The following is a 71,938-nucleotide window of genomic DNA, read 5'->3' on the forward strand; positions in this document are numbered from 1 at the left end:
GTTGCACCTTCACCTCTCAACCAAGCCCGCGCAGGATGTGTGCGGTCTCTTTGGTTGCCTGAGCTGCATATGGTTTGTGGCTCGCACGGATTTTAAAACAGCCCGCAGCCTGACCCGGTGGGCCTCGCTGGGCGCGGTCACGCGTGTGAGGCAGTTGCACGTCTCGGGCAGCGCGGGAGACGGAGGGGACGTCTCATAACTCGCCCTCACTCTCCCGTCATCGCCCAGTCGCACTGTTCCCATCGCTTCCACTCTCCCTCACCGCCCCTCCCTCTCCTCTCCTCCGATGGCTCCGCCTCGCCCACCATCGCGCCGCCCTCTGATCCCCGTCGACCAGCGCATCGCCAGCATTCAGGAGCGCTGGCTGGCCGGGCTCCAGAACTCGGGGCGGGACCTGGCGTCGGTGCTGCGAGCGCCGTCCCCCATCTGCCGCGGGCCACCACCAGCGCCGGCCAATGCGCTGCCAGCCGTTAGTGCCCCGCCGCGGATTCCGGACCTCGTGGTCCTGGGCTCGGTGCCGGCGCCGTCGAGGGAGCCGCCGCTTGTTGGGACCCCATTGGGCAGGGGGGTTTTCTTGACCCCCGTCCAAGGGTTTTCTCCTATCGGCGGGCCGTCCTCCTCAATCTCCGGCGTGGCGATGAGCACGGGGCCGATGCCGTAGGCCGTCGCCAGGGTCGGCTCCTCCTCTGCTCCGCCACCTCTCTTGTTCCCGCCGGGGTTTTCACCCTGGCCTCGGTTCGCTGCGACTGCGCGTGGTCCGATGAGTCAAACCCCCTCAATGCTTGCTCGTAGATGTAGATTAGGGGTTTAATTCTTAGGCATGTGCTAGTAGTTAGTGGATTCGATATGATTAGATAGGATTGGAGTAGATCCGATCGGATGTGATCCCAATCGGACTGATCTGTTCTTGTTTCGTACAGTGTGTGTCCTAAGATAATTTTCTTCTGCTACTGCTAGTGTGTCCTAGGATCTGTGTTCATGCTAGTAGCTATGTTCATGCTAGAATCCCAATGGTACTGTGCTTTGCTAGGATCTGTGTTCATGGTAGGGTTTTGCTAGGATGTGTGTTCATGCAAATAGTATGTTCATGTTCAAGCTAGGATCATATACATGTTGTTGTTCATGTTGGTAACATACATGTTCAAGTTAGGGTTTGTGTTGATTGTTATACGTGCATGTAGTAGGACCATTTTAGAATGCTGCCAAATGTGCATGGTTGCACATGGGTGCTATTGGCATTTGTTGTTGCTATTTTTAGATGTTTCCATGCTTAGGATAGTGCACTGATGAGTGGTAGTTGTAGAAAAACAGATGCCACTGATCATTGGCACTTGCTGTTGGGCAAGTCCACTGATTAGTGACATTTGCCCAATAACAAGTGGCATTGATAAGTGACATTTGCCCATAGAGTTTGTGCACTGATCAGTGGCATTTGCTCTTAGGCAAATGTCTCTGATCAGTGCCACTTTACAAAGAGTTTGTGCACTAATACTTGTCATCTTACCTGACAAGATATTGAAAATGACTGGGATGTGGCGGGTGGAGGAGCTCAGGTGGTGGCCGGAGCTAAGGGCGTCGAGGATTTCATCCCCACGAACAGGTGGCTCAGGACGGTGGACCTGCCTGGCAGGATCGCCTTCATGAGCCTGTCTCGTTCAAGGGGACGATCTCCGAGGCAGGGCCAGGAGGAGGGGGACCGAGAGCCGCTGCGCTTCTACCAGCAGGTCAAGGACAACGAGGACCTCGCCATGCTCGTCATCCCTCGCAAGTTCGTGGAGGTGATGAACACCTGGCTGGTCATCAAGCGGCTCCCGCGCGTGGTCAGGCTGTCGGCAAATAAGCGGTGCGTGTTCTGGGTGCAGGTCCAGAACTTCGAGGGGCACATGGTGCTTGGCCGTGGCTGGAACTACTTTTGCTGCCGCCACCGGATCATCCCCGGCGACATCGTCATTGTGCGCATCTTAGGACTTGGACTGAAGGTTCAGATTTACAACCACGACTCATCGGTCATGTGCAGGTTTTGTTGCAGCAGGCACAACTGCGTTGGTGACATCGAGCATGCTATGTAGTTAAATTAAGTAAGGTGTTAGTGTTAAAATTTTATGGTGTGTGGCGAGACTTGTGCTGGGAACTTGTTCATATTTTGGACAGGAGCAGCACCCTGGCATGGAGCAGGGAAGGAGGATGCCCTTGCTGTTAATCTGGACTTATGCTATGTAGTTAAGTTTGCCGTCGTTTCCTTGCTTGTTGTGTTAAGTTTGTTGTCATTACATTGCTTACTTTGTTTAATCTTACTGTTGTGCTGATCATGTGATGGTAAGGCCACCATATTTGAATGGAGTGAGCAGAACACAAACGTTGTTTGCAACCAAACAGCTGAAGTTTGCATCTGCTTATACCCTAAGCACAAAAATGGCAACCAAATAGTAGGGGTAAGTGCCCCTCCATGCGATGCAGGCAACCAAACAGATTGCATCTGCTGCATATGAAGCTGCATTTTAAGAACCAAACTGGTTGGAGATGAGACGAGGGCCCAATAAGTGCCAACGAAAGGAATATCAGGCCCGACATAACCCAGGACCGGGGTGACTGAGAATAAGTTTATGTCTAACAATATGATAAGGTCGAGGCAAAATGTCTGTTATGTGATATGGAAAGGGGAAGCTAGTTACTTGGGAGGTGCAGAATTGACGAACGCATGGAAGGTCCCCGCGTTGCCCCGCTAGGGCGACACCGGGACGATCTCGCACCACCGCCTCTAGGCTTCCCCGTGTCCCATCCCTTCCTCGCCACTGCCAGAGGCTAGCGCCGGGCAGCCTTGGACGCAGCCAAGGAAGGTGGCGGCGGGCAGCTTCTTGCGCTCGGGCAGGCGCCTGGATCAGATCCGCCTGATTCGTCCAGGCGTTCGGAGGAGCTTGCCTCTGCGTGGTCAGTCGGTGCGGCGATCCGGGTTAAGCCCATGGATCGGACTTGGCTGTTCCGTCTGATCCTTCCGGCCGTTCGGGACACCGACGGTTGGGCTTTCCCGGAGATGCCTGATCTAGATCGGGACGCCTTGTAGCCTTTGTCCCCTGCTAGGTGTGCTTCTCCGTACAGACTGGGTTGCAAGACTTACCGATCCTCGATGCGGAAGGAGCTAGAGGTGAGGATTTAGATCGGGAGAAATCCCTCGTCGACCTTTCGGCCGCGGCTGCGGCGATGCCCGAGGGCGCCGCTTTCTTCTCCATGCATGGAGACGCTTGTTAGATCTGCTTCTACTTCCAGCGTGTTATTTGTCTCCCGGGTGAAAGCCCTAACTGCGGTGGGTGGCGACGGCGCCTTCAGCGCCGTTCCCTTCTTGAAGGCGCCGCCTTGGGAGCCGTGTGACTATGGACACCGTTGGGTGGGCGTTGGTGGCGATCTGGATTAGGAGGTGGAGCGGTGTTTCATCATACGCATCGACGGATCTTGGCAGCGTGGCGCAGTGCAGTCTTGGTGTCCGATGCGGGTTGACGGACTCACACAGGAGGAAGGCGTTGTTTGGCGTGGCGGTGACGTCGACGGCAGGCCTGACAAGGTCGATACGTCAGTACTGCTCTGAAGATGGATCGATGAAAGATGGCGGCGGCCGCCTCAGAGAGTGCGCCAGACCGGTCTGTGCCCCACACCCGGCAAGTGGCTTGATTGGGGCCTCCGGCTCAGACTATTGGCACCACTTCATCAAATGGATAGGAGTAGCGACAGATGTTGCCAAGATGGTGATTTCAGACTTGCTGATGTATATCTTTGTGAATAATTAATAAAATGGATGCATGCATCACCTAGATGCAAAGGCTGGGGGTTAATCCTCCTTTTCAAAAAAATGTGATCTGAAAAACATATTGGAATGAAATAGAATTATTTTCTATGAGTATCCACCACCTTTTCACATTTGATGGATATATGTTCTGTCCTTTCTGAGTTAACATATTATCTCGAAATGCTCATTAAGTGTATTTCATTAGACTTTTAAAGCTCTAAAAATATGTGTAGTTTAAATAGAGATGAAACATGACATGCACGGTTGAAAGAGAAGTCTTAATCCAAGAGCCTATCAATTCATGCAGACCATGAACTAGGTAATCGGAACTTTGAGGTCTTTGTATCGCTTTTATACTCTTTGGCTTTGCCAGGGGCCGATGCATTCTTTGTTTTGCCGACACTTTTTTCCTTCTTTTATAACAATGAAACTGCCGTGAAGCTTTTGCGTGTATCAAAACAAAATATCTGTCATTCTACTTTCTTGAAAGGTTGGGAAAAGAAATGTGAATAAGGTTTTATATTTTTTCCAAAAAATAAGAGAGAAATGTTCGCTGACTTATATACATATATAGAGAAAACTTTGAAGGTCATTGTTGCTGGAAAAAGAAAACGATACTACTACTGATCATAAGTATAAATGGGTTTATGTCCAAATTACGAGAGTGAACATATTACTCCATCCCAGAATGTGTATCTCTAGAAAGATTATTAGATATTTCAAAAGCTCGGAGATGTGCCTTACAAAATAGATGAATGTTGATGCCAACATTTGGCATGCCGATGCTAGTGCAAACTTAAAAGATTGGCTACCAATTGGTTGATTAACAAAAAAAATCAGCAACCTTAAGAAAAGTTGCCAAATATCGACAAATCCTGATTTTAGCATGTTGAAGACTTGCCAAAATATTGGATAGCCACTTTTGGTTATAAACCAAGCATGCCCAAAATGGTTTTTTTTTATCGAAAATAAAGTTATACCATGAGCCTATCAATTTAGTGAGACCTAGGTATAGTTTGACATCTAAGTGAAACCAAGCATGGGAATGTCTAGGGCACATCTAGATGTGCCCTAGTTATTGCACATCTAAATGACTCAATTAAGCATCAAAAGGAAAAGAAAATATCCACAGAATCTCCATGTAAGATCAATGACATAAGACTTAGATATGCAATACTTATGGCACATCTAGATGTGCTTTAGCAAAACTGTAATTGAAACTTCTAGATCTCCTCGTCATTGTCATTGTTTTTCTTTGTTTGTTGCGGCCGAGGCATTTCAATTTGTACATAAACCTTTTCCCTTCCTTCTTTAATGAAACAATGTGGAAAGAATTCCATATTCTTGAAAAGAAACATGCAATAACCAAATCTTCATTTTGAAAGATGGGGAAGAAAATTATTTTTAATAGGAGAGAATGTGCCTTTAACAATAGATGAAATCTGTAATTCATACAGTTTTAATCAAAATAAAAGTTTTACCAGGGGCCTATTAATTTAGTGATCCAGTGACCCCTTTGTAGAGTTTGACAAAACTAATTAGCTGAAACTTATAGCTCCCTTTGTCGTTGCCATTTTTCCCTAGTTTGTTGCGGCCGACGCATTCCTGCTTGTTGTACTTAACTTTTTCTTTCCTTCTTTCATTAAACAATGCCGAAAGAATTATGTGTTCTCAAGAAGAAACATGCGATGAGCAAACCTCCTCCGCAAAGATAGACCTCGAAATGTTCTTTTTTGCACATAATTACATGTTCATTGCAGTTTGGCATAAATATTTTACTACCTTAGTGCTAGAATTTAGTCTATTTTGGAACAGCCCAATAACTATTTCAGAAATTCCTAAATAAATCCTAGAGACCCACTTAGCCCATTTGTGTAAGGCAAGGGATACTACTAAAGTTTAGTCCCACATTGCTAGTTTAGTGGGAGTTGGACCTCCTTATAAGGGAGGTTCTTTCCCCACTTGTATGAGCATGAGAACAAGAGGGACATCCACGGGCGCTCCTCCGCCGCCGCGCCGCACCGCACCGCGGGAATGAGCCGAACCGATGTCTAAATTTTTATCACGCACTACGGGTATACGAAAGGCTACTCGGGAGCTGGAAAGTTTTTGCTGTAGTGGACATTGAATACAAACGCTGCACCCTTCGGCTGCTGCCTGTTCGTTTCATCTCCCGCGTTCCCTTCAGCTCCCGGCGCAGCCTCTCGCCTCCTTCTCACCAGAACTTCTTCCTCTCGCCACCGGATCCAATCTCTGAGCTGCTGCTGTCTTCCTCATCCCGGCTTGCGGCGTGCACCGCGAGTCGGGACAGTAGGCCTCCGAAACCGCACCTCTTTGAGTCATGTACAGGAGAAGGGTGATAAGATTTTTGGGGAGCGCTCAGCGCGACTACTGACTTCTTCGTCACGGACGCCCCGAACTCCGACGACTACTTCCCCAACGACGACAACCTCCTCGACGACATGGCCGGCGAGGACACCGACCCCAAGTCCACTGCTGCTGCTGCTGTCCCGTATGTGTTCTTCTCCTTCCTGTTCGAGGTCCTGCCACAATTTCTTGTTCTGTTGTTTGCCCTACATATGTTAGGTCCTACTTCATATATGAAACTTGTCCTACTATCTGCTCTAGAGAAACTTGGTTACAGTTCCTATATGCAGATGTTATTTACCTTCTCTCTGTCAGATCGCATGACTAGTTTTGTCACTGTTATATTAGTCATGCTTTATCTAATATTTCTGTTAATAAAATCGTTTGGTAAATTGCTCATATTTCCAACAATCCAAAAACCTTATCATAGGCAATTTACCCCAAGTGGTTTTGTTGCTTCCATGAGACCTCCTATGTTTGAGGGTATCCACTATAAGAGATGGCGCGTGAGAGCAGTCTTATGGTTTCAAACCATGAGTTGCTATGACGCCACGCTTGGCAAGCCTGAAGGGGAGTTTGATGCCCAACAGGAACAAGCTTTTCAGAAAATGGATAGTCTGTTTAAGGCTGCTCTCTTGAGTGTTCTTGGTGTTGGGGAACGTAGCAGAAATTCAAAATTTTCCTACGTGTCACCAAGATCTATCTATGGAGAGACCAGCAACGAGGGGAAGGAGAGTGCATCTACATACCCTTGTAGATCGCTAAGCGGAAGCGTTCAAGTGAACGGGGTCGATGGAGTCGTACTCGTCGTGATCCAAATCACCGATGATCAAGTGCCGAACGCACGGCACCTCCGCGTTCAACACACGTACAGCCCGGTGACGTCTCCCACGCCTTGATCCAGCAAGGAGAGAGGGAGAGGTTGAGGAAGACTCCATCCAGCAGCAGCACAACGGCGTGGTGGTGGTGGAGGAGCGTGGCAATCCTGCAGGGCTTCGCCAAGCACCACGGGAGAGGAGAAGGACTTAGGAGAGAGGGAGGGTCTGCACCAAAGGCATAAGGTGTTTCCAAGAGGCCCTCCTACCCTCACTATATATAGGGAGCCCAAGGGGGGGTGCGCCAGCCCTAGGAGATCCAATCTCCTAGGGCGCGGCGGCCAGGGGAGGTTTCCCTCCCCCCCAAGGCACCTAGGAGGTGCCTTCCCTCCTTGGGACTCTTCCTTAGGGTTCCCCCTTCACCCTAGGCGCATGGGCCATAAGGGAAGTGGCGCCCCAGCCCACTTTGGGCTAGATCCCTTCCCACTTCAGCCCATGGGACCCTCCGGGATAGGTGGCCCCACCCGGTGGGCCCCCGGGACCCTTCCGGTGGTCCCGGTACAATACCGATGACCCCGAAACTTGTCCCGATGGCCGAAACAGGACTTCCTATATATAAATCTTTACCTCCGGACCATTCCGGAACTCCTCGTGACATCCGGGATCTCATCCGGGACTCCGAACAACATTCGGTAACCACATACAAGCTTCCTTTATAACCCTAGCGTCATCGAACCTTAAGTGTGTAGACCCTACGGGTTCGGGAGACATGCAGACATGACCGAGACGTTCTCCAGTCAATAACCAACAGCGGGATCTGGATACCCATGTTGGCTCCCACATGTTCCACGATGATCTCATCGAATGAACCACGATGTCAAGGACTTAATCAATCCCGTATACAATTCCCTTTGTCTAGCGGTATTGTACTTGCCCGAGATTCGATCGTCGGTATCCCTATACCTTGTTCAATCTCGTTACCGGCAAGTCTCTTTACTCGTTCCGTAACACATCATCCCGTGATCAACTCCTTGGTCACATTGCGCATATGATGATGTCCTACCGAGTGGGCCCAGAGATACCTCTCCGCTTACACGGAGTGAGAAATCCCAGTCTCGATTCGTGCCAACCCAACAGACACTTTCGGAGATACCTGTAGTGCACCTTTATAGTCACCCAGTTACGTTGTGACGTTTGATACACCCAAAGCATTCCTACGGTATCCGGGATTTGCACAATCTCATGGTCTAAGGAAATGATACTTGACATTAGAAAAGCTTTAGCATACGAACTACACGATCTTTGTGCTAGGCTTAGGATTGGGTCTTGTCCATCACATCATTCTCCTAATGATGTGATCCCGTTATCAACGACATCCAATGTCCATGGTTAGGAAACCGTAACCATCTATTGATCAACGAGCTAGTCAACTAGAGGCTTACTAGGGACATGGTGTTGTCTATGTATCCACACATGTATCTGAGTTTCCTATCAATACAATTATAGCATGGATAATAAACGATTATCATGAACAAGGAAATATAATAATAATCAATTTATTATTACCTCTAGGGCATATTTCCAACAGTCTCCCACTTGCACTAGAGTCAATAATCTAGTTCACATCGCCATGTGATTAACACTCACAGGTCACATCGCCATGTAACCAACATCCAAAGAGTTTACTAGAGTCAATAATCTAGTTCACATCACTATGTGATTAACACTCAATGAGTGCTGGGTTTGATCATGTTGCTTGTGAGAGAGGTTTTAGTCAACGGGTCTGAACCTTTCAGATCCGTGTGTGCTTTACAAATCTCTATGTCATCTCCTAGATGTAGCTACCACGTTCTATTTGGAGCTATTCCAAATAACTGTTCTACTTGGAGCTATTCTAAATTGTTGCTCCATTATACGTATCTGGTATCTCTACTCAGAGCTATCCGGATAGGTGTTAAGCTTGCATCGACGTAACCCTTTACGACGAACTCTTTTACCACCTCCATAATCGAGAAAATTCCTTAGTCCACTAATTACTAAGGATAACTTTGACCGCTGTCCTGTGATCCATTCTTGGATCACTCTTGTACCCCTTGACTGACTCATGGCAAGGCACATTTCAGGTGTGGTACACAGCATAGCATACTGTAGAGCCTATGTCTTAAGCATAGGGGACGACCTTCGTCCTTTCTCTCTATTCTGCCGTGGTCGAGCTTTAAGTCTTAACTTCATACCTTATAACTCAGGCAAGAACTCCTTCTTTGACTGATCCATCTTGAACACCTTCAAGATCATGTCAAGGTATGTGCTCATTTGAAAGTACCATTAAGCGTTTTGATCTATCCTTATAGATCTTGATGCTCAATGCTCAAGTAGCTTAATCCAGGCTTTCCATTAAAAAACACTTTCCCAATAACCCTATATGCTTTCCAGAAATTCTACGTCATTTCTGATTAAAAATATGTTAACAAAATATACTCATCAGAAATTCTATAGTGCTCCCACTCACTTCTTTGGAAATACAAGTTTCTCACAAACTTTGTATACACCCAAAATCTTTGATCATCTCATCAAAGCATACATTGCAACTCCGAGATGCTTACTCCAGTCCTCAGAAAGGATTGCTGGAGCTTTGCATACTTATTAGCATCTTTCAGGATTGACAAAACCTTCCGGTTGTATCACATACAACCTTTCCTCAAAAATCGTCGAGGAAACAATGTTTTGACATCCTATCTGCAAGATTTCATAAATAATGCAGTAATCGCTAATATAATTACAACAGACTCTTAGCATCGCTACGAGTGAGAAAGTCTCATCGTAGTCAACTCCTTGAACTTGTCGGAAAATCATCGTAACGACAAGTCGAGCTTTCTTAATGGTGACATTTACCATCATTGCCCGTCTTCCTTTTAAAATCCATCTGTACTCAACAGCCTTACGACCATCAAGTAGTTCTTCCAAAGTCTATACTTTGTTTTCATATATGGATCCTCTCTCGGATTATATGGCCTCGAGCCATTTATCGGAATCCAGGCCCACCATCGCTTCTCCATAGCTCGTAGGTTCATTGTTGTCTAGCAACATGACTTCCAAGACAGGATTACGTACCACTCTGAAGTAGTACGCATCCTTGTCATCCCACGAGGTTTGGGAGTGACTTGATCCGAAGTCTCCTGATCAATATCATAAGCTTCCACTTCAATTGGTGTAGGTGCCACAGGAACAACTCTTTGTGCCCTGCTATACACTAGTTGAAGTGACGGTTCAATAACCTCATCAAGTCTCCACCATCCTCCCACTCAATTCCTTCGAGAGAAACTTTTCCTCAAGAAAGGACCCGATTCTAGAAACAATCCCTTATTACTTTCGAATCTGAGATAGGAGGTATACCCAACTGTTTTGGGTGTCCTATGAAGATGCATTTATCCGCTTTGGGTTTGAGCTTATCAGCCTGCAACTTTTCACATAAGCGCCGCAGCCCCAAACTTTTAAGAAATGACAGCTTAGGTTTCTCTAAACCATAGTTCATACGGTGTCATCTCATCGGAATTACGTGGTGCCCTATTTAAAGTGAATGTGGTTGTCTCTAATGCCTAACCCATAAACTATTGTGGTAATTTGATAAGAGACATCATGGTATGCATCATATCCAATAGGGTGCAGTTATGATGTTCGGACACACCATCACACTATGGTGTTCCAGGCTGTATCAGTTGTGAAACAATTTCCACAATGTCTTAATTCTGTGCCAAACTCGTAATTCAGATATTCATCTCTATGATCATATCATAGATATTTTATCCTCTTGTCACGACGATCTTTCAACTTCACCCTAAAATTACTTGAACCTTTCAATAATTCAGACTCGTGATTCATCAAGTAAATATACTCAACATCTACTCAAATCATCTGTGAAGTAAGAACATAATGATATCCACTACATGCCTCAGCACTCATTGGACTGCACACATCAAAAATGTATTACTTCCAACAAGTTGCTTTCTTGTTCCATTTTACTGAAAACGAGGCTTTCAGTCATCTTGCCCATGTGGTATGATTTGCATGTCTCAAGTGATTCAAAATCAAGCGAGTACAAAACGGTCCGTTTGCATGGAGTTTCTTCATGCATATATACCAATAGACATGGTTCGCATGTCCCAAACTTTTCAAAAATGAGTGAGCCCAAAGATCCATCAACATGGAGCTTCTTCATGCGTTTTATACCGATATGACTTACGTGGCAGTGCCACAATTAGGTGGTACTGTCATTACTATCTTTTGGCATGAACATGTGTATCACTACGATCGAGGTTCAATAAACCATTCATTTTAGGTGCAAGACCATTGAAGGTATTATTCAAATAAACAGAGTAACCATTATTCTCCTTAAATGAATAACCGTATTGCGGTAGACATAATCCAATCATGTCTATGCTCAACACAAACACCAATCTCGATGGTAGAGGGAGCGTGCGATGCTTGATCATATCAACATTGAGAACACTTCTAACACATATCGTCAGCTCACCTTTAGCTAGTCTCCGTTTATTCCGTAGCTTTTATTTCGAGTTACTAACACTTAGCAACCGAACCGGTATCTAATACCCTGGTGCTACTAGGAGTACTAGTAAAGTACACATTAACATAATGTATATCCAATATACTTCTATCGACCTTGCCAGCCTTCTAATCTACCAAGTATCTAGGGTAATTCTGCTCCAGTGGTTGTTCCCTTTATTACAGAAGCACTTAGTCTCGGGTTTGGGTTCAACCTTGGGTTTCTTCACTAGAGCAGCAGCTGAATTGCCGTTTTATGAAGTATCCCTTCGTACCCTTGCCCTTCTTGAAACTAGTGGTTTCACCAACCATCAACAATTGATGCTCCTTCTTGATTTCTACTTTTGTGGTGTCAAACATCACGAACATCTCAAGGATCATCATACATGTCCCCGATATATTATAGTTCATCACGAAGCTCTAGCAGCTTGGTGGTAATGACTTCGGAGAAACATCACTATCTTATCTGGAAGATCAACTCCCACTTGATTCAAATGATTGTTGTATTCAGACAATCCGAGCACAAGCTCAACAATTGAGCTTTTCTCCTTAGTTTGCAGGTTAAAAAATCGTCGGAGGTCTTATACCTCTTGACGTGGGCACGAGCCTGAAATTCCAATTTCAGCCCTCAAAACATCTCATATGTTTCGTGACGTTTCAAAAACGTCTTTGGTGCCTCAACTCTAAATCGTTTAACTGAACTATCATGTAGTTATCAAAACGTGTATGTCAGATGTTCGCAACATCCACACACAACGTTCGAGGTTTAGCACACTGAGCGGTGCATTAAGGACATAAGCCTTCTAAGAAGCAATGAGGACAATCCTCAGTTTACGGACCTAGTCCGCATAATTGCTACTATCAACTTTCAACTAATTTTTTCTCTAGGAACATATCTAAACAGTAGAACTAAAGCGTGAGATACGACATAATTTGCAAAATCATTTTGACTATGTTCAGGATAATTAAGTTCATCTTATGAACTCCCACTTAGATAGATATCCCTCTAGTCATCTAAGTGATTACATGATCCGAGTCAACTAGGCCGTGTCCGATCTGTGCGTGAGACGGACTAGTCAACGTCGGTGAACATCTTCATGTTGATCGTATCTTCTATACGACTCATGCTCGACCTTTCGGTCTTCTGTGTTCCGAGGCCATGTCTGTACATGCTAGGCTCGTCAAGTTAACCCTAAGTGTTTTTGCATGTGTAAAACTGTCTTACACCCGTTGTATGTGAACGTAAGGATCCATCACACCCGATTAACACGTGGTGCTTAGAAACGACGAACTGTAGCAACGGTGCACAATTAGGGGAGAACACTTCTTGAAATTGTTGTAAGGGATCATCTTATTTACTACCGTCGTTCTAAGCAAATAAGATGTATAAATATGATAAACATCATATGCAATCAAATAATAGTGACATGATATGGCCAATATCATATAGCTCCTTTGATCTCCATCTTGGGGCTCCATGATCATCTATTACAAGAACATGATCAATCTCATACATCACATATATCATTCATCACATCCTTTTGGCCATATCACATCACATAGCATACCCTGCAAAAACAAGTTAGACGTCCTCTAATTGTTGTTTGCATGTTTTACGTGGCTGCTATGGGTTTCTAGCAAGAACGTTTCTTACCTACGCAAAACCACAACGTGATATGCCAATTGCTATTTACCCTTCATAAGGACCCTTTTCATCGAATCCGATCCGACTAAAGTAGGAGAGACAGACACCCGCTAGCCACCTTATGCAACTAGTGCATGTCAGTCGGTGGAACCTGTCTCACGTAAGAGTACGTGTAAGGTCGGTCCGGGCCGCTTCATCCCACGATGCCGCCGAATCAAGATAAGACTAGTAACGGCAAGCATATTGAACAAAATCAACGCCCACAACTACTTTGTGTTCTACTCGTGCATAGAAACTACGCATAGACCTAGCTCATGATGCCACTGTTGGGGAACGTAGCAGAAATTCAAAATTTTCCTACGTGTCACCAAGATCTATCTATGGAGAGACCAGCAACGAGGGGAAGGAGAGTGCATCTACATACCCTTGTAGATCTCTAAGCGGAAGCGTTCAAGTGAACGGGGTCGATGGAGTCGTACTCGTCGTGATCCAAATCACCGATGATCAAGTGCCGAACGCACGACACCTCCGCGTTCAACACACGTACAGCCCGGTGACGTCTCCCACGCCTTGATCCAGCAAGGAGAGAGGGAGAGGTTGAGGAAGACTCCATCCAGCAGCAGCACAACGGCGTGGTGGTGGTGGAGGAGCGTGGCAATCCTGCAGGGCTTCGCCAAGCACCACGGGAGAGGAGAAGGACTTAGGAGAGAGGGAGGGTCTGCACCAAAGGCATAAGGTGTTTCCAAGAGGCCCTCCTACCCTCACTATATATAGGGAGCCCAAGGGGGGGTGCGCCAGCCCTAGGAGATCCAATCTCCTAGGGGGCGGCGGCCAGGGGAGGTTTCCCTCCCCCCCAAGGCACCTAGGAGGTGCCTTCCCTCCTTGGGACTCTTCCTTAGGGTTCCCCCTTCACCCTAGGCGCATGGGCCATAAGGGAAGTGGCGCCCCAGCCCACTTTGGGTTGGATCCCTTCCCACTTCAGCCCATGGGACCCTCCGGGATAGGTGGCCCCACCCGGTGGGCCCCCGGGACCCTTCCGGTGGTCCCGGTACAATACCGATGACCCCGAAACTTGTCCCGATGGCCGAAACAGGACTTCCTATATATAAATCTTTACCTCCGGACCATTCCGGAACTCCTCGTGACGTCCGGGATCTCATCCGGGACTCCGAACAACATTCGGTAACCACATACAAGCTTCCTTTATAACCCTAGCGTCATCGAACCTTAAGTGTGTAGACCCTACGGGTTCGGGAGACATGCAGACATGACCGAGACGTTCTCCGGTCAATAACCAACAGCGGGATCTGGATACCCATGTTGGCTCCCACATGTTCCACGATGATCTCATCGGATGAACCACGATGTCAAGGACTTAATCAATCCCGTATACAATTCCCTTTGTCTAGCGGTATTGTACTTGCCCGAGATTCGATCGTCGGTATCCCTATACCTTGTTCAATCTCGTTACCGGCAAGTCTCTTTACTCGTTCCGTAACACATCATCCCGTGATCAACTCCTTGGTCACATTGCGCATATGATGATGTCCTACCGAGTGGGCCCAGAGATACCTCTCCGCTTACACGGAGTGACAAATCCCAGTCTCGATTCGTGCCAACCCAACAGACACTTTCGGAGATACCTGTAGTGCACCTTTATAGTCACCTAGTTACGTTGTGACGTTTGATACACCCAAAGCATTCCTACGGTATCCGGGAGTTGCACAATCTCATGGTCTAAGGAAATGATACTTGACATTAGAAAAGCTTTAGCATACGAATTACACGATCTTTGTGCTAGGCTTAGGATTGGGTCTTGTCCATCACATCATTCTCCTAATGATGTGATCCCGTTATCAACGACATCCAATGTCCATGGTTAGGAAACCGTAACCATCTATTGATCAACGAGCTAGTCAACTAGAGGCTTACTAGGGACATGGTGTTGTCTATGTATCCACACATGTATCTGAGTTTCCTATCAATACAATTATAGCATGGATAATAAACGATTATCATGAACAAGGAAATATAATAATAATCAATTTATTATTGCCTCTAGGGCATATTTCCAACACTTGGTGAGAACATAGTTGATGCTTATGTGTCAATTGACAATGGAAAAGATATGTGGGGTGCACTCGAGGCCAAGTTTGAGGTCTCGGATGCCGGCACTGAGCTGTATATCATGGAGCAATTCTATGATTACAGGATGACTGAAGAGCGCTCCGTGGTTGAGCAAGCTCATGAGATACAGTCATTTGCTAGAGAACTTGAGCACTTCAACTGTATGCTACCGGACAAGTTTGTTGCCGGAGGTATCATCACCAAGCTTCCTCCTTCGTGGAGGAATTTTGCTACCTTACTGAAGCATAAGAGATAGGAGTTTTCCGTTCCGGATCTCATTGGTACTCTTGATGTCGAAGAAAAGGCGAGAGCAAAGGACACACATGCTCGAGGTATTGAGGGAGGATCTAGTGCCAATCTGGTACAGAAGAAGAACTTCAGCCCCACAAGTTCAAGAACAAGGGAAAGTTTGATGGTAAAGCAAAATTTTATGGGAAGAACAAGGCTGTGTAACACACGAACTTCAAGAAGAAGAATGACAAGAAGAAAGGTGTTTTTCATGTGTGTGGGGATCTTGATCATTGGGCTCCTAGTTGCCCTAATCGCTATGACAAGCGTCATCCTGGAAAAGGCAGCAAGACTGCTAATGTTGTCATTGGAGACATTGACATGAAGGATGCTGGGTATGGTATATTTCCCACTATTCTTTCGGTATGTCATTCTCCTGATTGGTTGTTTGACACAGGTGCTAATGTGCATGTATGCGGTGATATTTCCATGTTTTTGTCTTATCAGACCGCAGGGACTTCAACCGTGCTGATGGGCAACAGTTCAAGTGCTTCTGTTCGTGGTGTTGGCACGGTCGATCTGAAGTTTACTTCAGGAAAGATCGTGCGGCTGAAGAACGTGCATTATGTCCCCTCCGTCAATAAAAATCTTGTTAGTGGATCTCTTATGTGTAGAGATGGCTATAAGCTTGTCTTTGAGTCGAATAAATTTGTAATATCCAAGTGAAACCTTTGTTGGTAAAGGCTATGAGTCAGGAGGTCTGTTTCGTTTATTCTTATCAGATGTTTGCAATAAAGTTGTTAATCATATTTGCAACAATAGTGAATCAAATGTGTGGCATTCACGTCTTTGTCATGTTAACTTTGGTTGCATGTCGCGACTAGCAAAGTTGAACTTAATCCCTAGTTTCACCACTGTCAAGTTTGTGTGCAAGCTAAACAACCTCGTAAGTCTCACACTACTGCGGAAACGAGAAATCTTGCACCACTAGAGCTCATACATTCAGATCTATGTGAAATGAATGGTGTTTTGACGAAAGGTGGAAAGAAATATTTCATGACATTAATTGACGACTCCACTAGATACTGCCGTGTGTATCTTCTGAAATCTAAGGATGAGGCTTTGAACTTTTTCAAGATCTATAAAGTTGAAGTGGAAAACCAACTTGATCGGAAAATCAAGAGGCTTAGGTCCGACCGTGGTGGAGAGTATTTTTCCAATGAATTTGATGCTTTTTGTGCGGAATATGGTATAATCCATGAGAGGACACCTCCCTATTCACCTCAGTCAAATGGGGTGGCTGAAAGAAATAATCGTACTCTAACTGATTTGGTTAACGCCATGTTAGACACATCGGGTCTCTCCAAGGCATGGTGGAGGGAGGCGATATTGACAACATGTCATGTCCTAAACCGAGTCCCCACAAATAACAAAGAGATAACTCCATTCGAGGAATGGGAGAAGAAAAGGTTAAAGATCTCTTATCTACGAACATGGGGTTGTTTGGCGAAAGTCAATATGCCAATTCCAAAGAAGCGCAAGCTTGGACCAAAGACCGTGGATTGTATTTTCTTGGGATATGCTTTTCATAGCATTGGATATAGATTGTTGGTTGTAAAATCTGAGGTATCTGACATGCATGTCGGTACGATCATGGAGTCGAATGATGCGACTTTCTTTGAAGATATCTTTCCCATGAAGGATATCACTACCTCATCTAATTAAGAAATGCCTAGTTCATCGAATCAGGAACCAGTGACAATTACCGAACCTGCCATTTCGATGGAACACTTTGAAAGTCCTGTGAAGGAGAACAATGATGTTCCTACTAGGAGCAAGACCTTTGGTGATGATTTTCTTGTGTATCTCATAGATGACACTCCCAGTTCTATTTCAGAGGCCTATGCATCTGAAGATGCTGACTACTGGAAGGAAGCGGTTCGTAGCGAGATGGATTCCATCTTGGCGAATGAAACTTGGGAGATAACTGATCGTCCTTATGGGTGCAAATCTATAGGATGCAAATGGGTATTCAAGAAGAAGCTTAGGCCTGATGGTACTATTGAAAAGTACAAGGCTCGGCTCGTGGCTAAGGGTTATACCCAAAAGGAAGGTGAAGACTTCTTTGATACTTACTCACTTATGGCTCGACTGACCACTATTCCAGTTCTACTTTCACTAGCTGCCTCACATGGTCTTCTCGTTCATCAAATGGATGTTAAGACTGCTTTCCTAAATGGAGAGTTGGACGAGGAAATTTATATGGAACAACCAGATGGGTTTGTACTAGATGGTCAGGAAAGAAAAGTGTGCAAGTTGCTGAAGTCTTTGTATAGACTCAAGCAAGCACCCAAACAGTGGCATGAGAAGTTTGAAAGAACTTTAACAGCTGCAGGCTTTGTTGTAAACGAAGCTGATAAATGTGTGTACTATCGCCATGGTGGGGGTGAGGGAGTTATCCTTTGCTTGCATGTTGATGACATACTAATTTTCGGATCAAATCTGAATGTTATTAAGGAGGTCAAGGACTTTCTATCTCGTTGTTTCGAGATGAAAGATTTAGGAGTGGCTGATGTCATTCTGAATATCAAGTTGTTGAGAGACGATGATGGTGGGATCACATTGCTTCAATCTCACTATGTGGAAAAGATCTTGAGTCGCTTTGGCTATAGTGAATTCAAGCCCTCTCCAACACCATATGATGCTAGCGTGTTGCTTCGAAAGAATCGAAGAATTGCTAGAGACCAATTGAAGTATTCTCAGATTATTGGCTCGCTTATGTACTTAGCCAGTGCTACAAGACCTGACGTCTCTTTTGCTGTTAGCAAAACTAAGTCGGTTTGTTTCAAAACCAGGAGATGTGCACTGGAAAGCTCTAGAGAGAGTTTTGCGTTATTTGAAAGGCACTGTGAATTATGGAATTCACTACACTGGGCACTCAAAAGTGCTTGAAGGGTATAGTGACTCAAACTGGATCTCAGATGCTGATGAGATAAACGCCACGGGCAGTTATGTATTCACTCATGGAGGTGGCGCTGTTTCTTAGAAATCTTGCAAGCAGACCATCTTAACGAGGTCAACAATGAAAGCAGAACTCACAGCACTAGATATAGCTACGGTCGAAGCAGATTGGCTTCGTCGGCTCTTGAATGACTTGCCGACTGTTGAGAAACCTGGGTATCCTTATGAACTGTGACAATCAAACTGTGATCACGAAAGTGAGCAGCTCAAAGGATAACATAAAGTCATCAAGGCACGTTCAGAGAAGGTTAAAGTCTGTCAGGAAAATGAAAAACTCCGGAGTTATTGCATTGGATTATATCCAAACATCTAAAAATCTAGCAGATCCTTTTACTAAGGGTCTATCACGTAATGTGATAGATAATGCATCGAGGGAGATGGGTATGAGACCCACAATATGAGTTGTTCACAGTGGTAACCTATTCTTTGTGATGGGAGATCCCGTGAATTAGATATGAAAGACAAGTTGTTGATCAACTGAGAGGAGAGTATCCTTACTATTAACAATACCACTCCATGAAGATGCAATACTCTCCTAATCTGCATGGCAGGTTGATGTATATCTTAATGTGTTCTAAGTGGATTATTTAAGCAGAGATATTGTCCTGCAAAATATCTTTTGAAGAACACATCTATATGAGTCTGATTGTCAAACGTCGCAATCTATGAGAGTAGGGTTCTCTCTAGTAAACTCATGAAAGGTCACGGAGTATGACGCATAAGCTCCACCCACGGGGAAGACCCACGGTAGCCTAGTATCTGTTAGGCCTTTATGTGAAGCTAGATTCATAGAAAACTTGCAGTTCAAGGCCCAGTCCACTATTCAAGTTGCTTACAAGTGTAGCATAGAGTTCTAGGTGCAAGTTAAACGTAACAGTCTCCACTGCAATGCCGGTATATCAAATAGTGTTTTGGAATCAAAGGCAAATTGTTGTGTGCCTCTGAGATCTGGTGGAGGATTGCTGGAATTTAGTCTATTTTGGGACAGCCCAATAACTATTTTAGAAATTCCTAAATAAATCCTAGAGGCCCACTTAGCCCATTTGTGCAAGGCAAGGGATACTATTAAAGTTTAGTACCACATTGCTAGTTTAGTGGGAGTTGGACCTCCTTATAAGGGAGGTTCTTTCCCCACTTGTATGAGCATGAGAACAAGAGGGACATCCACGCGCGCTCCTCCGCCGCCGCCCGCCTCGCCACGCCACGCTCGCCTCATCGCGACGCGACGCGGGAATGAGCCGAGCCGATGTCTAAATTTTTGTCACGCACTACGGGTATACGAAAGGCCACTCGAGAGCTGGAAAGTTTTTTGCTGTAGTGGACATTGAATACGAACGATGCACCCTTCGGCTGCTGCCTGTTCGTTTCGTCTCCCGCGTTCCCTTCAGCTCCCGGCGTAGCCTCCCGCCTCCTTCTCACCAGAACTTCTTCCTCTCGCCACAGGATCTAATCTCTGAGTTGTTGCTGTCTTCCTCATCCCGGCTTGCGGCGTGCACCGCGAGTCGGGACAGTAGGACTCCGAAACCGCACCTATTTGAGTCATGTACGGGAGAAGGGTGATAAGTTTTTTGGGGAGCACTCAGCGCGACTACTGACTTCTTCGTCATGGACGCCCTGAACTCTGACGACTATTTCCCCGACGACGATTTCTTCCCCGACGTCGGCAACCTCCTCGACGACATGGCCGGCGAGGACACCGACCCCAAGTCCACTGCTGCTGCTGCTGTCCCGTATGTGTTCTTCTCCTTTCTATTCGAGGTCCTGCCACAATTTCTTGTTCTGTTGTTTGTCCTACATATGTTAGGTCCTACTTCATATATGAAACTTGCCCTACTATCTGTTCTAGAGAAACTTGGTTACAGTTCCTATATGCAGATATTATTTACCTTCTCTCTGTCAGATCGCATGACTAGTTTTGTCACTGTTATATTAGTCATACTTTATCTAATATTTCTGTCAATAAAATTAGTTGATAAATTACTCATATTTCCAACACTTAGTCTGTGATTTACCTACCCATACTAATAAGAAAAGCTAGCGCTCAACCGGGTGATATTTTGGCACGCCGTTCGTCACCTTGTGTGTATGACACGTGCCCCATCGATCATGTTACAAATGACGACGACAGCACCAAAAACGGTTGCAACATAGACCGCGTTGCAATGAAAACTTCCTTTTTACATGAACCATAGAATATGGTTCGACGGAGCACAACACGGCTCATGTTGCAAAGCCCCGAACGCAATAACAAGCCATGTTGTGAAGGAAGGGGGAAGATCGGATGGTTGCGGAGGCGGCCAGGCGCACCAAGTTGGTAAGTGAGAACTGCTCGATCTCCTTGACTCGTTGATTAAGAAATTGTAGGCTCTCCTTGATTCATTAATCATGTGTCCACCTTTTTTGTGCTCAATTGCCCTTTCATCGCTCAAAAATACATGAACAAAGAGGCGGCAAATTTTACACGCGATCAAAAATAAAGGAAAATACGAGAGAAGGCCTTTGCCATCTCTCAGTTTGTCAAGTGGCCAGTTGAGTTGTAGCATTAGCATGGTAGTGCGGCGTAGCTCTCCTCGTGTATAGTCTCCAACGTGGGCCGCCGCCTCGACAAGCGACCGCCACGTATCCGTTGATTGAGCTCTTCGATCTCTGCCCCAGCCGCTTCGTTGTCCACGGCCATCTCATCCAACCGCGGCGTCCTGACCGGCCCGACGTCCGCCTCGGCGGCAACGGAAGCCACCCCGGGCGGCGCCACGACGATGTCCGCCACCTTGGCCGAAGCGGGCCTCCGGGCATGAGCCTCGCTGGCGAAAACGTCGGCGGGCACGGCCTTGGAGCCAAGCCGCTTCATGGGGAAGGCGGCGTAGACTCTCCCGAGCTCGAGGTCCTCATCAGCCGCAAGCGCCTCGATCCGGCGCCCCGCCTGCAGCGCGCGCGCGTCGGCCAGAAAATGGCCCGGCGCCTCGAGCATCAGCTCAGCCGCCGTCGCCGGGGGCCTGACCAGCCACAGCCCGCCACCGGGGAGCACGATCCTGACGTCCTTGGCCGCCCCGGGGATCATGGCCAGCATGCAGGACGCCAAGTTCCCCATGCCGAAGAGAGTCAGAGATAGGGCAAAGGCGAAGACAGAGTGCAAGGAATGAGAGCTGTGATGGTTCGGCGTGTGTGGCTGCGCTGCGTGGGATCGGTTGCGCGGGGGATATATGCTAGCCGGAGGAAACGCGTGATATAATAGGAGCATACTGAGACGCGGATGTTTGGTATATGTGTGTATATATACTTTATATGGAAAAAAAATAGCGTATGTGCATCGTGTAGCTTTAGGTTAGGCCCTAGTAGCTTTGGTTTTTTGGCCGTTCATCGTCTTCACTTCAGAGGCGGCGATGGCAATGCTGGATAAAGAAGGTTCAGATTTGTCTTCAACGAAGCAATCGGTTCTATTGTTGAGGATGAATTTGGAAATTATCTGTTCAAATAAGGATGGTGTGGCGACGGCATCATCCTCGTGGTGGACCAGTGTCCTCGGGCTCCATCGTTGCGACGACGTTTGCCCCAACGCCGGTGTGGAGCTTGGGAGATAGTTCATGAACGGATGCACATTGTGATATGCATCGACGACATCTGGAAGACAGAACATGTGCTGGATTCATGGTTGATAGATGGCAGGTATGGCTCCCTCCTTCGACGTCTTAGTCGTGGTAGGGTGCCAAATCTGGAGTGCGACGGTGTGTCTGGGGTGTTGCATCCGTCTGATTTGTTCAACGATAGTGGCTTACTTTTGGTGAGCCACCTTGGAGGTCCGCAAAGTTGCTTATCAACGATGGAGCCGTGTCGAGCTCGGATGAGGAGGTGATCCGTCATTTTTTTTCTTTGATGACTCTGTGGTGGTGCCGGAGGCAGGTGACGGGAGTTGGTGTTAAGTTCAGTGATGTTCTGCTATCTTTTCAGTTTTGTCATGTCGGTCTTTACATGACCTGTACTTTGTTTTTCATGATATCAATGAGACATGTATTAACACGTAAAAAAGTCAAAATTCTGAAAATATTTTCAAATAAACTTGATCTTACTTGTATTAAAAAAATCACATAAAGGATAATAAAACCGTTGACTTCTTTTCAAGAAAAACAAAATTTTTGGTCGAAATAGTGTGAGTAGAGACTTATAATAGCAAGTATTTTTTTGCATTTTTACTCTGAAGCCAACACTGGGTTTTTATTCGTGAACATTTATATACTGGTGCAAAAAAGAAGTCAAGTTTATTCCAAAATAAACTTCTAAACTTTTTTGTGAAAAAAAAGAAATTCTCATATAAGATGTATATACAGCCAGAAACCCCCGAGCATACTGCTAGTATTTGGTTTTTTTCGAATGGATGGTAGTAGTTAGTTTGACCGTGTGTGTACATGGGTTTATGTCCAAATTTTCAGAGTGGACATATTACTCCATCCAGAATGTAACTCTAAGAAATTTATTTATATTATAAAGACGTGCCTTTAAATCTCTATTTTTAATGAAGCAGTTGGTAGCCTGGTACTCCGGTTTTATTTTCGTCCGGATTTATTTCCTCTCACCTCCCACCACCATCTTCCACAGGTTTTCTTATTCATTGGTTTATTTTTTTACTCCACTATTTTTTTAAAAAAATAGCACTTTTCAAACATACAAAAGATCACGGATCTAACTTTCCTAACATATCCAAATCAACCGATCTCTCTTATTCAATTTGCTTTAGGAAACAAATAATAGATTTTCGAGAAACAAATAAAGGATTTTAAGAAAATTAACAAGTAAACCATGACAAACAAATCTTATTGTAGAAGTGTTACTTTTTCCTTACTCCTAATGTAGGAGTCCGTACGTGATTTCGATCGTTCATACCCTTCGACCCCACTCCCACCGATCCCCTCACCCACCGATTTTCTCTATATCGGTTTTATTGAAAGAAGAAAGTCGGCAGGCAATCGAATTTTCTGAACGCTATCTCCCACGTCCCATAGCCAAAAAAGGGAACCCTCCTTGTCCAGATTTTCTTTTCCTTATGCACATAACATTTATTCCATATACAACACCAATCAGACTATAATCTTTCCGTATATACAACTGATACCTCCATGACTCCATCTCCTCTCTGTTCAAATCGCCATGTTTGTCCGTGGTTCCTCGTCTCGGCGAGGATCCCCGGAAGCGAGGCAAATTTTGCCATCGGAGCAGGAGATGACGGGGCACATGACGACAACGCGCCCCGCCGCTACGACCGAGGAGGAGGAGATGGTCATGGCCGCCTCTGCAGCGGTCAATGCCGCGCCACCGGGCGCAGACGATCGGGAGCACTAGAAGAAAGTGCGGGCGAGGAACAAGAAGAAGCGGCGGAGGGTGCCGAGCGAGGAGGAGCTGGCCGCGCTGAGGTCCGTGCTCCGCTGGGCCCGCCACGGCAGAGGCGGACGACGAGGAGGAGGCGGACTACGCGCACCTGTTGCCGGCTGGGAGGCGGCGGCCGCGCGTGACGGTGGAGCTGCATGCGCACTCGGCGCGCAGCGACGGCTTGCTCTTGCCCGCGGCGCTCGTGGAGCGCGCACACCGCAATGGGTTAAGCCTTTCTTCCCGCCTGTCACCAACTGCATAGACGTTCGCGACGTGCTCGACGAAACAACTGGCTCCAATGTTCTTCAGTTCCGTAATAGCCGATGCCATGTCCGAGCTCATCCTCGTGTGCTGCTAAACACCTCCGCCGCCACTTCTTTTACTCTTGCTATGCTTTGTTTCGGAAGGATGATGCCTAGCACGTTCGCACACTAACTCTGTTACCTGGTGATCAGTACAGGTGAAGGTGCTCGCACTGACTGATCATGACACCATGGCCGGTGTCCCGGAGGCGATGGAGTCGGCAAAGGAATTTTCCATCAGGATCATCCCAGGTGTTGAGATAAGCGCCCTTTATTCGCCTAGGTAACCCTTTTCTCGCCACCCTAAAATTTGTAACACGCCTTGATGGTCACACAGATGTGGTTAATTCTCAAAGTTGTTAATTGTTCTGAAAGCAATGGATCAGGAGCGGATGAACTTGTTCATATTCTCGCATACTACGATAGTTGGGGCCCTGGGAAATCTCAGGAAGTAGAGAAGGTTCTATCTAGCATCAGGGAGGGCCGCTATACACGTGCCAAGGAGATGCTATCGAAATTTAGGAACCTCGGCATGCCATTGAACTTTGAAGATGTGTCTACTATAGCAGGGAATGGAGTGGCTCCAGGGCGGGTGCACGTGGCGCGTGCCATGGTTGTAGCTGGATATTTTGATAATCTTTTTTTAAGCCCAGAACCGTGAAACAATCGTTCTACGGTATATTTTCATTGAAAGAAAAAAACAACAAAAAAGAAAAGGAAAACAGTATCTGCATAAATTGGTAACATGGGCAAGCTTTCAGCAGGTACTTGTACGATGGAGGGCCTGCTTATGCTACGTAAGTATACATTTTGAATCATGGTCATGCATGTTTTTGCTTCATTTCGCAGCAGATGCAGAGTAGTTAGTTTATACTGATGTGGATTTCTGTTGTTCATTTGTAGTGGCAGTGAGCCAGATGGGAATCTGTTGTGCAACTAATATATACAACTGGGGGCATAGCTGTTTTGGCTCATCCGTGGGCATTGAAAATCCTATTCTTGTGATAAAGGATTTGAAAGTTGATGGTCTGCATGCTATTGAGGTCTATCGAAGCGATGGAAAACTATCTAGTATGAATGGCATGATCATTTTTCAGTCATAACAAGTGATACTTTATGTTACCAATTTATGCAGATACTAATGATGCATCTAACGTATATGTCTATTTTATGCCTTCGTTGAGAAGAAAATGTCTAATGTATCTGAACTTCAATGGAATTAACTGCTGAATTTGTCTAAACCAGGTTTGAGTGATCTGGTTGATACTTATGAGCTTCTGAAGCTCGGTGGATCAGATTACCATGGACGAGATGACAAGGAAGAACCTGATATAGGAAGCGTTGATCTTCCAGTCTTGGCATTTTTTAGATTTCTTGAGGTAGCTCAACCAATTTGCTGCAATGCTATCAAGGAAATTTTTGCAAACACCACTGAAAGATCATAAGTATATATGGCCCAAAAGGATGTCATCGGACTATCTCTGTAGATGATTTATGTAATAGGTGCCTTTTCTTCTCCAGAACTGGAGGAAACAGGTGATTCTGAGATTGAGGTCCTCCGGGGGAAACTTGCAGACAGACGACAATTCTGTTCATAAAGGAACCATCGTTCTCATCGGCGGCTGCAGGCTGTTGTGTGACACAGAGATCTCATTTTTCTAGCAACTACAGGCACTCAGTGAAGCAGTAGGAAGGAGGAAGTTGGTCAGACGATTATCTGATGACCTGATATGCTACCTGGTGTCTTTTAGTAACAAATATAACTTCTTCTCCAGAAAAAAGAACATTGAGAGGCATGCTACAGTTTATTTTGCCCTGAGAATTGCTCATAATTTTGTAACAAAGACAAACATGCCAGTAGACCTCTTACACTTGACTCCGGCACCTCTTTCTAGAAATAGATGGAACTGAAGTTTCCTGTTCGATATTTTTACATACCTTTTGTCTAGGCCAAAGGTGTGATTCTTCAGGGTTAATACTTCATATATTGTTAGCTCTTGATTCTTGTAGGACATTTATGACAATTTAGCTTCAAATCTATTAGTATTTTTTCTGGGACATTTATAAGTGTGTGCCCAAGCTTCAAGTATGTACAGTGTGCACACTTTGTTCGACAAATTATAACCCCAATCAAGGTCAAAATCGATGCATATATGACATCACAAATCTCCTCCAAGGAATGATCATATAAAAAAGACACTTAAAAATACAATTCGTTCGAAGTATGTTGCTTTCCTTTCTTGAACTTGTATTCCGTCATTTATTAATATTTATTTACACGTCCATTAACGTATTATGAAGCTAATTTTACATAACATTACAGGGGCATGAATGAATAAGGAGTGAATTTAGATCATGGCCCTTCAGGTTTGAAGGTATTGTTCATGTAAATTTGTTATTCCTACTAAAATTGACATACTAATCCTACATGCACCTAAATATTCTTGCAGGGATATATTATGATAACTCCCCAAAATCAATACTGTATAATGACAGAAGTTGATAATCTATATCAGTAGGAGCAAGCTTTTTTTAGGGCCAATGACAGTGGGAAAGGCTCTCACTGACTTTTTTTTTCTTTATTAAAATATGTTAGGGGTCAACTATACAAATTTTTTCTTCCTCTGCTCCAAGAAAACCATGGAAACATGGTGGAAAGGACTAAAACAAAATAATTGAATGAACTCTTTATAGCGGAGAAGGTAAGAAAAAAATTCTTCTTCTGCTCCAAGTTTCACAACTCTAAATCTTTCAGTTGTAGAAGATAGCAAAATGGAGATTAGACTAATTTTCCTTCTCATTTTGAAGATCACAACAACATTTACTCCATCACAACGCACAGGAACCTTACTGGTAAGCGGTTACGTCAAAAAGAATTTGGAAATCAACAATCATCAGTTGTGAGATAACAAAATAATCACATCTGACTTGATCACTCAAAAGAACTTATGCAGGAGAGAACCCTTATTGTACCACTGCTCACGCCATAATTTATTTGATTCAAGTGGAGAGCTTTTCTATTCCCCCAAAGCCCAAGATATACAACATTGTTTGAGAGAAAGGTAACAACCTGAGCAGATTCTAGATAAGAAGAGGTCGAGGAAGATTCTGTTCCTCAATTTTTAAAGTCACGGAAGTGCATGAAGCTAGATTTGAGAGTGAGACTGAGAAGAAAAGACCATGGGGTGATCAAAGTACAACAGGTGGTTCAAATAGAATGTTTACAATACATATGTATACAGTTCAATTTCAGTTTATAGAAATGAAAAGTTTGGTACATCTCGACTGAAATAAAACTCAAACGCCTGGGCGGACACCCAGTCAGTGACTGGTCACAAAAAAGTGAACCCGACATTTTGTTTAAACGGGTCTCAAATGCCCGCGTTGATCGACGCCCTTCATATCCAATCCAAATCTAGGGCGGACATGGGGCGCCCAGGTGCGTTCGCCACGTCAGACTCTAAAGCCCTACCCCAGCACAGATTGCACCAAATCCACCAAACTCTTTCTCCTCCTCCCATTTGCCACCTACCTTTCCCGCTGTCGAGCCCTCACCATCCGCCACCCTTAACCCTTCCTCATCGCCGGTCCCGATCCGTCGCCCTAGATGTCGTCCCGCCCGTCCCCGACCACCGCGACAGAGGTTGTGTCCGCCTCGTCCTTCGGTGTCCCATCCTTGCCGTCGAGGGATTTGAGGAGAAAGGGGCATGAGAGATGGAGGGGAGAGGAGGTATCGACCGACGTTGCGAAGGGAAGAGGAGGATGCGGTGATGCCGTCGAGGGGAGGAAGGTGGCAAGGACAGAAGCGGATGGGCTCTAGCAGTGGCGCGAAGAGGAGGAGCGTCGACGCCCTGGAGGAAGGATGAGGGGCCGATTGACATCGCGGAGGATAGGAGGGGTCGGGCGATGGTGGAGCGGAAGGGGCACCATTCCTGCGAATGAAACTGGCGACAACATTTCTGATATTGTGAATGAATATCGTAAGCGTATCAAGTAATTCTTAATTCCTAACAGGTTATTTAGTTGGTTCATCACTCTCTATGTATACATAGTCTAATTAATTTTTTATATGAACTTAAATCGCAAGTGAAGTAGATTCCAATTGTTACCCAATTGCACTCATGCTATCTCCAACATCCACTATGTTTATATATAAACTCAACCAAAATATTCCAAAAGCCCGTGGCAACACACGGGCATTCTACTAGTATAGATTAATGGCCTGCTTAATTTGATGCCAACGTTTGGCATTCCATTGTTTGGGCATAAAACACCGAGCTTATGAATAATTGCTAAATATTGGTAAATTTGATTTACTAAATGTTGTCTTGCCAAAATATTGGCTAGCCTATTTTTAGTTGAAGACCAAACATTCACTACCAAACACACGTGTTTTTAATCGAAATAAAAAATTTATCATAAGCATACGTTTCAGTGATGCAGTGACCTATGTAGAGTTTGCATAATCGAAACTACTGTGTCAAAAACGCTCTTATATTATGGGACGGAGGGAGTAGCTCTTTTTGTCGTTGTCACCTCTTCCGTGTTTGTTGGGGTTGATGCATTCCGTGTTGTACAAATACCTTTTCCTTTTCTTCTTTAATATATATATATATATATATATATATATATATATATATATAGGAAAATGGTTGTGTACTCCTGAGAGTACGTACTCCCGCTTCTTATATACCACATAGATAAATCTTTTATACCACTTTATTATTTTTAATATACTTCATTAGTAATTATTAGATACCCCAAAATGAGTTTCATGAAAAAATTCATGTGAGCCTACATATTTTTAAATGTTTACATATATACCGATGTGTTTGTACGTGAAAAAGATATATTACAAAAAGTACATCGCAGATGATATTTTTTCAACAAAACTCGTATTGAGGTATCTTAGAATATTTAATGAAGTATATTAAGAATAATAAAGAGGTATAATTAATGCGTATATGAGGTATATTGAGAATGAGAGTACATACTCACAGGAGTACAGAAGAGGATATATATATATATAACAACGCGGAAAGAATTCTGTGTTCTCAAGAAAAACATGCAATAACCAAATTTCCTCTTTGAAATGATGGGAAAGAGATACATAACTATATAATTTTGTTCAAAAGAACATGAGAGAAATACTCGTGAAAATATATAGTATGAATCCTTTAGACAAAGAAGGATCGGTTTGTGTTGTTGAGTGATAACAAAATGAAGTTTTCAAGTTGCTATTCATAAATAAAAAAGACTAAATTAGTACTTCTACTGCCCATGGGTAAGTGAGAATCGGTCGATCTCCTTGATTCATTATCATTAATAAAAACAATCGTAAAGCTTTTGTGTGATTATATGTGACAATAAACTCATTTTATGAAAGACTGAAAAAGGAAATATGAATAATAAATTTTCCTTTTCACAAGAATGAGAGATAAATGGTAGCTAACATACATACATACATACATACATACATACATACATACATACATACATACATACATGAATTCTTCATATGAAGAGGGTTCAGTGTATTGTGTTGTTGTTGAGCTAAAACGAAGAAGAAGAACTGATTGAAGTTGATAAAAACAGAGAATGGGTACAAATAGGTTTATGTCCAAAATCTGAGAGATAATATATTATCCTAGAATGTACCTCTAGGAAGTTTATTATAATTTAGAAGCTCGAAGATGTACCTTTAAAAAATATATAAAATGTGCAATGCAAGGGGTTTTAATCAAAATAAAAAGTGTTACCAAGAGCCTATCAATTTGGTGATTCGATGGCCCATGTAGAGTTTGACATAACTAGCTAATCAAAACTTCTAGCTCTCCACACCGTTGCCATTTTCCTTTGTTTGTTGGGGTTGGCGCATTTCTTGCTGTACACTCCCTTCATTCTTAAATATAAATCTTTTTAGAGATTTCAATATAGACTACATACGAATGTATAGACATAGTTTAAAGTATAGATTCACTATGCTCCGTATGTAGTTTATATTAGGAAACCTTCAAAAAGACTTATATTTAGAAACGGATGAAGTATAATTTTTTAATCTTTTCTTTCTTTCAAGAAACAACACAGAAAGAATTCCGTGATGAAAAAGAAACATGCAATAACTAAATGCCCTCTTTGAAAAGAGGATAGAGAAATACATAATTTGTTCTTTCAAAAGAACATGAAAGAAATATGCATAGAACTATATAAGCATTTGCCATGGAAATCACCAACGAAATCATCAAGTTCTATTAACATTCCAATGAAAGTTGTTGGCTGGGCTGCCCAGGTTCACCGGGAGGCAGCTCCGCCGTTGTATATACGTATGAATCCTTTCGACAAAGAAAGAAAGAAAAAGATCGTTTGTCGTTGTTGAGTTATAACAAAAGGAAATTTGAAGTTGATATTAAGAAAGCAAAAGCAGAAATAGAATTATAAAAGGAGTACTAGTGTTGCCCATGGGTAAGTGAGAATTGCTCGATCTCCATGACTCATTGACAAAAAAATGATGAATCTCCTTGATTCATTAATCACTTGTCCACCATATTTTTGGGTTCAATTGCCCTTTCATCGCTCAAAAATACATGAAAAAGAGGCAGCAAATTTACACATGGTCAAAAAAAGGGGAAAAAAGAATACGAGAGAAGGCCTTTGCCATCTCTCGGTCTGTTAGATGGCCACTTGACTTGTAGCATTAGCATGCTAGCGCGGCGTAGCTCTCCTCGTGTATGGTCTCCAACGTCGGCCGCCGCCTCGACAAGCGGCCGCCGCTAATCCGTTGCTTGAGCTCCCCGATCTCCGCCGCAGCCGCCTCGTCGTCCACGGCCATCTCATCCAACCGCGGCGCCCTGACCGGCGCGAGGTCCGCCTCGGCGGCAACGGAAGCCGCCTCGGGCGGCGCCACGACGATGGCCGCCACCTTGGCCGAGGCAGGCCTCCAGCCATGAGCCTCCCTGGCGAAAACGGCGGCCAGGCGCGCCACGTCGGCGGGCGCGGCCTTGGAGCCGAGCCGCTTCATGGGGAAGGCGGCGTAGACGCCGCCGAGCTCGAGGTCTTCGTCAGCCGCGAGCGCCTCGATCCGGCGGCCCGCCTGCAGCGCGCGCGCGTCGGCCAGGAAATGGCCCGGCGCCTCGAGCATGAGCTCCGCCGCCGTGGCCGGGGGCCTGACGAGTCTGAGCCCGCCGTCGGGGAGCACGACTCTGGCGCCCTTGGCCGCCCCGGGGATCCTGGCCAGCGTGCAGGACGCGAAGTTCCCCATGCCGAAGAGAGAGAGGCCGGAGATAGGATGGATAAAGGCGATGAGGTTGAAGACAGAGTGCGAGGAATGAGAGTTGGTGTGGGTATGTGTGGCTGCGCTGCCTGGGACGGGTTGCGCGGGGAGATATATAGCAGTGGCGCGAGCAAACGCGTGCGATGGACGATGGATGTGGGTGACGACGGTGGCGTGGTGGGTGGGTGGGTGCGAGGAGCCGGAGGAAGAGACGATAGGTGAGCTGAGTGAGGAGTGGGGTGGTGGTGGCCAGGTGGGTTGGCGTCGTCGTCCAAGAGGATTTGCGCGTGGGGCCGACCGACCACGGGCCACGGGAGTTCGTTGGCTCGGCTTCGGTTGGGCTCCCACCCTCCCTCGCCTCGCCGGCGAGGGACGAGAAAGAAACCTACTCCTGTAAAATCCACCTGTTGATCAGTGATAATCCTGGATAATCGCCCACGTTATCCCGCGTGAAATCCACTTGTTGATCAGTTACATATTACGATCACGACCAGCTAGCAAAAATCCACTTGCTGACGAGTGACATGTTACGAAAATCCACTCGCTGATCAGTTAGAAAGAAACCTAGTACATCCCGCGTGGCTGCGCCTGCTGTACAAGATGATCAGGCGCCTGGCGGTGTGATCGACTGATCGGTGATCGGACTTCTTCTATTCGTGTCCACTTTGAGATCGACAGGGTGGTCACGACTTTTGGTTGGAAAGACAAGCCACAAGGCACGGTCTGGTCCATCGACCGGCAGCGTCTCCACAGTTTGATTGTAAGTGTCTCGACTTTTGGCTGGATTTCTGGAACACTGGCTTGAATCTTGCAAGCTGCCTACCTACGTGCCTATTGGAGAAGGCATGTACTCCCTCTGTAAACTAATATAAGAGCGTTTAGAATACTAAAATAGTGATCTAAACGCTCTTATATTAGTTTACAGAGGGAGTATATTGCAGTTGGCATAAAAAAAGGTATCAAATACCTTTTCAACAGATGAAAAAAAAGGAAGACAAATCATCGACATGATAATTGCCCCGCGCAAATATACAAGAAACCCTAAATGTGGCGATCTCGGTGATTTGCGAGAGCACATACGGTCCAACAGAGAGACATGCAAGCGGATAGTCCATGAACGAGTATTATACTTAAGGTCAACGGACGTTGCAATATTTGATTTAACTTCATATAGTGTTGACTTTTGATGTATCATTGGACTTCTCAGAAAACATTCTTTCATAATATTTTTTATATTTTATATCAAACTACAGTTAAAAAAGTGTACTCGATCAAGTTTCAACAGACTATTAGTTGTTGGCAGATACGATCAAGTTTCATCTGGAACTTACGTTCTGGCCTGATGTATTGAGTTTCAGAATTTACACCTGGTGGTATGATTGTGCCTACACTATGTTTGATTGGCGCGTCTCTCGATGGATTTGACATGCTAGCTACTCCCTCTCTGACTTTTTACAAGACGTTCTTAGGGGTTTTAGGATCCATGACAGTGTCAAGAAAGCCTTATATTAAGTTAGGGAGGGAGTACAAGTTAATCACTCAGGATGAGTGGCTCTCTTTCTACAAGAGGATGTTGGGTCGATCTTGCATCTATCTATAGTGCATGCCGGCAACGACACTGACCGCCCAAATGGTTCTCCGACCATAATGACAGGCGATGCAAGCGGTGCGTGAAGTTGGGGAGGTCCTTGGGGTCCAAGAATGGCCGCCGAGAGGTACGGCATCTCCTGGCACCCCTGTCCCCCTATGTTACCACCGACGAAGTGGCATGCTTCTTCATGTTTGGCGGTGTTGATGTGAAACCTGAACCTCACCACCGACGAGTACTATCTCACTCCTTTGAAAGAATTCCGTTTCGCACACAAAATACTCTCTTGAAATTCTTTTGTTTCTCAAGGACCAAGCTGTAATGAACTTTCTGGCGATCTCCAGAAGCACTCTCCAGACCCCTCCTCCCTGGATGAAGGCCCGAGGCCAAGAGTGGCTTCTACGGCCAAGTCAGTCAGTCAGCTTTAAGTGAGCAGTACGCAGTACGCGGCAGGTCAGTATCCTCATTGCTCTATTGCACATTTGCACTGGCAGACGAACCCGGGCCGGGCCTGCAGATCGTCAGTACAGGGAACACGCAAACGGAAAGAAGAGAGAAACAAAAGGTTTGAGCTGACAGAAGGCACGGACAGTGACAGTGGGTGTGAAACCAGCTAGCTAGGCTACTACGAGGTCGTTCAAGGGCTACAGAAACCGACCGGGGGGGACCTCGACCGCGCAGCAGCTTGACTGCGACTCCGTGGCCAGGTGTGGCTCGCTTGACCGACTCCCCCCGAATCAAAAATCACATGACCCAAATCATATGCTGGCAGCAGTAACATGTGTGCTCCTACGTACCTACAGAATACCAGTGTCTTCTGCAACTTGCAGAGGCGAATCGATGCGCGAGAATTGATGTCACGGACGAAGCTGCCGGGAAGGGATCGCGATCCCGGCGGCTGCTGCTGCAACTTGCGGAGAGCTAGCGCATGACCCCGTGGCCGGGCACATGCAGATGCAGCGCCTGTGCCTGTGCCTGTGTGCGTGCGTTGTTGCGCGGGTGGCGCGCCGTGTGGACTTGACGTCCGGGACGGGCGCCCTCGGCGTGGGCGGGAGCGTGCACGGCGCCGGTGCGTGTGTCCGGAATGGCCAAGCCCCGCGGGACGCTGGCTCCCGGTGGTTGGTTGCGGGGGCTAATTATGGGCCGGAGGCGTGTCCGCGTCACGCGACGCTGGCCGCTCCGTACTCGGCGTCCCTGATGTACTCCTTCCGTTTCAAAATAAATGACTCAATTTTATACTAATTTTAGTATAAAGTAGGGTCATCTATTTTGAAACGGAGGAAGTACTCGCCATCCGCCGGTGCCGCGCTGCTGTTGCTACGTACGCCTTGAGTTGGAGGGCCGCTGTCTATCAGTGGGCATCGCCGTCGCCATCGCGTAGCCACCGTGCTGCGCGATGGTTGGCCAGAGAGTTGGGAGTGCGAATGGTTGGCCAGAGAGTCTGGAGTGCGAATGCTTGGCCTCGGTCGCAGGCCTGGTCCGTGGCCTGCGCACTCAGTTTTAAGTAAGTGGGTACGACTTTGGTGCGTGGCTGCTGTCGAGGAAAAACAGCTACTACTAATATGTGGTTGTTAACTGTGCTAGCAGCACCAGGTTTGTGGAGCATTTTCTACGCAGCCATCTGCCGATGTTCTCGTGGTGGGAAATCTGTTCTGCGTCTATGATGCCATTGAACATCGACATATGAGCATCCTGACTGAACTATGCGCTGGGCCATTACATATGAGCACATCTCCACCACCATAACCTCCAAGATTCTGATCCTTGATACGAAGTTCGGTGCACCCATGACAACGAGGATTAAAAACAGTGCCGATCAGATTCAAGATGATTCAGTGGACAGTAAGAAACACATCATCGCATGAGGATTAAAACACAATACCGATCTATATTAATCAAACAGATTCAAGATGATTCAGTGCCGAGAAAGAAACCTATACACATTAATTATATCTAACCAATGGCAGTACTGAACGGAAGCTGCTGAAGCGCAAGCTTCCTTTGCTGAGTATGGAAACAATCAAATGTGGCAGAGGGGAACAATCAGAACAGCACTGGACGACTGTCGTCGACCAACATACTAGGCAGCAGCCAGTCTCTCACAAGTAACAGCCGTCAGGTTTCCAACTTTCGCCTACGCAAAGAGAGCTTAAACTTCTCTTGACAAATAGACGGCCAGCCGCCTTTCTTCGAAGGAATACTCGATCGCCTCCGGCAATGTTGGCTGTGGCTTCTCGTAGACAAGGGAGACAGGAGCAGCCGTGACCTTGCTAGCCACAGCGGGCGTCATTGCCAGCTGCATCGGAGCCGCCACGGTCATCGGGGTCTTGAGATTCAGTGCTGCTCCAAATGTCTTGGGGTTGGGGGTCCGGTTCTCATCCTCGGTGTCATTGGTGACAGAGCGCGCAGGAGTGGAGGGGACACTGCTTGGCGGCGGCATGATCTGCGCAAAAGGCTTGCGAGGTGTCTCGGTTTCACGCAAGGCAGTGGCATTGAAAGATAGCTTCTTGATGGGAAGATCGCCAATGTCCAGGCCTCTGCTGGCTGAAATTGTTCACATGCATCAGAGGTTTATGATGAGAAGAAACTGAGACCTCCTGATAGGGGATGGATGCTTACCAGGGGACAAATGGGCAATGTCTTCAGTTCTCTTGGCAGCACGAACATTCTTGGAATGCAGTATGTCTGTTTTGGGTGCTTGCATCGTGGCTCCACCCATGGACACCCTGCGGTTTACACCACCCATCGAGTGTCTAGGCGCCTTCTTTATGCTTTGAGGCTTGGATGGACTTGGCTTTGAGCCGTAGAGAGCTTCCTGCTCAGCTTTGAGTTGATCGTGGAGCTTCTTCTGATCCTGCAGTTATTCAAACTATTGACTAAAATGCAAAACAGATGCCGTAAGGAATTCAGATAGCAATGCAACTGCACAGTACCCTTTGTCTCTTCTTCTCTTGTTCTTTCTCCTGGCGAACAATCATGTATTCATCCAGCATTGAGAGAAGGCGTACCTGCAAAATAGTTCATGAATAAACCTCAAGGAAGAAGGAAAAACAAACACCGTTTAAAAACAAAGTATCAGTAAATAGACATACGCCATCATATGTGAACTCTTTTCCTCTTTCATTCTCCCAAGCAATGATTTTTGTGGTCAAAACATCTACCATTCCTGCCCATGGTGAATAAAATGTAAATCAGATGAAGTGATAACAGAAACAATAAGGAGTACATCATCTGAATATATATAACTGGACAAGGAGTTATAACAGATCTCATTCGGCAAGAATACCTGGAATCTTGTTAACCAAAATGCGAGCTTTCTCAGCCCTCTTGAGCGTCAGATGTGCCCCCTTCCCAGCATTGTAACGGTTGTCATCCTAAATATTCCAGGTAGAAATCATTAGTAGCAAATAAAAGGAAACAACAATTATCCAAAAAATAAACATGCGAAGCGCAACTGAATATTAAATTGGCCATCATCCATACTTTGTTGTAATCTTCCAGCCAGGCTTCCTCCTCACATGCATTCAGAAATCTTTCAACCTTCTCAAGAATATCCTTTCGACTGAAAGCTTCATCTTTCACTGTTGCAATGTGAGCCTCAATTTGTTCCAGCACCAATGCAGGATCGATAGCTCCTGTAGAGTAAAGGGCAAACGTGGATGAGGTGGTTTGCCTGATGATTTGCAGGCATGGAGCACACCTTACTAAACACAAGATATCAAGAAGGCGGCAGATGAATTCACCCGACTCAATAGCCTCAATGTTAAATTCATCTGAATATCCTTCCTCGCCAATTAGATGCGCGCGTCTTCTGTGCTCCTCCAGCTCCGATTTCTTTTTCAAAACGAGGTCCTTCATTTTGCTTCCTTTCAGTTGCTCAAGCCTTAAAACCTCAGCTTCCACCTACATTATGAGCATAATCTATGAATATTTCCTGTCTCGATAGGAACAGATAGCAATAGCAGCTGTAACATGAGAGGAATCTCTGCAGGAATAGTGACTCACATAGCTGAGGAAGTCGATCGACAGGGTGTTGGGTTCTGTTATTTCATGCTCCGAGGCAGCAATATTGCACGTTACATTCTGGAACATCTGCTGCTCTTCAATTGGTGTATCCATAAGATTCCATAGTTCTAGCATTGTCGATGCGAAGTCTTGAAGCTGAGAGGTTCATGTCACCAGAGTTAAGGATTGAGTTCAGGTATGCAACACATATTTCAAATTGTAAAATAGTACAGAAAATGCTGACCTTTTGCATCCTCTGAATTTTTATTTCACGAAGTCTATCCACAGCCAATGCTAGTCTCTCGATTGTAGTGTTGCTCAGGTTCTTTGATCCTTCGGCTTCGTCCAGGCTAGGGTGCACCTCATGCACTGTTTGTTTAAAGTCAATGCCAAGCACCTCACATAAGGAATGTAATGTGTTCAAATGATCCATCACTTGCTTTAATCTTTCCCTCTGTCAGAAACACAAAGACATAGTGAGATTTATATGAGCACTGAACAAAAAGAGCACTGCTATACATGGATAGAGTATGACTGGTGAAAGAATTTGATTGGCAGGAGTGATGATGACCTTCTCTTTCTGAAGAGATTCTAGCTCCTTCGTTAACTCCTCAAACTTTCTTAACGACAGATCAGACTGATCCACAGGAGTTTTAAATGGCACAAAGTCTGAAGGCCTGATTTCGGATGAGATTTTCTTAATCTCCTCGAGGACATGAACGAACTGGCTCCATCTTTCAACCTTTTTAGTCCGCATCTCCTCTAAATATGGGATAATTGCATTCAACTCCTCCCTTAAACCATGCAATTTCTGGTTTGACTACAAAATAACAGAACAAAAATACATCAGTCACAGCCTGAATTCCAACAGAAAGTTGAAGCTATTCTGGACAGCAGTTCAAGAGTGTGTTGTATGTACATCGAATTGAACCTTTTTTTTTTTCGAAATACATCGAATTGAGCCGCCATCACATATTCATGTAGTAGATTATCAAGTCTCAAATACAACAGATTTTGAGTGCCATGCATGTACAGTGAATTCAGTAGTGATCACATAACCCAAACAGCAGTATTCTAGTTACAACGGCTGTAGAATAGTTAAAGTGTAGGAAACTGTATGCTTATTGACTCAACTCAAAGTGAAGGGGAAAATGAAGTTGTATTTACATATTTCCTGGTATACTAACACATTCGTAAAAAAAAGTAATGAAGAGATTAGTTGGTGATGGCCTGTTACTGTCAATTGCTTCCTCTATCAAACGGAGTGTTGGACACATTGTCCCTTCCAGCAGTAATCATATTTGATTTATTTCATCTTAGCTATTAGAGGGTACAAAACTAAGTGCAGTTTTCAGATTGCTGCTAAAATTCCCTTCCATAATTTGTCCATAATTTTTATCCATAATTAGCACTATTATCCTTCTTTTCTTTTCGTTTGCTAGGAATAATTAGCACTATTCGATATGACAGCATACCACACTAGTGGAGGTGGAGCCAGGAACAAACCTGCCTGACGTGAACCGGCGGCTCGCCTATGGCCGAGCAGATGCCGGCGAGCTCAGCCTCGGCCTCGGCGATGGATTGCCGCAGCTGAGCCCTGCAGCGGTTGGCCTGGTCGACCTTCCTCCTGTAGACATCGAGGCATTCCTGCTCGAGCTCCAGCAGCGTCTTGTCCCGCACCGTGTCGGGCTCACCGACCTCATCCCAGATCACCTGAAACCGGAAACATCTCTCAGTCCCTGGAGACAGCAGCGGGGCGAACAAGAAACAAACAGCGCAGCAAACACCGCGGATCGGGAAGCCGCGACGTACGTTGAGCTCGAGGAGAAGCGAATCGCACGGGTGGAGCTGCTGCTGCTGGTCTCTCACCGCGCCACCCATCGTCAGGAGCAATCTGCAAGGCGGGTCAAAGATCAAATCCGACGCCGTGGCAGGGAACCTACGGCCGCGCGTAGCAGAACGGGGAGACGGAATCACCGGTGGAGCTAGGGTTTCCGCCTCGCTCACGGGGAGCGAGCGAGCGGGCAGATCCAGCCCGAGGAAACCGCGGGCGAGGCTCCAACGGCCCGGGGGGTTCGGGGCTTACCTCTCGGCGCGGTATCGGCGGGCCGGCGGTGGGAGCGCGCGGTGGTGGCCGCCGAGGGGGTCGGGGTCGGGGTCGCGCGGCTGGGTCCTGGGACGCGAGCGAGAGGGCGGAGGAGGAGGAGGAGGAGAGGAGAGCAGGGGAGGGAGAGTGATTTGAAATGGTTTGAAACAGGGGAGAGGGAGGGGGGCAAGAAGAGTGGAGAGGAGTGCGGGGGTTGGAATGGAAAAAAGAATCGGAAGGAATCAACGGAGGGAGGGGGACAGCCGCAGAGAGACGTTAGCGGAGGTCTTTACTACGCAGGCTCCGGAGAGAGGGATCGCATCCAGGGCCCTCCGTTTTGAATTCGACGGCCGGGATGGGAGGCTCATCCGGCCGTTTGGGCTTGCCAGGTCGGCTGCCGATTGGGTACGTGCGCCGGGAGCGGTGACGGATGGAGTCCACTCCTGGGTTGCCACGTGTGGACCGCGGAGCTGACTATTTTGCTTCTTTGTGACAGCAGTTTGCGAGGAGCAAGAGTTAATGCTTTGTCACAGTACACTTTCTTTTTTTGCGTAGAGTTAATGCTTTGTTACTACAAAAAGATGCACCAAATCAGCAACGGGCTTGTTTCATTTGCTGCCGAAAATGACGAGCCAGCATTTGGTAAGAACGCACAAATGTGGAACGCAGCCAAAAAGTTGGAGGGAAATGGTGAATCGAATTTGGTAAAGGAAAAAATATATACTTTTTCCATTGTAAATTAATTGAAGTACTAGGTTTCCACCAAATTAAACTTCTTTAAATTTGATATATACGGAATTAGTTTGCAATGGAGAAGGTAGCCTATGATGCCGAGTTTTTTTTATAAAGGGTGGATTTTATTGATTCATGATGCCGCATCAAGAAAATACAATCATTATGAGTAAACACCCGGCCTTTGCATAATTAGGATGCACACAACCAGCATCAATTTGCACACACAAAGAAGAAAAACGCAAACTCCGGATGACTCGTTGAAGCGAAATCAAGCATGAATCGACCATCAACATCGACCACTACGCATGAGAGCACTCGGATGGAGAAAAGTGTTTCAACAATGATGTCTCCAAGAAGGAAACGACACATGAGTGCCGCCATCGCTAAATCCATCCATGGAGACTAGATCTTTTTGTAATGGAGAATAAGAGCTTGACTTTGCTAATGGAACATTTCACTAGTATTTGTCCAATATTCAGAATATGAAATGCCATTGAGTTTTATGTTAGGGTTAATTACCATGTGTTAACTATTTAAACCATCCTTAAGGAACCGTTGGGCGGTTGCTAATTTGGCAACTACTGCCCTCTCTTGGTGAAGAGCCACATTATATTGGTGTCCCTTAGGCTGGTCATAGTGGGAGTAACTTAGCTGGTACCTGGTAACACAGCGCATTTCAAAACCAATTTGCTTATGTGTCATGTAATTAATTAGGAGAGAGGTGTTTAGAGTAACATAATATGTTACTGTAACATAGCGCTTCCTGAAAAAGGATGAGTCTACAAGTTAATAAATGAAGCCATCTATGACACCACTACTATGTTACTTTGCACTATGAAGGTACTAACTTAGACTAGTGTCGTATGCATGACACTAAGGCTGGTCATAGTGGGGAGTAACTTATACTAGTGGCATGCATATGACACTAGTCTAAGTTACCACCTTCATAGTGCAAAGTAACATACTAGTAGTGTCATATGTGGCTTCATTTAATGGCTTGTAGACTCATCTTATCTTGGGAAGCGCTATGTTATAGTAACATATTATGTTACCACTTCTCATTAACTACATGCCACATAAGCAAAAGTTTCTCGAAGTGCGCTATGTTACTATCTAAGTTACTCCCACTATGACTAGCCTAACGTAATTTACTCCCCACTATAACCAGCCTTATAATTGTATATAAAGATTGGGAGACAATTTATTATCACTCTACTGATTTCACACGTTCCTTCGGCCACACCTCTCGTCAACCACTTGTCTCTATGGGATTGCTATCTATCTTGATCATATATATTATTTTTGTATTATTCATGGGTATTTGTCATCATTTATGCAAAGTTTTGAATTTTATCTAACCAAATATTAAAAAGTATCCAACATTGGTTTATGTTTTCTAGGATGCGTCTGGTTACCTGCATTGGCCTTTTTTCCTTTGCATATGAGGCTCATATGGGCCTGGTTGAGGTAATGCATGCTGAAAACCATGTTTTGTTGCATGCATATAAGTTGGCTGCATTTGGAAAGCAACTTTACTCTGGCGTTTGGTGGCCTGCAATTGCTGGGCTAATGCATAGGCATGGTGTTTAGTTGCATACACTAGACGTGCTTCAAAGTTAACAGCTACACATGACACACAGAGTAATACTTGTAGGGTAATACGACAGAAAATAAAAATAATTCGTACTAGAACATGCCCAAGACCATTATAAAGAAGCATACAAGGTTTGATCTGATCATTACCGACTCGTAGCGCAGCGGAAGGAGAGTTAGTGCAGATCTGCGCAGCTAGGATTTACAACCGCAAGGATGTTCTCCCTCGAATAGTCCCTCGGATAACCCTCCGGAAGGCCCTTGATACGTCCATTTTGCATCATGTTTTCCTATTGTTATTTATAGTGTTTATATGTAATATAATACTTTGGGGAGTAATTCTAATGCCTTTTCTCTCATAATATGCAAGGGTTACACAAAGAGGGAGAATACCGGCAACTATAATTCTGGACCTGAAAAAGCTATGTGAGAGATACCTATTATGCACATCTCCAAATGAGCTGAAATTTTACGGAGAATTATTTTGAAATATATAATAAATATTGGATAAAATAACTACCAGAGGGGGCCACCCAGGTGCCCACAAGGCACCAGGGCACGCCACCCCCTCCAGGTGCCCATCTTCTCATACATAAATGTTGGAAATATGCCTTAGAGGCAATAATAAAATAGTTATTATTATATTCCTTGTTCATGATAATTGTCTATTGTTCATGTTATAATTGTATTAACCGGAAACTGTAATACATGTGTGAATACATAGATCACAACATGTCCCTAGTGAGCCTCTAGTTGACTAGCTCGTTGATCAATAGATGGTTGTGGTTTCCTGACCATGGACATTGGATGTCGTTGATAACGGGATCGCATCATTAGGAGAATGATGTGATGGACAAGACCCAATCCTAAGCATAGCACAAGATCGTGTAGTTTGTTTGCTAGAGCTTTTCTAATGTAAAGTATCATTTCCTTCGACCATGAGATTGTGCAACTCCCGGATACCGTAGGAATGTTTTGGGTGTATCAAACGTCACAACGTAACTGGGTGGCTATAAAGGTGCACTACAGGTATCTCTGAAAGTGTCTGTTGGGTTGGCACGAATCGAGACTGGGATTTGTCACTCTGTGTGACGGACAGGTATCTCTGGGCCCACTCGGTAATGCATCATCATAACGAGCTCAATGTGACTAAGGAGTTAGCCACGGGATCATGCGTTACAGAACGAGTAAAGAGACTTGCTGGTAACGAGATTGAACGAGGTATGGGGATACCGACGATCGAATCTCGGGCAAGTAACATACCGATGGACTAAGGGAATTGTATACGGGATTGTTTGAATCCTCGACATCGTGGTTCATCTGATGAGATCATCGTGGAACATGTGGGAGCCAACATGGGTATCCAGATCCCGTTGTTGGTCATTGGCCGGAGAGATGTCTCGGTCATGTCTGCATAGTTCCCGAACCCGTAGGGTCTACACACTTAAGGTTCGGTGACACTAGAGTTGTTATGGGAAATTGTATGTGGTTATCGAAGGTTGTTCGGAGTCCCGGATGAGATTCCAGACGTCACGAGGAGTTCCGGAATGGTCCGAAGGTGAAGATATATATATATATATATATATATATATATATATATATATGGGAAGTCCAGTTTCAGTCGCCGGAATGGTTTCGGGGGTTATCGGTATTGTACCAGGACCACCGAAAGGTGTCCGGGGGTCCACGGGGTGGGGCCACCTGCCTCGGAGGACTTAACGAGCTGAATATGGGAGAGAACCAAGCAAGGGGGGCGAAGGACAGGAGGGAGGGGGTCAGGGACGTTGCATCGGTGGCCGACGGAGGGGGTCCGACGTGTCTCTTTGGTCATCGGCGGAGGAGCTCAGGGGCGAGGCACTGGATCTTGGTCCACGGCGGCGGTCGCGCTCTGTCCCGTTCAAGATGTGGCCTCCATCCCCGACCTAAGGGGTCATGGCTTTTCTCCCCGTGGAAACGACGTGGGTCGCGCAGGGATCCCTCCCTCTTGTGTGCGACCAAATGGCGCCGTGGGCTCACCCGGGTCAGTTCGGCCGGTGGATTTCCCGTGCGGGGAATTGGCCGGGATCCCCCCGGGATCCCTTGGAACCAAATGAGGCCTAAATAGTGGGGGTCGGGGGGGTGGGAGGGCAGCCGCACCCCTTCCCCAGGCACAACCCCTCCCTCCTCCAACACCTCCGTAGTAGTAGTGCTTGGCAAAGCCCTGCCGGAGAACCGCAAGCTCCACCACCACGCTGTCATGTTGTCGGAGCTCTCCCGCAACTTCTCCTCTCCCCTTGCTGGATCAAGAAGGAGGAGACGTCCCCGGGCTGTACATGTGTTGAACGCGGAGGCGCCGTCCGTTCGGCGCTAGATCGGATCTTCCGCGTTTTGAATCGCCGCGAGTACGACTCCATCAATCGCGTTCTTGTAACGCTTCCGCTTAGCAATATTCAAGGGTATGAAGATGCACTCCCTCTCTCTCGTTGCTAGTATCTCCTAGATTGATCTTGGTGACACGTAGGAAAATTTTGAATTATTACTACGTTCCCCAGTAGTGGCATCATGAGCTAGGTCTATGCATAGATTCTAAGCACGAGTAGAACAGAAAGTAGTTGTGGGTGATGATTTGTTCAATTTTCTTACCGTTACTAGTCTTATCTTGATTCGGTAGCATTTTGGGATGAAGCGGCCCGGACCGACCTTACACGTACGCTTACATGAGATAGGTTCCACCGAATGACATGCACTTGATGCATAAGGTGGCTAGCGGGTGTCTGTCTCTCCCACTTTAGTCGGATCGGATTTGATGAAGAGGGTCCTTATGAAGGGTAAATAGCAATTGGCATATCACCGTTGTGGCTTTTGCATATGTAAGAAACGTTCTTGCTAGAAACCCATAGCAGCCACGTAAAACATGCAACAACAATTAGAGGACGTCTAACTTGTTTTTGCAGGGTATGTTATGTGATGTGATATGGGCAAAAGGATGTGATGAATGATATATGTGATGTATGTGATTGATCATGTTCTTGTAATAGGAATCACGACTTGCATGTCAATGAGTATGACAACTAGCAGGAGCCATAGGAGTTGTCTTAATTTATTGTATGACCTGCGAGTCAATGTAAACGCCATGTAATTACTTTACTTTATTGCTAACCGTTAGCCATATTAGTAGAAGTAATAGTTGGCGAGACAACTTCATGAAGACACGATGATGGAGATCATGGTGTCATGCCGGTGACGAAGGTGATCATGCCGCGCCTTGAAGATGGAGATCAAAGGCGCAAGATGATATTGGCCATATCATGTCAATTTATGATTTGCATGTGATGTTTTTATGTTTACATCTTATTTGCTTAGAACGATGATAGCATAAATAAGATGATCCCTCACTAAAATTTCAAGAAATGTGTTCCCCCTAACTGTGAACCGTTGCGAAGGTTCGTTGTTTCGAAGCACCACATGATGATCGGGTGTGATAGATTCTAACATTCACATACAACGGGTGTAAGCCAGATTTACACATGCGAAACACTTAGGTTGACTTGACGAGCCTAGCAGTACAGACATGGCCTCGGAACACGAGAGACCGAAAGGTCGAACATGAGTCATATGGAAGATGCGATCAACATGGAGATGTTCACCGTTGATGACTAGTCTGTCTCACATGATGATCGTACATGGCCTAGTCGATTCGGATCATGTATCACTTAGATGACTTGAGGGATGTCTATCTGAGTGGGAGTTCATTAAATAATTTGATTAGATGAACTTAATTGTCATGAACTTAGTCTAAAATATCTTTACAATATGTCTTGTAGATCAAATGGCCCACGCTAATGTTGCCCTCAACTTCAACGCGTTCCTAGAGAAAACCAAGCTGAAAGACGATGGTAGCAACTATACAGACTGGGTCCGTAACTTGAGGATCATCCTCATAGCTGCCAAGAAAGCATATGTCCTTGAAGCACCGCTAGGTGACGCACCCATTTTCCCAGCAACTCAAGACGTTATGAACGCCTGGCAGTCGCGTAGTGATGATTACTCCCTGGTTCAGTGCGGCATGCTTTACAGCTTAGAACCGGGGCTCCAAAAGCGTTTTGAGCATCACAGAGCATATGAGATGTTTCAAGAGCTGAAAATGGTTTTCCAAGCTCATGCCCGGGTCGAGAGATATGAAGTATCCGACAAGTTCTACAGTTGTAAGATGGAGGAAAACAGTTTTGTCAATGATCATATACTCAAAATGTCTGGGTTGCACAATCGCTTGTCTCAGCTGGGAGTTAATCTTCCAGATGACTCGGTCATTGACAGGATGCTCCAGTCGCTTCCACCTAGCTACAAGAGCTTTGTGATGAACTACAATATGAAAGGGATGGAGAAGTCCATTCCTGAGTTACATTCAATGCTGAAATTAGCGGAGGTGGAGATCAAAAAGGAACATCAAGTGTTGATGGTGAATAAGACCACTAGTTTCAAGAAAGGCAAGGGTAAGAAGAACTTCAAGAAGGACGGCAAGGGAGTTGCCGCGCCCGGTAAGTCAGTTGCCGGGAAGAAGCCAAAGAATGGACCCAAGCTTGAGACTCAGTGCTTTTATTGCAAGGGAAATGATCACTGAAAACGGAACTGCCCCGAGTACTTAGCCGATAAGAAGGCCGACAATGCCAAAGGTATATATGATATACATGTTATTGATGTGTACCTTACCAGTGCTCGTAGTAGCTCATGGGTATTTGATACCGATGCGGTTTCTCATATTTGTAACTCAAAACAGGAGCTGCGGAATAAGCGGAGACTGGCAAAGGACGAGGTGACGATGCGCGTCGGGAATGGTTCCAAGGTCGATGTGATCGCCGTCGGCATGCTACCTCTACATCTACCTTCGGGATTAGTTTTAAACATCAATAATTGTTATTTAGTGCCAGCTTTGAGCATGAACATGAAGGAAATATGCCCTAGAGGCAATAATAAAGTTATTATTTATTTCCTTATTTCATGATAAATGTTTATTATTCATGCTAGAATTGTATTAACCGGAAACATAATACATGTGTGAATACATAGACAAACAGAGTGTCACTGGTATGCCTCTACTTGACTAGCTCGTTGATCAAAGATGGTTATGTTTCCTAACCATAGACATGAGTTGTCATTTGATAAACGGGATCACATCATTAGGAGAATGATTTGATTGACTTGACCCATTCCGTTGGCTTAGCACTTGATCGTTTTAGTTTACTGCTATTGCTTTCTTCATGACTTATACATGTTCCTATGACTATGAGATTATGCAACTCCCGATTACCGGAGGAACACTTTGTGTGCTACCAAACGTCACAACGCAACTGGGTGATTATAAAGGTGCTCTACAGGTGTCTCCGATGGTACTTGTTGAGTTGGCATAGATCGAAATTAGGATTTGTCACTCCGATTGTTGGAGAGGTATCTCTGGGCCCTCTCGGTAATGTACATCACTATAAGCCTTGCAAGCAATGCAACTAATGAGTTAGTTGTGGGATGATGCATTACGGAAACGAGTAAAGAGACTTGCCGGTAATGAGATTGAACTAGGTATTGAGATACCGACGATCGAATCTCGGGCAAGTAACATACCGATGACAAAGGGAACAACGTATGTTGTTATGCGGTTTGACTGATAAAGATCTTCGTAGAATATGTAGGAGCCAATATGAACATCTGATACGTCTCCAACGTATCTATAATTTTTGATTGCTCCATGCTATATTATCTACTATTTTGGACATTATTGGGCTTTATTATCCACTTTTATATTATTTTTGGGACTAACCTATTAACCGAAGGCCCAGCCCAGAATTGTTGTTTTTTTGCCTGTTTTAGGGTTTCAGAGAAAAGGAATATCAAACGGAGTCCAAACGGAATGAAAGCTTCAGGAACGTGATTTTCTCACCGAATACAACTCAGGAGACTTGGACCCTACTTCAAGGCACGCAACAGGAGGCCACGAGGTAGGGGGCGCGCCCTACCCTACCAGGCGCGCCCCCACCCTCGTGGGCCCCCTGTTGCTCCACCGACGTACTTCTTCCTCCTATATATATCCACGTACCCCCAAACGATCAGATACAGAGCCAAAAACCTAATTCCACCGCCGCAACTTTCTGTATTGTAACATCCCAAATTTTCAATTTGGAATGTTATACAATAGATCATCATTGCATATGATATTTTATTGCATTTTGGGTTGATCCTAGAAATTTCACGCAACTCAAGGACCCTCGGAGAGAGTTGGGGATTCCGTTATTTTCATATTTGAGTTTTCTCAAATTTTAAAAATAGGATCATTTGATTTTATTTATTTTATCTTCAGTTATTTCTATTACAAAAATATGAGAGAGGGAATAAAATGACTTTCCCAAAATAAGGAAATATTGAGTATTTAATAATAAAATCAAATAAGATTTTATTTGCTATTTTATTTGAATTTAGGAAAAATGCACGTTTTTCAAAATTGCATTTAGGCCCCAAATAAATGTTCATCCCGTGCGGCTTGATTTTAGAAGCCAGGGAAAATTTATTTCGGAATTTTTGGAGTCCGTTTAGTATTTCTTTTTTTTCTGAGCGTAATTATTTTTTAAAAAAAGGCGAACCGACCTACAGGCCGTGTTAGGCCCGGACTCCTCCGGGGGAGGCTTTATATAGCGCCTCCCCGAGCCCCGCAGCCCACCCGAGCCGCGCCCCAAGCCCACACCGCCGCCGCCGCCTAAACCCTAACCCTAGCCGCCGCCAGCCGCCGCCCCACCGCCGCCGCCGCCCGCCGTTTTTTTAGAAAACCGTTGGTTTTCACCGGGGTTTTTTTTGGTTTGTTTTAGATTCATTTTTTAGATAGATCAGTTTTTTTTCTCGGTTTAGTTATTAGCGAGCGTTCGCTCATTCGTTTGTTTTAACGAACGCGTTCTTCGTTTAGATCCAGATAACGAACGCTCGTTCGTTAATCTGTTCGTCGTTTTTCTTTTCTCGGATTTGTTCCGCGATTTTTCTGATCGCGATTTCTGATCCGATTTTCGTTCTAGTATAACTTTTCGCTCGTTTATCGGAATCAGGCGATTCAAGCGCCTGGAGTTTCATCTCGAAACCCTCTTTCCGTTTAACCAACTCAAACAAGTTTTTGACTCTGTAAAATTTAACCTAGATCCAGATTAGTAAACGCAGCTTGTTTCTTTTGCCGTTTGTCTTTCGTTGCTTCGTTCGATTTGGTTCTTTTTGCCAACCGGAGTTCTTAAGTTGAACTTTCTGGTTAGATCTCTTATTTGAGTTTTACCTGTGCATTAGTTGAGTACTTATTGCATGCTTGTTTGTTTGCGATAGAGTACCCGGAGTGCGCCGCTTGCTACTTCGAATCGCTAGGTTTTGCGGATCATCAGCAAGGCAAGTAACACTTTGATCATACCTCCTACTACCCAGTTTTTATTGCATTAGATCAATCCTCACACATTGCATGATTAGGATCTAATTAAATTGTGGGTTTGGGAAGTAGATGAGGTAGTACCTATTACCTGTTATTATCAAACCTTTGGGAGTTACTTCTACGTTTGCTTATTATGTCATGCTATGCTAGTAGACGTGGATTGGGTGAGTGTATCCATGACAGATGTGAGTTTGTTTAATTAATGGTTTATCTAGGGTGGCAACTTAACTACACATCTGGGTGGATTGAGGCACCTGGGTATTCCAGCGATTGCCTGTTTTTCTTTTGGACCGCCACCTAGCCTCAAAGGGATCATGAGATTATTCATACTAGAAACTTCCGTGTGTAGCCACAAGCTACTATGGGCTCTAGCATAGTTGATTAAGTCGTGCGAACTCTTACAGTGGTAGACTAGCAGATGTAGGGGAAAGTAGGTGTAACGGTCTACCCGATCGTAAGGTGCTAGCGCTTCTGAAAGACTATGTCTCGGTCATCCGTTTCTCGAACACCATGTAGTGCGAGAATCCCAACGGAGGAGATCGAGTCTTTTGGGGAAAAGTGCGCAAACTTCTGCAGAGTGTATAAACTAATCATGGTTAGCCGTGTCCCCGGTTATGGACAACCTGAGTATCTAGTACTTGGATTATCATGTGAATCTCATCATGTTACTCTAATTAATTTTGTTGGGTTTTAATGATGATGCTTAATTGGGATTGAGAGGGCGTCTACATTCTCAATGTTTAACAACCACCATGTTAGTTAAATAGAATGTATTCCTTTGCAGTAGGGAAAATTGGCTTTACGCAAAACTATAACCATAGAGCTTTCCACCAGCCAAATATGCATATAGTATAGCCTTATTATTTCATTGCCCTCTATGTGTTACATTGCCAGCATATTCCATGTGCTGACCCGTTTCGAGCTGCAACGTTCATGTTGCAGACTTTTCAGACGACGAGTAAGGTGCCTTTAGGTCGTGGTTCTATACTTAGTGATGACGTTGGAGTTGATGGACTCACTTATCTTCCAAGCCTTCTGATGTTATCGTATTTAGATGGCCTTAAGCCATATTTATTGTAATAAGTTCCTCTTTTGAGACACTCGATGTAATAAGTGTGTGATTGCTACTCTGTTATAAATCCTTCAAGTACTGTGTGGTGTCAGCATTACTGATCCAGGGATGACACCGGAGCATAGAGATTGGACCATTTGAGGTCTGGTCGCTACAAGATGGTATTAGAGCACACGCTGACTGTAGGACACGACCACTAAGCTAAAGCCCTAGATCACTACTCACTCTTCTCATTCTGACTCCTCATCTTTTCTACTCTGTTAGGATGGCGGATGCAAGGAACAAGTTCACGCAACCGGATGAAGATACACCCTTTGGACGTCACTTGAAGGAAGTCACTAGATATCTGAACATAGGAGTACCAAGCTTCACCGGAACCTACAACGCCACTTTACCTGAAGAGGAGCGCTGGATGATTCAAGTTCAAGTTCCAGGAAGGACGTTCATGCCAGTCACTGAGCCCATAGAGTTTTCCTTTGATGCACCAACCTGGAGTCTAGGAAAGAGCATGGCAGCTCACATCGCCATGGGATGTATTGGAGAAGTTTACCGCAATGATCTCAAGGATACTATCTACCAGATTTGTGGGCGCCGAGATGAGCACTGGGAGATGATCAGCACCAGGAAGGATAGATCAATTGCAGCTTTTATCCAGGAGTTAAACCAGCACATTCGACGTCAGGAGAACTAGATGTGCACCGACATGATAGATCTGAAGAAGGTGAGGACAAGAATCAAGGAACTGGAGGAAGAACTCAAGGCTACACGTGAAGATTATGAAGAGGAAATCGAAGTATTAGTGGAGAAGAATGACGATCTGATCAAGAAGATCGGAATATTTATGGGAGGCCCTACACCAGTAGAAGAAGACGAAGAACCCAAGGAGATTCGCCCGGAAGACTACATCATCATCGACGACACCGACTCGGATCCAGATGATTGTGATGATGACTATGTTGATGAAGCTGGAGGAGATATCATGGAGTCTGCAACCGAAGAATATTTCTAGTAGACCACCCCAACAATAGTAGAAGTCCACCATGTAAATATAGTAGTCCGAGCACTTTTGTGATAGTTAGATCAATTGTATGCTCTTGTTTGATTGGATGAAGTGAATTGTTTGCTTTTGCCTCATGTGCATATGGGTAGTGTTTTCTCTCTAGACCCCTCTCTATTCTTAAATCTCATCTTTTCTAAACCCTCAAATGCCTCTGAGACGTGACCCCGGATTTACCTTCCCATCGGAGCTCACTCAGTTGATTCAGCAGCAGAACACGTTGATGCAGTTGCTAGTCCAGAATCAGAATCAGGGGAACAACAACAACAACCCACCACCACCACCACCACCTGTTGATCACTTAGCCCGTTTTCTTAGGCTGAATCCACCGGTGTTTTCCAGTAGCACCGAGCCTATAGTAGCAGATGATTGGCTCCGCAAGACAACAAGGGAGTTGACCACGACAGGATGCACAGATGCGGAAAAGGTGAAGTTTGTCGCAGATCAGCTTGACGGACCCGCAGCATCATGGTGGGAGAATTTCACAGCCACTTTCCCTATCGATACTATCACATGGGACCAGTTCCAGCAGGCTTTCCGTACTGCCCATGTTTCAGCAGGAGCTATGGCCATGAAGAAGCGTGGTTTCGCAACTTGCACCAAGGAGGACGGACAGTTGGCCAGTCTGTAGAGGAATTTAGTAAGCTAGCACGTTATGCCCCAGATGACGTTGCTACGGATGCAGCTAAGCAGGAGAAGTTTCTAGAAGGGCTGAATGATGAGTTGAGCATGCAGTTGATGGTAGCAACCTTCAACAACTACCAGGAGTTGGTAGATTGTGCTCTCATGATTGAAAGGAAGCAGCAGCAGATTGAGAATCGCAAGAGGAAGTATGGCCAAGGAAAGTACAATTCAGGAGCTCAGCAGAAGCCACGTTTTACCCCTAGACCGGGAGGACATTTTCAGCATACCCATGGAGGAGGTAGTTCGCACAATCATAATGGCCCCAAGAATGGTAATGGTAATGGAGGAAGCAACGGCCAGAACCGTACCAACCCATCAACCCCATCCAAAAGAGACCTGAGCCAAGTCACTGGTTTCAAATGCCATAAGACCAGACATTATGCCAATGAATGTCCTGAATCTCAGAATGGAAATGGCAATGGAAGCTCTGGGAAGAAGCCAGACCCTTTCAACAGGGGACAGGTGAACCACATTAACGTGGAGGAGGTTGAAGAGCAGCCGGATGCAGTAATCGGTAAGTTTTTGGTTAAGTCATTTACTGCACTCGTTCTTTTCGATACTGGTGCATCGCATTCATACATATCAAGGGGATTCGTGGATAAGTATAACCTGCCTACCAAAGTTCTTAGAACACCTATGTTAGTAAGCTCACCAGGAGCGGAGTATATGGCTAGTAAGGGATGTTTTCAAGTGCCATTGAGTATAGGTAGGCATGTGTTTCCCTCGGATTTGATCATTTTGGAATCACAAGGTTTGGATGTAATTCTGGGTATGGATTGGCTGTCGATGTATGGAGGAAACATCGAGTGCGCCAGTAAGTCAATTTTGCTTACCACCCCAGAAGGGAGAAGGATCAAGTATGTATCCCGGCATGTGCCTAAAAGGACTCAAGTAAATTCGTTAGCAGGAGTTGTGCAGGAGGAAGTACCAGTAGTGAAGGATTTCCATGATGTATTTCCAGAGGAGTTGCCAGGCATGCCACCGGATAGAGACATTGAGTTTTTGATTGAGCTTTTACCAGGCACATGGACGATATCTAAGAGACCGCATAGGATGCCCGCAAAGGATTTGGAAGAGATTAAGAAGCAAATTAAGGAGTTACTGGATAAAGGATATATCCGCCCAAGTTCTTCGCCTTGGGGATCGCCAGTACTTCTAGTGGAGAAGAAGGATGGATAGTTAAGGATGGTTGTTGATTATCGAGGATTGAATGAAGTAACCATCAAGAACAAGTACCCACTACCGATGATCAATGATCTGTTTGATCGATTGCAAGGAGCTAAGGTATTTTCCAAGATCGATCTGCGATCAGGATACCATCAGTTGAAGATTTGAGAACATGATATACCTAAGACGACTTTTACCACCCTATACGAGCTGTACGAGTATACCGTTATGTCATTTGGACTGACTAACGCACCTGCATATTTTATGGACATGATGAACAAAGTGTTTATGGAGTTTTTGGATAAGTTCGTCGTAGTGTTCATTGATGATATTCTGGTTTACTCGAAAAATGAAGAGGAGCATAAGGAGCATTTGCGTGTGGTACTTGGTAAGCTCAGAGAACATCGGTTATATGCCAAGTTTAGCAAATGTGAATTTTGGTTGAAGGAAGTTGGATTTCTCGGACATGTTATATCCGGAGAAGGTATAGCAATAGATCCCACCAAGGTTGACACTGTAACAAATTGGGAAGCGCCAACAACAGTTGGGGAGATCCGGAGTTTTCTTGGACTTGCAGGATACTACCGGAGATTCATTGAAAATTTCTCGAAGATTGCGAAGCCTATGACGGAGTTGTTGAAGAAGGATACCAAGTTCATATGGACCGAGGAATGTGAGGCCAGCTTCCAGGAGTTGAAGAAACGTTTGGTTACATCACCGGTGTTGATTTTGCCAGATCAGACTAAGGATTATGAGGTGTATTGCGACACTTCACGTCGAGGACTTGGAGTAGTGCTTATGCAGGAAGGAAGAGTTGTTTCCTATGCCTCATGACAACTTAAACCTCATGAGTTGAATTATGCCACCCATGATTTGGAGTTAGCAGCCGTAGTACATGCATTGAAGACTTGGAGACATTTTCTCATTGGAAACCATTGTGAGGTGTATACGGATCACAAGAGTTTGAAGTACATTTTCACGCAGAAGGAGTTGAATCTCAGGCAAAGGAGATGGTTGGAGCTCATCAAGGATTATGATATGAGATTGCATTATCACCCTGAAAAGGCTAACGTAGTAGCCGATTCTCTGAGCCGTAAAAGTCATGTCAACACCCTAATGACGGGAGATTTACCCAGGGAGTTAGCCAAAAATCTTCGAGAGCTATGTTTGGAGATAGTCCCGAGAGGCTATGTAGCAGCGTTGGAGATTCAATATACTTTGATGGATAAGATCGGAGAAGCTCAAAGGACTGACAAGGAGATTGCTTCTATTAAGGAGAAAAAGAGCAAAGGAAAAGCTAAAGGATTTCGTGAGGATGAGCACGATACCTTATGGTTTGAAGACCGTGTTTATGTGCCCAACGACCCGGAGATCAGGAAGTTGATTCTGCAAGAGGCCCATGATTCACCATATTCGATTCACCCAGGAAATACCAAGATGTATTTGGATTTGAAGGATACTTTCTGGTGGACCGGAATGAAGAAGGATATTGCGGAGTATGTAGTAGTTTGCGATGTATGTCAGAGAGTAAAGGCAGAGCATCAGAAGCCAGCAGGATTGCTACAGCCATTGCCAATACCCGAATGGAAGTGGGATAAGTTAGGCATGGATTTTATCACAGGATTGCTAGAACTTGTTCAGGCTATGACTCGATTTGGGTTGTAGTTGATCGTTTGACAAAGGTAGCTCATTTCATTCCAGTGAAGACTACCTATACTAGTGCTAAGTTGGCAAAGATATACATGACCAGGATCGTATGTCTGCATGGAGTTCCAAGGAGCATTGTATCAGATAGAGGAACCCAATTTACCTCAAAGTTTTGGAATCAGTTGCATGAAACTTTGGGTACCAGGCTAGAGTTCAGTACAGCTTTCCATCCGCAGACAGATGGACAGACCGAGAGAGTCAATCAGATTTTGGAGGATATGCTGAGAGCTTGTGCGCTAGATTATGGATCTAGTTGGGACGAGAATTTTCCATACGTAGAGTTCTCTTACAACAACAGTTATCAATCCAGTTTGAAGATGGCCCCTTTCGAAGCCTTGTACGGAAGGAGGTGCAGGACCCCATTGTCGTGGGATGAAGTTGGAGACCGTCAGTTGTTTGGACCGGATCTGATTAAGGAGTCTGAACAGAAGGTAAAATTGATTCACGATAGGCTCAAGGTAGCCCAGTCCAGGCAGAAGAGCTACGCAGATTCTAAACGCAAGGAGACAATTTACGAAGTCGGAGACCGAGTATATCTTCGAGTATCTCCACTTCGAGGAGTTAAGCGCTTTGGAGTTAAGGGAAAGTTAGCGCCACGTTTTGTAGGACCATACATAGTTTTGGAGCGTATGGGAGAAGTAGCCTATAAGTTGGAATTGCCCGAAGGATTGTCAGGAGTTCACGACGTGTTCCATGTTTCCCAGTTAAAGAAGTGCCACGCGGAGATGGCTGATATACCGCTAAGAGATACAGTGCCGCTGGAAGCGATTCAGTTGGACAGTGATTTGACCTATGAGGAGAAACAAGTTAAGATTCTTGAGTATGCCAGCCGAGTCACCCGCAGCAAGGTTATCAAGTTTTGCAAAGTTCAGTGGAGCCACCACACGGAGGATGAAGCCACCTGGGAGCGAGAGGAAGATCTGTTGAAGGACCACCCTCACCTATTTTCTAGCCAACCCGAATCTCGAGGGCGAGATTCATCTTAAGGAGGGTAGGTTTGTAACATCCCAAATTTTCAATTTGGAATGTTATACAATAGATCATCATTGCATATCATATTTTATTGCATTTTGGGTTGATCCTAGAAATTTTACGCAACTCAAGGACCCTCGGAGAGAGATGGGGATTTCGTTATTTTCATATTTGAGTTTTCTCAAATTTTGAAAATAGGATCATTTGATTTTATTTATTTTATCTTCAATTATTTCTATTACAAAAATATGAGAGAGGGAATAAAATGACTTTCCCAAAATAAGGAAATATTGAGGATTTAATAATAAAATCAAATAAGATTTTATTTTGGTTTTATTTCCTATTTTATTTGAATTTAGGAAAAAATACGCGTCTTTCAAAATTGCATTTAGGCCCCAAATAAGTGTTCATCTTGTGCGGCTTGATTTTAGAAGCCGGGGAAAATTTATTTCGGCATTTTTGGAGTCCGTTTAGTACATCTTTTGTTTTTTTATGAGCATAATTATTTTTAAAAAAACGCGAACCGACCTACGGGCCGTGTTAGGCCCGGACTCCTCCGGGGGAGGCTTTATATAGCGCCGCCCCGAGCCCCGCAGCCTACCCGAGCCGCGCCCCAAGCCCACGCCACCGCCGCCGCCTAAACCCTAACCCTAGCCGCCGCCAGCCGCCGCCCCGCCGCCGCCGGAGCCCCGCAGCCGACGAGGTCGAACCGCCGCCGCTCGCCGTTTTTTTAGAAAACCGTTGGTTTTCACCCTTTTTTTGTTTTTTTAGATTCGTTTTTTAGATAGATCATTTTTTTTCTCGGTTTAGTTATTAGCGAGCGTTCGCTCATTCGTTCGTTTTAACGAACGCGTTCTTCGTTTAGATCCAGATAACGAACGTTCGTTCGTTAATCTATTCGTCATTTTTCTTTTCTCGGATTTGTTCCGCGATTATTCTGATCGTGATTTCTGATCCGGTTTTCGTTCTAATATAACTTTTCGCTCGTTTATCGGAATCAGGCGATTCAAGCGCCTGGAGTTTCGTCTCGAAACCCTCTTTCCGTTTAACCAACTCAAACAAGTTTTTGCCTCCGTAAAATTTGACCTAGATCCAGATTAGTAAATGAAGCTTGTTTCTTTTGCCGTTTGTCTTTCGTTGCTTCGTTCGATTTGGTTCTTTTTGCCAACCGGAGTTCTTAAGTTGAACTTTCTGGTTAGATCTCTTATTTGAGTTTTACTTGTGCATTAGTTGAGTACTTATTGTATGCTTGTTTGTTTGCGATAGAGTACCCGGAGTGCGCCGCTTGCTACTTCGAATCGCTAGGTTTTGCGGATCATCAGCAAGGCAAGTAACACTTTGATCATACCTCCTACTACCCAGTTTTTATTGCATTAGATCAATCCTCACACATTGCATGATTAGGATCTAATTAAATTGTGGGTTTGGGAAGTAGATGAGGTAGTACCTATTACCTGTTATTATCAAACCTTTGGGAGTTAATTCTACGTTTGCTTATTATGCCATGCTATGCTAGTAGACGTGGATTGGGTGAGTGTATCCATGACAGATGTGAGTTTGTTGAATTAATGGTTTATCTAAGGTGGCAATTTAAATACACATCTGGGTGGATTGAGGCACCTGGGTATTCCAGCGATTGCCTGTTTTTCTTTTGGACCGCCAGCCAGGCTCAAAGGGATCATGAGATTATTCATACTAGAAACTTCCGTGTGTAGCCACAAGCTACTATGGGCTCTAGCATAGTTGATTAAGTCGTGCGAACTCTTACAGTGGTAGACTAGCAGATGTAGGGGAAAGTAGGTGTAACGGTCTACCCGATCATAAGGTGCTAGCGCTTCTGAAAGACTATGTCTCGGTCATCCGTTTCTCAAACACCATGTAGTGCGAGAATCCCAACGGAGGAGATCGAGTCTTTTGGGGAAAAGTGCGCAAACCTCTGCAGAGTGTATAAACTAATCATGGTTAGCCGTGTCCCCAGTTATGGATAACTTGAGTATCTAGTACTTGGATTATCATGCGAATCTCATCATGTTACTCTAATTAATTTTGTTGGGTTTTAATGATGATACTTAATTGGGATTGAGAGGGTGTTTACACTCTCAATGTTTAACAACCACCATGTTAGTTAAATAAAATGTATTCCTTTGCAGTAGGGAAAAATTGGCTTTACGCAAAACTGTAACCATAGAGCTTTCCACCAGCCAAATATGCATATAGTATAGCCATATTATTTTATTGCCCTCTATGTGTTACATTGCCAGCATATTCTATGTGCTGACCCGTTTCGGGCTGCAACGTTCATGTTGCAGACTTTTCAGACGACCAGTAAGGTGCCTTTAGGTCGTGGTTCTATACTCAGTGATGCCGTTGGAGTTGATGGACTCACTTATCTTCCAAGCCTTCCGTTGTTATCGTATTTAGATGGCCTTAAGCCATATTTATTGTAATAAGTTCTCTTTTGAGACACTCGATGTAATAAGTGTGTGATTGCTACTCTGTTATAAATCCTTCAAGTACTGTGTGGTGTCAGCATTACTGATCCAGGGATGACACCGGAGCATAGAGATTGGACCGTTTGAGGTCTGGTCGCTACATGTATCACGAGATCCCATCTTGGGGCCTGTTCCGGAGCTCCGTCGGAGGGGGCATCGATCACAGAGGGATTCTACATCATCATCCAAGCCTCTCCGATGAAGTGTGAGTAGTTTACTTCAGACCTACGGGTCCATAGCTAGTAGCTAGATGGCTTGTTCTCTCTTTTTGGATCTCAATACAATCTTCTCTGAATTCTTTTATGTATGATTGGTTATCTTTGCAAGTCTCTTAAAATTATCAGTTTGGTTTGGCCTACTAGATTGGTTGTTCTTGCCATGGGAGAAGTGCTTAGCTTTGGGTTCGATCTTGCGGTGTCCTTTCCCAGTGATAGAAGGGGCAGAAAGGCACGTATTTTATCGTTGCCATCGAGGATAACAAAATGGGGTTTTTATCATATTGCATGAAACTATCCCTCTACATCATGTCATCTTGCTTAAGGCGTTACTCTGTTTTTAACTTAATACTCTAGATGCATGCTGGATAGCGGTCGACGAGTGGAGTAATAGTAGTAGATGCAGGCAGGAGTCGGTCTACTTGTCTCGGACGTGATGCCTATATACATGATCATACCTAGATATTCTCATAACTATGCTCAATTCTATCAATTTCTCAACAGTAATTTGTTCACCCACCGTAGAATACTTATGCTCTTGAGAGAAGCCACTAGTGAAACCTATGGCCCCCGGGTCTCTTTATCATCATATTAATCTCCATCACTTTATTATTGCTTTGTTTTTACTTTTCTTTTACTTTTTACTTTGCATCTCTATACCGAAAATACCAAAAATATTATTTATCATCTCTATCAGATCTCACTTTCGTAAGTGACCGTGAAGGGATTGACAACCCCTAAGCGCGTTGGTTGCGTTGAGCTATTGTTTTTGTGTAGGTACGAGGGACTCGCGTGTAGCCTCCTACTGGATTGATACCTTGGTTCTCAAAAACAGAGGGAAATACTTACGCTACTTTGCTGCATCATCCTCTCCTCTTCGGGGAAATCCAACGCAGTGCTCAAGAGGTAGCAAGAAGAATTTCTGGCGCCGTTGCCGGGGAGGTTCGCGCAAGTCAAGATTTGACTCCCGACAACGAGCCATTTCTGGCGCCGTTGCCGGGGAGTATGCGCAAAAGTCAACATACCAAGTACCCGTCACAACCCCTATCTCCCGCATTACATTATTTGCCATTTGCCTCTCGTTTTCCTCTCCCCCCAATTCACCCTTGCCGTTTTATTCGCCCCCCCCTCTCTCTCTATCCTCCCTCTCTTTCTCTATTTGCCTCTTTTCCCGTTTGCCTTTTTGTTTGCTTGTGTGTTAGTTTGCTTGCTTGTCGCGATGGCTCAAGATAATACTAAATTATGTGACTTCACCAATACCAACAATAATGATTTCCTTAGCACTCCGATTGCTCCTCTTACCGATGCTGAATCTTGTGAAATTAATGCCGCTTTGCTGAATCTTGTCATGAAAGATCCGTTCTCCGGCCTTCCTAGTGAAGATGCCGCTACCCATATTAATAGCTTCGTTGATTTGTGTGACATACAAAAGAAGAAAGATGTCGATAATGATATTGTTAAATTGAATCTATTTCCTTTTTCGCTTAGAGATCGTGCTAAAGCTTGGTTTTCGTATTTGCCTAAAAATAGTATTGATTCATGGAACAAGTGCAAAGATGCTTTTATCTCTAAGTATTTTCCTCCCGCTAAGATCGTCTCTCTTAGAAACAATATTATGAATTTTAAGCAACTTGATCATGAACATGTTGCACAAGCTTGAGAGAGAATGAAATTAATGATACGTAATTGCCCTACTCATGGTTTGAATTTGTGGATGATTATACAAATTTTTATGCCGGATTGAATTTTGCTTCTAGAAATCTTTTAGATTTGGCCGCGGGAGGCACTTTTATGGAAATCACTTTAGGAGAAGCTACTAAACTCCTAGATAATATTATGGTTAATTATTCTCAATGGCATACTGAAAGATCTACTAATAAAAAGGTGCATGCGATAGAAGAAATTAATGTTTTGAGTGGAAAGACAGATGAACATATGAAATTATTTGCTAATAAGAGTGTTTCTTCTGATCCTAATGATGTGCCCTTGTCTACTTTGATTGAGAATAATAATGAATCTATGGATGTGAATTTTGTTGGTAGGAACAATTTTGGTAACAACGCGTATAGAGGAAATTTCAATCCTAGGTCTTATCCTAGTAATCCCTGTAATAATTGTGGTAATTCCTACAACAATTCTTATGGAAATTATAATAAGATGCCCTCTAATTTTGAATCTAATATAAAAGAATTTATTACTTCACAAAAGAATTTTAATGCTATGATTGAAGAAAAATTGCTTAAGATTGATGATTTGGCTAGGAACGTTGATAGAATTGCTCTTGATGTTGATTCTTTGAAACTTAGATCTGTTCCACCTAAGCATTATATCAATGAGTCTCTCAAAGCCATGAGAATTTCCATTGACAAGTGCAAAGAAAGAACCGCTAGGATGCGTGCTAAGAAAGATGCCTTTATAAAAGCGTGTTCTTCTAGTTCCTATGAAAATAATGATGAAGATCTAAAAGTTATTGATGTTTCCACTATTAAATCTTTCTTTTGCAATATGAATCTTGATAATGATGGGACTGAATATGATCCACCTTTACCTAGAAGGCGTTCTAAGAATTTGGAATTTGTTGATCTTGATGCTAAATTTGATAAAAGTGGGATTGAAGAAATTAAAACCCTAGATGTTGCTAAACCCACTATATTGGATTTCAAGGAATTTAATTATGAAAATTTCTCTTTAATTGATTGTATTTCCTTGTTGCAATCCGTGCTAGATTCTCCTCACGCTTATAGTCTAAATAAAGCATTTACTAAACATATCGTTGCTGCCTTGATGCAATCTTATGAAGAAAAACTTGAATTGGAAGTTTCTATCCCTAGAAAACTTTATGATGAGTGGGAACCTACAATTAAAATTAAAATTAAAGATCATGAGTTTTATGCTTTGTGTGATTTGGGTGCTAGTGTCTCTACTATTGCCAAAACTTTGTGGATTTGCTAGATTTCCGTAATTTTGATGATTGCTCTTTAAACTTGCATCTTGCGGATTCCACAATTAAGAAACCTATGGGAATAATTTATGATGTTATTATTGTTGCAAATAGGAATTATGTGCCCGTAGATTTTATTGTTCTTGATATAGATTGCAATCCTTCTTGCCCTATTATTCTCGGTAGACCTTTCCTTAGAACGGTTGGTGCAATTACTGATATGAAGGAAGGGAATATTAGATTTCAATTTCCACTAAAAAAGGGCATGGAACACTTTCCTAGAAAGAAAATAAAATTACCATATGAATCTATCATGAGAGCCACTTATGGATTGCCTACCAAAGATGGCAATACCTAGATCTATTTTTGCTTGTTATGCCTAGCTAGGGGCGTTAAACGATAGCACTTGTTGGGAGGCAACCCAATTTTATTTTTATTCCTTTCTTTTTGCTCCTGTTTAGTAACAAATAAATTATTTAGCCTCTGTTTTGGTTGTTTTTTTGTGTTTAATTAGTGTTTGGGCCAAGTAGAACCGTTGGGAAGACTTGGGGAAAGTCTTGTTGAACTTGCTGTAAAAACAGAAACTTTAGCGCTCACGAGAACTGCTGTCATTTTTATTTGGAGAGTGATATTTAGTTAATTATTTTTGCATATGATTAATATATAAATTCCTCACGTCCATCATTTTATTTTAGAATTTTTGGGGTTCCAGATAGTGCGCTAGCTACAGATTACTACAGACTGTTCTGCTTTTGACAGATTCTGTTTTTCGTGTGTTGTTTGCATATTTGATGAATCTATGGCTAGTAAAATAGTTTATAATCCATAGAGAAGTTGGAATACAGTAGGTTTAACACCAATAAAAATAAAGAATGAGTTTATTACAGTACCTTGAAGTGGTCTTTTGTTTTCTTTCGCTAACGGAGCTCATGAGTTTTCTACTTTAAGTTTTGTGTTGTGAAGTTTTCAAGTTTTGGGTAAAGATTTGATGGATTATGGAACAAGGAGTGGCAAGAGCCTAAGCTTAGGGATGCCCATGGCACCCCCAGGATAATCTAAGGACACCTAAAAGCCAAAGCTTGGGGATGCCCCGGAAGGCATCCCCTCTTTCGTCTACTTCTATCGGTAACTTTACTTGGAGCTATATTTTTATTCACCACATGATATGTGTTTTGCTTGGAGCGTCTTTTATAATTTGAGTCTTTGCTTGTTAGTCTACCACAATCATCCTTTCTGTACACACCTTTTGAGAGAGCCATACATAATTTTGAATTTGATAGAATACTCTATGTGCTTCACTTATATCTTTTGAGCTCTATAGTTTTACTCTAGTACTTCACTTATATCTTTTGAGTTATATAATTTTGCTCTAGTGCTTCACTTATATCTTTTAGAGCACGGTGGTGGATTTGTTTTATAGAAACTATTGATCTCTCATACTTCACTTAGATTATTTTGAGAGTCTTAATAGCATGGTAATTTGCTTAATAATAAATATGCTTGGTATTCAAGATTTGTAAAACTTTCTTTTGAGTGCGTTGAATACTAAGAAAAAATTGATGCTTGATAATTGTTTTGAGATATGATGATGGTGATATTAGAGTCATGCTAGTTGAGTAGTTGTGAATTTGAGAAATGCTTGTGTTAAAGTTTGTGATTCTCGTAGCATGCACGTATGGTGAACCGTTATGTGATGAAGTCGGAGCATGATTTATTTATTGATTGTCTTCCTAATGAGTGGCGGTCGGGGAAGAGCGATGGTCTTTTCCTACCAATCTATCCCCCTAGGAGCATGCGCGTAATACTTTGCTTTGATAACTTCTAGATTTTTGCAATACGTATATGAGTTCTTTATGACTAATGTTGAGTCCATGGATTATACGCACTTTCCTTCCTTCCACCATTGCTAGCCTCTCTAATACCGCGCACTTTTCGCCGGTATCATACACCCACCAAATACCTTCCTCAAAACAGCCACCATACCTACCTATCATGGCATTTCCATAGCCATTCCGAGATATATTGCCATGCAACTTTCCACCGTTCCATTCATTATGACACGCTCCATCATTGTCATATTGCTAGCATGATCATGTAGTTGACATTGTATTTGTGGCAAAGCCACCGTTCATAATTCTTTCATACATGTCACTCTTGATTCATTGCATATCCCGATACACCGTCGGAGGCATTCATATAGAGTCATATTTTGTTCTAAGTATTGAGTTGTAATTGTTGAGTTGTAAGAAAAAAGAAGTGTGATGATCATCATTTTTTGAGCATTGTCCCAAGCGAGGAAAGGATGATGGATACTATGATTCCCCCACAAGTCGGGATGAGACTCCGGACGAAAAAAAGAGGCCATAAAAAAAGAGAAGGCCCAAACAAAAAAAATGAGAGAAAAAGAGAGAAGGGACAATGTTACTATCCTTTTACCACACTTGTGCTTCAAAGTAGCACCATGATCTTCATGATAGAGAGTCTCTCATTCTGTCACTTCCATATACTAGTGGGTTTTTTTCATTATAGAACTTGGCTTGTATATTCCAATGATGGGCTTCCTCAAAATTCCCTAAGTCTTTGTGAGCAAGCGAGTTGGATGCACACCCACTTAGTTTCTTTTGTTGAGCTTTCATATACTTATAGCTCTAGTGCATCCGTTGCATGGCAATCCCTACTCACTCACATTGATAACTATTGATGGGCATCTCCATAGCTCGTTGATACGCCTAGTTGATGTGAGACTATCTTCCCCTCTTTTTGTCTTCTCCACAACCACCATTCTATTCCACATATAGTGCTATATCCATGGCTCACGCTCATGTATTGCGTGAAGATCGAAAAAGTTTTGAAAATGTCAAAAGTATGAAACAATTGCTTGGCTTGTCATCGGGGTTGTGCATGATTTAAATACTTTGTGTGGTGAAGATAGAGCATAGCTAGACTATATGATTTTGTAGGGATAGCTTTCTTTGGCCATGTTATTTTGAGAAGACATAATTGCTTTGTTAGTATGCCTGAAGTATTATTATTTGTATGTCAACATGAACTTTTGTCTTGAATCTTTTGAATCTGAATATTCATACGACAATTAAGAAGAATTACATTGAAATTATGCCAAGTAGCACTCCGCATCAAAAATTCTGTTTTTATCATTTACCTACTCGAGGATGAGCATGAATTAAGCTTGGGGATGCTTGATACGTCTCCAACGTATCTATAATTTTTGATTGCTCCATGCTATATTATCTATTGTTTTGGACATTATTGGGCTTTATTATCCACTTTTATATTATTTTTGGGACTAACCTATTAACCGGAGGCCCAACCCAGAATTGTTGTTTTTTGCCTGTTTTAGGGTTTTGAAGAAAAGGAATATCAAACGGAGTCCAAACGGAATGAAACCTTCGGGAACGTGATTTTCTCACCGAATACAACTCAGGAGACTTGGACCCTACGTCAAGGCACGTAACAGGAGGCCACGAGGTAGGGGGGCGCGCCCTACCCTACCAGGCGCGCCCCCACCCTCGTGGGCCCCCTGTTGCTCCACCGACGTACTTCTTCCTCCTATATATATCCACGTACCCCAAACGGTAAGATACGGAGCCAAAAACCTAATTCCACCGCCGCAACTTTCTGTATCCATGAGATCCCATCTTGGGGCCTGTTCCGGAGCTCCGCCGGAGGGGGCATCGATCACGGAAGGCTTCTACATCATCATCCAAGCCTCTCTGATGAAGTGTGAGTAGTTTACTTTAGACCTACGGGTCCATAGCTAGTAGCTAGATGGCTTCTTCTCTCTTTTTGGATCTCAATACAATGTTCTCCCCTCTCTCGTGGAGATCTATTCGATGTAATCTTCTTTTTGCGGTGTGTTTGTTGAGACCGATGAATTGTCGGTTTATGATCAAGTCTATCTATGAATAATATTTGAATCTTCTCTGAATTCTTTTATGTATGATTGGTTATCTTTGCAAGTCTCTTCGAATTATCAGTTTGGTTTGGCCTACTAGATTGGTTATTCTTGCCATGGGAGAAGTGCTTAGCTTTGGGTTCGATCTTGCAGTGTCCTTTCCCAGTGACAGAAGGGGCAGCAAGGCACGTATTGTATCGTTTCCATCGAGGATAACAAGATGGGGTTTTTATCATATTGCATGAAACTATCCCTCTACATCATGTCATCTTACTTAAGGCGTTACTCTGTTTTTAACTTAATACTCTAGATGCATGCTGGATAGCGGTCGATGAGTGGAGTAATAGTAGTAGATGCAGGCAGGAGTCGGTCTACTTGTCTCGGACATGATGCCTATATACATGATCATACCTAGATATTCTCATAACTATGCTCAATTCTATCAATTGCTCAACAGTAATTTGTTCACCCACCGTAGAATACTTATGATCTTGAGAGAAGCCACTAGTGAAACCTATGGCCCCCGGGTCTCTTTCTCATCATATTGATCTCCCTCACTTTATTATTGCTTTGTTTTTACTTTGCTTTTACTTTTTACTTTGCATCTCTATACCAAAAATACCAAAAATATTATTTATCATCTCTACCAGATCTCACTTTCGTAAGTGACCGTGAAGGGATTGACAACCCCTAAGCGTGTTGGTTGCATTGAGCTATTGTTTCTGTGTAGGTACGAGGGACTCGCGCGTAGCCTCCTACTGGATTGATACCTTTGTTCTCAAAAACTGAGGGAAATACTTACGCTACTTTGCTGCATCATCCTCTCCTCTTCGGGGAAATCCAACGCAGTGCTCAAGAGGTAGCAACATCCAGGTTCCGCTATTGGTTGTTGACCGGAGACGTGTCTCGGTCATGTTGTAGGATTGAAAGTATGTCTAGAGGGGGGGGGTGATTAGACTACTTGACCAAATAAAAATCTAGCCTTTCCCAATTTTTAATTCTTGGCAGATTTTAGCAACTTAGCACAAGTGAAGCAAACAACCTACACATGCAATTCTAAGAGTATAGCAGCCGAATGTAAAACAATTGCATATGAAGGTAAAGGGAGGAGTTTGGAGGCAGCAAACGCTCTGTAGACACGAATATTTTTGGCGTGGTTCCGATAGGTGGTGCTATCGTACATCCATGTTGATGGAGACTTCAACGCACGAAGGGTAACGGTTGCGCGAGTCCACGGAGGGCTCCACCCACGAAGGGTCCACGAAGAAGCAACCTTGTCTATCCCACCATGGCCATCGCCCACGAAGGTCTTGCCTCACTAGGGTAGATCTTCACGAAGTAGGCGATCTCCTTGCCCGTACAAACTCCTTGGTTCAACTCCACAATCTTGACGGAGGCTCCCAAGTGACACCTAACCAATCTAGGAGACGCCACTCTCCAAGAGGTAACAAATGGTGTGTTGATGATGAACTCCTTGCTCTTGTGCTTCAAATGACAGTCTCCCCGACACTCAACTCTCTCATAGGATAGGATTTGGTGGAAAGATGATTTGAGTGGAAAGCAACTTGGGGAAGGCTAGAGATCAAGATTTATGTGGTCGGAATGAAGTATCTTGAGCTCAACACAAGTGTAGGTGGTTCTCTCTCAGAAAATGTATGTTGGAAGTGTAGGCATGTTCTGATGGCTCTCTCCTCGAATGAAGAGTGGGTGGAGGGGTATATATAGCCTCCACACAAAATCTAACCGTTACACACAAATCACAAAACTCGGTGGGACCGAATCATACAACTCGGTCAGACCGATTTAGTTCATAATGTGACTGTTAGGGTTTTCGGTGGGACCGACATGTCAACTCGGTGGGACCAATATCATTAGGGTTAGGGCATAACGTAATCTTAGTGAGACCGATTACACAAACTCGGTGAGACCGATTTTGGTAATAGACTAACCAGAGAGTTGGCCAGGCAATCTTGGTGGGACCGATTCACTCTCTCGGTAGGACCGAAACATTACGAAAGGGAAACATAGAGTTTGCATTGCAATCTCAGTGGGACCGAAACGTTACGAAGGGAAACAGAGAGATCACAATCCCATCTCGGTGCGACAGAGATCCCTATCGGTGGGACTGAAAATACTAGGGTTTGTGGCAGTGGCAATGTCAAGTGAACTCGGTGGCGCCGGATGGATCAAATCGGTGGGGCCGAGTTTGACTTTTGGTTTGGGATATATTTGAATATGAGAAAGTGGTTGAGGGTTGTGGAGCATATCACTAAGCACTTTGAGCAAGAACCTCATTAAGCAACACCTCACCCCCTCTTAATAGTATTGGCTTTTCCTATGGACTCAATGTGATCTTGGATCACTAAAAATGAAATGTAGAGTCTTGTGCTTTGAGTTTGAGCCAATCCTTTTGTCCTTAGCATTTTGAGGGGTCCACTTTCTAATCCATGCCATGCCAAGCATTGAGCTTTTCCTGAAATATTTATCTTCTAGTAGCATTAGCTCAATGAGCTATATGTTGTTAGGAATTACCAAAACCACCCAGGGATAGTTGCACTTTCAGATGTCTACATAGTTCTCGAAGCCGTAGGGTCCGCACGCTTAACGTTCGGTGACGATCGGTATTATGAGTTTATGTGATTTGATGTACCGAAGGTAGTTCGGAGTCCCGGATGAGATCGGGGACATGACGAGGAGTCTCGAAATGGTCGAGACGTAAAGATCGATATATTGGACGACTATATTCGGACACCGGAAAGGTTCCGAGTGATTCGGGTATTTTTCGGAGTACTGGAGAGTTACGGGAATATGGGGAAGAAGTATTGGGCCTCATGGGCCAAGTGGTGGAAGAGAGGAGGCAGGGCGCGCGGCCCCCCTAGCCCAAACCGAATTGGACTAGGGGGGCGGCCCCCCTTTCCTCCTTTCCTTCCTCTCCTTCCTTCTCCTTCTCCTCCTTCCTTTCCCCCTCCTAGTAGGAGTAGGAAAGGGGAGTCCTAATCCTACTAGGAGGAGGACTCCTCCTCCTGGCGTGCCCTGCAAGGGCCGGCCGGCTTCCCCCTTGCTCCTTTATATACGGGGGCAGGGGGCACCCTAGAAAACACAAGTTGATTATTCCAAGCCATGTGCGGTGCCCCCTCCACCATAATCCACCTCGATCATATTGTAGTGGTGCTTAGGCGAAGGCCTGCGTCGGTAGCAACATCATCACCGTCATCACGCCATCGTGCTGACGGAACTCGCCCCTGAAGCTCTGTTGGATCAGAGTTCGTGGGACGTCATCGAGCTGAACATGTGCTGAACTCGGAGGTGCCGTGCGTTCGGTACTTGGATCGGTCGGATCGTGAAGACGTTCGACTACATCAACCACGTTCTCATAACGCTTCCACTTACGGTCTACGAGGGTACATAGACGATACTCTCCCATCTCGTTGCTGTGCATCAACATGATCTTGCATGTGCGTAGGATTTTTTTTGAAATTACCACGTTCCCCAAAAGTGGCATCCGAGCCAGGTTTATGCGTAGATGTTATATGCACGAGTAGAACACAAGTGAGTTGTGGGCGATACAAGTCATACTACTTACCAGCATGTCATACTTTGGTTCGGTAGTATTGTTGGATGAAGCGGCCCGGACCGACATTACGCGTACCCTTACGCGAGACTGGTTCTACCGACGTTCTTCGCACACTGGTGGCTGGCGGGTGTCAGTTTCTCCAACTTTAGTTGAACCGAGTGTGACTACGCCCGGTCCTTGTTGAAGGTTAAAACAACACTAACTTGACGAAATATCATTGTGGTTTTGATGCGTAGGTAAGAACGGTTCTTGCTCAACTCGTAGCAGCCACGTAAAACTTGCAACAACAAAGTAGAGGACATCTAACTTGTTTCTGAAAGGCATGTTGTGATGTGATATGATCAAGACATGATGCTAAATTTTATTATATGAGATGATCATGTTCTGTAACACAGTTATTGGCAACTGGCAGGAGCCATATGGTTGTCGCTTTATTTTATGAAATTCAATCGCCATGTAATTGCTTTACTTTATCACTAAGCGGTAGCGATAGTCGTGGAGGCAATAGTTGGCGTGACGACAATAATGCTTTGATGGAGATCAAGGTGTCAAGCCGGTGACGATGGTGATCATGATGGTGCTTTGGAGATGGAGATCACAGCACTACAAAAAAAGACACATCCATGACATTTTGGGCCGAACAAATTTTTTTCTGTCATACATATGACACTTCTATGACGATAATTTTGACAAAACCCGGTATCATCATAGATGTGGTGGGCTCCTACTTCTATGACAAAAAATCATGACAGAAAATGGGCTTTTTGTCCTGGGCGGGCCGGAGATGCAGCTGCATGACATTCTTTGGGCCGTCCATGACGGAAAAAACCATGGTAGAAGCGAGGGCGAGGAAAATTTCGGGGTGTTCCCGGTTACAGTGGGAGGTCGGGGGTCGAGCGATGCGCGTTTCTCTCGTACACATACACGCATGTGTGCGAGGCATTGGCTCTAACTGAACCCAAGCGAGGCGTTGGGCTCTAACTGAACTCGAGCGATTGCACTGCAGGCTACGCGTTACTGAACCTGAGCGATCGATCGATGACTATTAACTAAACCCGATCAAGCGATTCCTTCGCTACTGCTGCTAACTGAAGCCGATCGATGCTGCCTCTGGGATGAATAGTGAGCGTTGCGGGGGGGGGGGGGGGGGGTTGGATGAACAGTAAGCGGTGGCGTTGCCTCTGGATGAACAGGACCCCGGGGTGTGGTGGAGGGCTGGATGAACAGTAGACGGTGGAGGGTTGCCCGTGGAGGGGTGGTTGAATAGGACCCCGTGGTGTGGAGGGCTGGATGAATAGTAGATGGTGGAGGGGTGGTTGAACAGTAGCCGGTGGAGTAGCGCGCGGTGGAGGCTGGATGAACAGGAGCCCGTGGAGGCTGGAGGAGGTCGACGGTAGCCCGTGGAGGCTGGAGGAGGTCGACGGTGGAGATGAACAGTATCCCGTGGAGTCCCATTTTGCGGTACGCCACACCCCTCCCAATGAACAGGACCCCCGCTTCGACCGTAGCGCTCCAACACAAGTCTGTTTCGTCCGTTTTGCGGTACGCCACACCCCTCCCGATCAACAGGACCCCTGTTTCGACCATAGGAGGTCCGTTTCCTCCGTTTTGCGGTATGCCACACCCCTCCCGATCAACAGGACCCCTGTTTCGACCGTAGGAGGTCCGTTTCCTCCGTTCTGCAGTATGCCAGGCCTCGTTTCCATCGCCTGTTCCGTCCAAGCCCTCCCGATGAACGCGACCACACATTCCATTCCGACCCAGCCGGTTGGCTCCCACGCGTTCTGTTGCCTCCCGATGAACACGACGCATTCCGTTGCCTCCCCATGAATACGACGCATTCCGTTGCCTCCCCATGAACACGACGACGACGTTGTTTCTCCATTCCAACCTAGCCATGTACACGAGCCCTCGCCGTACGCATGCGCGAGTAGGCATTCGAGACCCCGCCCGTATGTACACATACGTTGCCGTATTTTCTTTCTTGCACCCTGGCCGCTGTACATATGTGTACATGCTACATGCGCGCCTCTACGACACGTGCACGCCTCTACATCCACCAGTATATATGTATGTACACGTTCGCGACCAAAATGACGACGCTACGTACGCTTCGACCAGGTGGGTCTCGACTATCAGGCACTTCCTTGCGTGCGAAGATGTAGCTGGTGGTCCCAGCAGTCGGGGGGCGAATCATTTGTTTTGCCCGTACGCACTTCCTTGCGTGCGAAGATGTAGCTGGTGGGTCCCAGCAGTCAGGGGAAACATTTTTTTTCACGAAATACAGTGGCCCGTCCGGTGGGTCCCCGCTGTCAGGTGGAGGAATCATTATTTTGGGCGTAATAAGGAGGCACTTCCTTGCAGTGGCCGTGGACCCTGCTGTCAGCCTCTCCACGTACAGTCCACGTCCGATGGAAGTCGTTCCTTGACCACGTTGACCACGCCACGCCGAGAGCACCACGGTGGTGGACGACGGCGAGGACTAGGAAGGGGACGACTCGGAGCCGGGGAAGACGCAGCAGTGGATGCCCACGCGAAGAGGAGTATGAGGGTTCACTGGTTCGGCTGCAGTGTGAGGCTGCTGTCACCGCAGAATAACAGGGGGTGTGGGTGAGTAGAGGGATGGCCTGGCCAGCGGTGGGAGTAGTAGGGGGCGGTGAGGCCTCCGCGGCATCACAGCCGGCCACGAGAGGCAGGAGCATGTGGCACGACCGACGCTGGTTTGGGCGGCTCGAGCAAGAAGACCGGAGGTTGAAGAAGCACCACGGCCGTTGGATGAACATCGTACGGTAACAGGAGCTAGAATCATTCATATTGACTAAGTTGACAAAGCCCTCCGTCCCCGTCAACTTGGTAGGCCCACAAGTCAGCTTCCCACTATGCCGGGTTCCAGCTGGCAGGGGGAATATTCATTTTTTGTGCGTAATAAGGTGGAACTTCCTTGCGTGCGAAGATAGCTGGTGGGTCCGACATGTCAGCGGGGGGCACGTTATTTTTGCGAAATACAGAGGCCCTTCTGGTGGGTCCCAGATGTCAGGTGAAGGAATCATTATTTTGCGCGTAATAAGGAGGCATTTCCTTGTGTGCGGCCATGGACCCAGCTGTCAGCCTCTCCACGCACAATCTACTTCCGATGGTGTCGTTCGTTGACCACGTTGACCACGCTGCGCTGAGCGCATCCAAGGTGGTGGACGACGGCGAGGCCCCGGACAGCAACGAGCCGGAGATGGGAAGACGCGG

General features: G+C 44.9%; 4 protein-coding genes across 4 annotated transcripts; 1 reads left to right on the plus strand and 3 right to left on the minus strand.

The window, feature by feature from the left end:
* Window positions 1-20,914: 20,914 nt before the first annotated feature.
* Window positions 20,915-21,714, minus strand: LOC147980204 (uncharacterized). Its single transcript, XM_087547426.1, has one exon. It carries the CDS (start codon window positions 21,627-21,629, stop codon window positions 21,084-21,086), a length of 546 nt encoding a protein of 181 aa, XP_087403552.1. The 5' UTR covers window positions 21,630-21,714; the 3' UTR covers window positions 20,915-21,083.
* Window positions 21,715-23,255: 1,541 nt separating this feature from the next.
* LOC125527615 (uncharacterized) lies at window positions 23,256-26,391 on the plus strand. Its single transcript, XM_087547425.1, has 4 exons — window positions 23,256-24,998; window positions 25,105-25,272; window positions 25,447-25,580; window positions 25,723-26,391. The coding sequence occupies exons 1-4, from the start codon at window positions 24,947-24,949 to the stop codon at window positions 25,861-25,863; spliced, it is 495 nt and encodes a 164-aa protein (XP_087403551.1). The 5' UTR covers window positions 23,256-24,946; the 3' UTR covers window positions 25,864-26,391.
* A 4,304-nt stretch (window positions 26,392-30,695) lies between these two features.
* On the minus strand, window positions 30,696-31,490 carry LOC125548531 (uncharacterized). Its single transcript, XM_048712111.2, has one exon. It carries the CDS (start codon window positions 31,457-31,459, stop codon window positions 30,896-30,898), a length of 564 nt encoding a protein of 187 aa, XP_048568068.2. The 5' UTR covers window positions 31,460-31,490; the 3' UTR covers window positions 30,696-30,895.
* A 3,431-nt stretch (window positions 31,491-34,921) lies between these two features.
* On the minus strand, window positions 34,922-39,372 carry PLE (Microtubule associated protein (MAP65/ASE1) family protein). The gene is made up of 13 exons (XM_048708201.2): window positions 39,151-39,372; window positions 38,877-38,958; window positions 38,571-38,777; window positions 37,636-37,884; window positions 37,309-37,518; window positions 37,065-37,220; window positions 36,803-36,962; window positions 36,543-36,694; window positions 36,346-36,433; window positions 36,152-36,225; window positions 35,993-36,067; window positions 35,679-35,913; window positions 34,922-35,603 (listed from the first exon to the last, which is right to left on the minus strand). Exons 2-13 carry the CDS (start codon window positions 38,943-38,945, stop codon window positions 35,209-35,211), a joined length of 2,070 nt encoding a protein of 689 aa, XP_048564158.2. The 5' UTR covers window positions 38,946-38,958; window positions 39,151-39,372; the 3' UTR covers window positions 34,922-35,208.
* Window positions 39,373-71,938: the final 32,566 nt, after the last annotated feature.

This window comes from Triticum urartu, chromosome 3A (genome assembly GCF_056163025.1).
Source record: "Triticum urartu cultivar PI428250 chromosome 3A, HENAU_Tu73, whole genome shotgun sequence".
Classification (NCBI taxonomy): domain Eukaryota; kingdom Viridiplantae; phylum Streptophyta; class Magnoliopsida; order Poales; family Poaceae; genus Triticum; species Triticum urartu.

Excerpts from the sequence above, each read along its gene's own strand:
- LOC147980204 (XM_087547426.1), bottom strand. The coding sequence starts at position 21,629 with ATGGGGAACTTGGCGTCCTGCATGCTGGCCATGATCCCCGGGGCGGCC.
- LOC125527615 (XM_087547425.1), top strand. The coding sequence starts at position 24,947 with ATGGGCAAGCTTTCAGCAGGTACTTGTACGATGGAGGGCCTGCTTATG. Across the intron at positions 24,999-25,104 it reads GGAGGGCCTGCTTATGCTAC|TGGCAGTGAGCCAGATGGGA; the intron begins GTAAGTATACAT and ends GTTCATTTGTAG. Across the intron at positions 25,581-25,722 it reads CATTTTTTAGATTTCTTGAG|AACTGGAGGAAACAGGTGAT; the intron begins GTAGCTCAACCA and ends TTTCTTCTCCAG.
- LOC125548531 (XM_048712111.2), bottom strand. The coding sequence starts at position 31,459 with ATGGGGAACTTCGCGTCCTGCACGCTGGCCAGGATCCCCGGGGCGGCC.
- PLE (XM_048708201.2), bottom strand. The coding sequence starts at position 38,945 with ATGGGTGGCGCGGTGAGAGACCAGCAGCAGCAGCTCCACCCGTGCGAT. Across the intron at positions 37,885-38,570 it reads CGCCGGTTCACGTCAGGCAG|TCAAACCAGAAATTGCATGG; the intron begins GTTTGTTCCTGG and ends GTTATTTTGTAG. Across the intron at positions 36,226-36,345 it reads TTTGGTTAACAAGATTCCAG|GAATGGTAGATGTTTTGACC; the intron begins GTATTCTTGCCG and ends CACCATGGGCAG.